Source organism: Lepisosteus platostomus, chromosome 10 (assembly GCF_059453375.1).
Source record: "Lepisosteus platostomus isolate fLepPlt1 chromosome 10, fLepPlt1.hap1, whole genome shotgun sequence".
Classification (NCBI taxonomy): Eukaryota; Metazoa; Chordata; class Actinopteri; order Semionotiformes; family Lepisosteidae; genus Lepisosteus; species Lepisosteus platostomus.
In genome coordinates, this window is record NC_142620.1 from 345,473 (window position 1) to 415,007 (window position 69,535).

The window sequence follows — 69,535 nt, forward strand, 5'->3', positions numbered from 1 at the left end:
GTCTGAAAATATATATTATGTTTTAAAATGTATGTATTCCTACGCTAAGTTTTATTTTTTAGTAAAGAACATTTCATAGGGAACCTCCTCACATTCAGTAGTAATGATAATAGACATGCATACTAACTTTCACAGCAGATATTCTCTCTTTTACTGGAAGGACAATGCAATAAGACATCACTCTTGGTATAGCTTTCAAGATACAATGGAAGAAAATATATTCGCTAATTTTTAATATATTTTTATAATGTATATGTCATTTCATTAAAAATAAGGTGTCAGTTAATAATTTCATTAATGTGCAAATGTTAGCCACCCATTATAAGTTTTCATCTGTGCACTCAATAAATCCAAATAACTAAGATCAAAAGACCAGGAGACCAGGACCAGGAGAGTTTTACAAGTAGGTACCTGTGAATGGGACCTGCTAAATTTGTGATCATGATCATAATGTTTCAAAATGATTAATGACGTTTAAAGCCTTATGGTATTGTAACAAAACATGAACAAGTACTTAAAAATGGCAAAATACAAACATTTTAAACAGACATTAACCAAAGAAATGTTATAAGCTCTTCAATATGCAGCAATATCTATAGATGTGAGCAAATAACAGATCAAACACTTTTGTTCTACAAGCTGGTAGATGAATGTGAGTATGTAGTATCCAGAAAACAATGTTATGTTTAGGTATGTTTTTATAAGTGGAAATGAAATATTACAAGATCACAAAAGGACGTACCACCATTAGCATGCAGAATCTGGGTTATGATTTTTTTTTAATTTAGCCTGCTGTACTAATTAACATAGAAGCTTAAGATATCGTAAATGCAATGGGATCATTGCAACAGGGACTTTTGACAAGTACTCCTTTTCCTCTACATCCTGAGTACCTGATAGCATCGCAATCACTAACTCCCATTTAACACTACCCTCTTACCTGTCAAAGTGGGGTCTTCACCAGATTTTCAGGTGGTTACCCTGTCTCACCAGTATCTCATTGATAAACCCACAACCTTAGAAGGGCTCAACGGCAGAACCCAGCAACCTGGAGTCACCCCCTCAGTACACCACTCAGCACAGCTCCATCTCTCTGCAGCATTTTTTAGTTTGCCACCTCTCATCACTTACATCTGGATGCTGCCTCTGTTAGTGACCTCGGTCACTAGATCCTCTTGGCCTTTGGCCCCTTTATACACCCTCTCCTGACCTGACAAAGTGGGTAAAACAAGATCCCTGGGTAAGTTTTGATTTCCTCTTAACCATCTCTAGTCTGGTTGCAAGATGTGTCAGTATCTGGTTGTGTTTCCTTCTAAATCATAAACCAAGCAAAGTAGACATTAGATGTGTTGCTCTTCAGTGTTCCAAATATCTTACCAGGTCAACGATCACTCTCTTATATTCACAGTGCTTCCAGATGCTTTTAGATTTTGCAGGCTTAAACTCCATTCTCACCCAGGTGATGAGCTTTCCAAGGTTTTCCAAAATCCACCCGGCTTTTGGTACTTACTTAGCTGTAATTGTAATTGTCATCCATAAATACTGTAATTGGAGCCTGCTGGACGTCACCTGCCAAAACTCCCCTCCTTAGCTTCTCTACTGATTTAACTATGGGCACTCATTTTAGTTTTTTTTTCTCTCACATTCAGGTCAGTTCTGACCCCAGTATTACAGGGGGAAAGTACTGCAAGACGCAAGAATCTACCAGTCAGCATTCTGTGCTTTGTTAGAATTTGTGTTAGATTTAATCAAAACACTCTCTCGTTCTTCATTAAAATATGAGACATGTATAGAAATAATTAATTGGGTTTTTGATGTAGTAAACAAAAAATTTCATACCTGTCTCATGTTTAAAGAAAAACTGACATTATCAGGCATCCCCAATATTTCTTGTAAAAGAAACAATAAGTATTTTATTTTAGAGCTGCTTATTAACATAAATTGTTAAAAGACACAGTTGTTCCTTGTTTTATCATATTCTAATAGTCTTTACATATTGTTATTACTGCCTTAAAAATGTAAATGTCTGAAACTTAAAAATCTTTTAAATCAATTATTTCCTTTAGAAATATCACTTCTGATAAACACGTTACATGCAATTTTTTAAGTAAAATCACCATTAGAATTCTAGACTTGTTATATCAGCTTTTGTGAGCTTGCAGGATTGACCTGATGGCAAAGCAAAATGATCGTCTTAGATATGAAGATTTAATGGACAAGCAAACAAAATAAACTGAAGTCTCTCTGGAGTGGAATTCAGCTTTGTCACAGAAAAGTCTGTGTATTCGGTTTCCTAATAACTTTCAGTGCATGTTAGCAAACACTTTGTTTTGGGCCACTGCAAATATACAGTATACTGCATATACTGTCAATATATATATTTAGTCAAGTCTTTAGGTGTTATGTTTATCTAAATTTAATGTTATTAAACACTTAAATTGTTCTTTATTCTGGATGTATTTTTAATTTAATGATAATTTCTGGGCTATTACTGTTATTTAAGACTAATTAATTTTACTTTACTTTTAATTTTACTAGCAAAAAATTTAATAAATTGCTAAACATCTATATAAATAAAATATACATTTTTTTATTTTTTCTGGATTGTTTCTCTTTTTGTTATTTACGAACTGCATGTGTAGCAGTTTCATCACTGTAAACCGATTTCCTCAAACAATTAAATAACACAAATAGTATTTTGGCCTCAATAATTTCATTCCTTCGCTACTACGAAAATAAAACATTTGTCTCTCGATCGTGTGAGAATAAATGCAATGACAGGTGTATGAGTGACAACAGCAGAGGAAGAGCTACTGACTAGTGTCATGCACCATGAGCAACTTTCCTGTCTCAAGGCGGTGACATCAGAGATAAAACCTGGCTTGAGAGCAATGATGCTACAGTCAGTTACTCATCACTAATTCATTCAAAATCAGCTGTAGATTGTTCTTTCCATAACACGGAAAATAAAAGTTATCTTCTGATTGTATTCTTGAATATCTAACTGTTTCATGGCAACCCAGCCCACTGTGAAAAAACATTCTACAGCCTTTGTGCTGCTATGTTCCACATGGTCCGTTTTGACTTACTGTACCACCATTAAAGCAGACTGAAATTGACTAGGGAGAGTGTAAGTGCTTAGTATGTTTGATCTTGCATTGCATCCTAATTTTAAGAAGCTGACATGGACAATTGTCATGAGACCTCAAGTTCTGCAGATGTGTGCAGGGGAAAAGTACTAACAATCGTGGTTCAGAATGCATACTGTAGGTTTCTATCTTTCTGACTCATAAAAGTAGTTGGTCAGGATTTAAATACATGCTGCTTTGGTGGTTTTATACAGGATCAATGATCATTAATCTTCCCAAAAAAGCAACTAACTGCAATTTTGAACCAGTATAGCTGAGCTATACCATTGGAAGTCAACATGTATTCCTAATAGGGATAATATTTCTGCACAAAAGCATTTCTCCTCAGCTTTATTAATCTGTTTATCCTGAAATCACTTTAGTGGTATGGTACAATCCTATCAGTAGTTACTAAATCAGATCTGTATACAGTAGGAAACTAGATGTAATTGAGACTACGCATTATGTTACAAGTAATGTAAATGTCAAATGTGTATCTTGAACTAGTTTACTCTATCAAGTGAGTGCTTTTGCTCATTTCTAGCTTCATCCAGGATACATTAAGTTTAGCCTGTGTAACTTTTTCAGGAGAGGCATTCAGAAACATAATTGAAAGTTCCGTGAAACCATGAAATACAGACAATATTTTTCATCATTACAGTAAGTTTAACAGCACCTGTAACAATGACATTTTAAATGCTGCTTCTTGGCATGTCCATGTCTTCTGTTTTTCAAGTCAGAGGATACCATTGTGAATAAAAAGATATTTGATTAATTTGTAAGCACCTGAGAGACATATCCTGTACTGTACCATTTTCGACACACTTCTGTCATAATGTGACCAAGAACTAATCCTGTATTTCTAAATACTGCAGTAAAATGTTTATACCTGTGATGTGCCTAGTTAAACTAAAAAGTGCCTAATTAAAACATGGAAGTATCTATGTAACACACACATATACAGTATAAGTGTATTCAATGTACTTGAACGTTCACAAAGATTTTTTAAATGTGTGCAATAAATCTTGATTTACAGACTTAAAGCTTAGAAACCTAATCTATGTCCGAAAATGTAGTAGTAATAAAAAAGGACAACTATTACTGCCATTAAAGCAAATACACCTCATATTTTTAAGCCCAGAAAAGTGGCTGCAGTAATAAATCAGTTTAGTTCCTTCTCATTATTTCACTAGAATAACATTTTTATCACTCTCAGCCTGAGACCTTTCATATGCCACCTGTTTCTTCTGATTGACTTTGTTTCTGTTTGCTATTTATTAATTTTAATAAACTCCTGAGTAGATAATGGTTTAATATTAATCACATATTAATAATGACATGGACGTAGATAGGTTTTGTTGAAGAAAAGGTTTTGTAAAATAATAAGAATAATAAGATATATCCCATGCTGAGATTTAAAATATAATGAAATAGCTTTCTGGTTAAAAACATCTAAAGTTAATTTTCAATGCTCTTCATTTTCAATGTTCAGGAGCAGGAAGAATTTAGTTATACACATACATAAACTATCACTCTGAAAAAGTTAAAAGTTGTTTTTTGCAGACTTTTAAGAAAATATACTTTTGGACTTTTTCTGTTGGGAAAAGTGGCCACCTAATTAATATATTACAGTTGGCAGTTTAGTTCAGTCACAGCTCACTGACAGGGAAAATAATGGCAAGAGCTGTTAACTGATAAAATTCCATAACTTTTAAAATATCCACATTCCAGGTCCACATTTTATGTTTATTGTAGTAAGCATTTGCTTCAACACCCAGATCAAGAGAAATCAACTGCAAGTAGAATAATAAAATTGGAATTTTAAAAGGAAAATGTATATTAAATGCTCTTCAAACTGCACTTCGAATACTATTCATTAATGTGCTATACTGTATATTGTGCTTTTGTCATGATTCATGAATGCAATACTTTATAATATAATCACAATAACTTCAGAAAATCAGGACAGGGTAACTGCCCATTGTCTTTAATGAACAGTTTTGTTTGGTTGGTCCCAACTGTCTTTGAGCTCTTTATAATAGCAAACAGTCCAGCTTCACTGCTAGAGTCATCTCACCCACCCAATATTCCACAGAGTAACAGTGACCCCAGGGCACGCAACATCATGTAGTCAGTGGATTACACATTCAGAATGACAAAGTCTTCATTCTTTCAATATTTCATTCTTTGAATCTTTCTGTGGTTCATTAACAAGTTAGAATTTTAAAGACAACCCATTCCTCCCTGCTTTAAAAATGGGATATGGGGAAGAAAGGAAAGGGGCTATGGAATGGGTGACACGAGTAAAGATTAATTAAAATCTGTTCATTCATTTCCAAATAATCTGAATCTCGAGCTTCAAATATTAGGTAATAGAAAGATTTTACACAATTACAAGGTAGAATTGTCCAACCTAAATCTTAGAAATGGACTGAAATTGAAGCTGACTGCATTGCATACTGTACTGTATATATGTTTAGCTGCACAGAAAACAAATTTTACAAAAAAGGCTTGTGAAATGCACGAGAAAAATTCCTGAATTATTGAATTTAACAATTTTTGTAAATAATTAACTATACAGTATACTGTATAATATTCCAATTCCCATTGCACTATTCTGCTTAACAGGAACAGTTAATATATCATGATTTCAGTTAAACATGCAGTACATCAGCAATGAATTCTCAGTATCCCATTAATGTCATCCTCCGGGAACTAAATAATGAATAAAAAATTAAAGTTTCAACTTCAATAAAATCAAAATTAGAACATTGTAAACAAACTCTGATTATTACAATAACAGAGGAATGCCTGTAGCACTTTGGCTTTTAAATATATGTGCCATTCCTCTCTGTTTTAACCCTGCAAAATGATCTCTAAAATAAGCTGTCAGGAGACTTTCACTTTTTGTAACCTAAATTTGTCTTTCTAAAAGGTCTGTTGGGATCTCTATATTAATCACAAACCTATAGCTTTATCTGCAAATAGCACGCACACCCCAAGGCATACATTTCCGTTCAGATACTACAGTACGTTTGGGGCAATGAAAAGAAAGGGTATGAAAGATGGAGTTATCTATTTTTTGTTCAAATGCCAGTGATCCCTATGGTCTTGAAAGGAGCCATTTCTTTACATTTTACATTATTTACCTTAAGGTAAAAAAATGCATTGAGCGGCCAGAAAAATCTGAAAATGAGGGTTTTCCCAGGAATATAAAAAAGGAGACACTTCTCTAGTTTTTTTCAAATGTCCAATATTACTTGGAATATATTGTAATATCTAGGTGCAGGATCAATACAAAACACACATTGATTTCACTTTCACAAGCTTTCACTTGTGTGACTTCCATTCTCAACCACCCAGCCCAGATAAAAAATCCTGTGCTGCTGTTAGTCTTTAGGAACTGCTGAATAATTAACAATGTATATGAATAACATTAAGGGGATGTTTAAAAATTCAAATTACTTAATGTTTACTTGGATTGGATAAGGTGTGGTGCAATTTGGAGTCGTGAGTAGTTTTAAATGTTTCTTTAAATGTATAAAACCTCATAATTTAGAGAACTTTAGCAAACCAGTCATAATTGTAAAATTTCAGTATCTCAATCTACAGTTTGTCTTGACATGAAGGCCTGTTTGTACAAGGTGTTAAAAAACAGTAGAACTAATCAAGCTTTCAAAACAACATTCACCCCATCTAGTTCATTTGGCTTGTTGTAAATAATTAATTCAGGAATTAATCATCTACTGTAGGTATTTCTTGAGAGAAACCAGTCAATTGGCTTCAATTATATGGCTGGATAGTGTATTCCAGAGCTCCACGGCCTTCTCAGTAAAGTAGTGCGCATTGCTGATTGGGGGATCTCATCCAGTAATTTGGCTCACTGGCACACCATGGCACTATGAAAAGAGTTAGCTCAGAATCCTCATCCTGGATTGGTTTGAAACTACCAGTAAGATTTCAAGTTTTGAATTTCATCTTATTTTTATTTTCTATATCTAAGCCTTTCTAATCACATTTTTTGTAGGAGACATGGCTATGACATTATTGCTACCAGTAAACATGTCATTGTGTTGTCTTAACTCCATTAACCCTGCTTTTTTGTTTGAGCTCCAACAACCTCTCTCCGTGTCGCAGTCTTAATCATTAGAGGATTTATTCATTATATTGACACATTAGTATCATTTCTTTAATGATCTAACCACTGTAAACAGAAAAGTTTGTTTCTCATCCTCATTGGATTTCTGCTTCCCCCTGGCACCCTAAAGACCTGTGTGCTATGATAGTGGCAGGAAGCCAGTTTGAATGGCTGTCAAGAAAGACTGGGCTTACGGTCTATATGCAGACCCATAGGGATGCTCTTATGTCTTCCAGTTGCTCTCAGAATTTCAGTGTTGGCAGAAGCAGTCCAAATCCATTTTTATTTACTTGCAAATAAAGTGCTTGAACAAAACAAATGTCAGCTCTATTTTCCTCTGTTACATATCTCTGTTTTTCATTCAAAATCAAAGTAATATTAATGACAAGATTCTGTCTTTATGCTACATAACTACTACTGTGAAGGGTGTTATCCTGTTAACATGTGATTCCATGTGGAAGCAGGTTCAAGCAGGTTCTGTTGATTCAGTACAATGTTTTTTTAGTGGGAAATGTATATATTATATTATATATACTATTTGTTTATACCATTCTGCTATCAGAGCTCTCCATCCCATCCCATCCCATAGGATCCCTTAATGGAGCTGAAGAGGACACAATTACTGGGCTCATCTGCATGAAACACTGTTGTACAGCATGTATAATGCCAGCTGGCTCTGCCCTGAGGAAAGTGCACTGCTGGTAATTCACTTTGGAATTACCGGAGAGTTTGTACTAAATATTACATGAACAATATGTGCATAAAATGGAGATCACAGATTGGTGTTACTATAATGTACGGGCACCATGTAGATACGTAGAGCTCACTTTTCTGTATGATCCTGTAAGTCCATTTTAAGGCAAGACTATAATGATTTTGGTCAGGAGTTCTGAGCAAAGACATCAGTACAAATAACAAACAAATAGAAGTAAAGTTTTTGCTTCTGAAAAGGAAAATTTGAGATTTATGAAGTTATTTCAGGAACTATTAAAATTTAACAAGGTATACAAATAATAAATGTCAGGTACTTAAGGCAGCAAGTTTCCCTTTAATAAAACATTTTAATTACAAAGTATTCAGCAAAACTATTCAGATCCTTGCACAGTTTGCATATTTTCTTGCTTCGTATCTTGCAGTCATGACACTTTGAAGTAGTAACTAATATTTGTCATACACTCCACACTTTTAAATCAAGAAACAAAAAGTAAATATATAATATGAAACAAAAATGGGAAAGTTATGATTGCCTCAGTATCCCTTTTCAAACCATTTGCTGTGCAAACAGATACTTTAACAAGCCACATAACTAGTTCAGTGGTCTTTGGCTATTTGCAATAACAACGGTTCTCATGATTTCAAAAATATCTGTTTCTGCGAGATTCCTTGGTCACGAAGTGTACTAACAGTCTTTCAAAGAAAGTTAAGAACAAAGTAATTGAAAGGTACTTGAATTGTCTCTAAATATCCCTGTGAACACAGTCTACTCAATCATCAAGAAATAGAAGGTGTATCATACCACCCAGACAATACCTAGAACTGACTGACTCTCCAACCTGAGATGCCAGACAAGGCAGGCAAGGAGGAAACTGGTAGCAGGTGGCCTTGTGAGGCCAATGGCAACATATAAAGAGCTACATTGAGCTCTTTAGAGCTGAGATGGTAGAAAATGTTCACCAGTCAACAAGATCCAGAACACCTCATGAAGATTAGATGGTATGGCAGGGTGGCAAGAAGGAAACAATTACTAAAAATAAGCCAGTCTCAAAGCTCATATACTGTAGAGTTTTTTAACAAAGCTTTAAATTTGGCGCAGGCCCAGCACAACACATCACCTAGTCAACACCAACCCTTCAGTCAATGATGGCAGAGAGGAAATTTGAACTAGCAAAATTGTTAAGATTGAAGGTTACATGAACAGAGCAAAGTACAGGCAGATACTACAGGAAACCCTGTTTCAGATTGCTAAAGACTTAAAACTGAGGCAAAAATGCACCTTTCAGTAGGACAATGATACATTGAAGTGCCTTAAAAATTTGAAAGTGAGTGCCCTTGAGTGGCCCAGTCAAAGTTCTGGCTTGAATCCTATTGAAAACCTGTGGAAAGATTTGAAAAGTGATCCCCAAGCAACTTCAGAGAGCTTGGGCAAATCTGCCAAGAAGAATGGGCACAAATTCAACCAAGCTAGCGTGCAAAGTAGAAACTTACCCAAAAAGATTTGCAGCTGTAATTGGATGTAAAGGTCTGTCCATCAAATAATGAGCTCACAGGTATGGACACTTACACAATCGACATGTTTCAGTTTTTCCCCTTAGTTTTTAAATGAATTAATGTTCATACTATCCATTTTTTTTCACAGTGTGTTCAGGTGGATGTGAGTTTAGCTTGCTCCAGAGTTCCCTTTCGGGACTCATCTGGATCTGTGCCAGAACGGCTGGTAAAAAGGCACGTGGGACAGCTGCTATCTAAATAAATTAGTTCTAAAATATATTAAGTATGGGGTGTACATAACTTTATAAGGACCTTATCTGCAAGCTTAAAACATTTTTAAGGTTTGTCACTTATAGTCATATATGTGATTTATATCTTATACATTTATATTTTTTTTGTAAGATTTCTGTTTTTAAGTAACTTTTTTTATTGCCACTTTTCTAATACCTTTTGAATATTCAGTGGGATTGTAAAGCTTGCATGTTTCAAAACACTCTGAGGATCAATGCTTTTGTCAAATATATTTTCCCATGACAGCTACAGACTTCAAACCCTTCTGCACACATCAAAAGGCCCTGCTATTATAGCATGAGCAGATTCAGACACGGAAAACTGATTTAGCCTGAAGTCCTTGGCTCCTTCGGGACTTGCTATTTGCCATTATCTATTCACAGTCAAAATCTGTCTCGTTCAGATTTTACCAGAGTGTCCTGTTCTAGTAAGAGAACCTCCTGCAAACTGCATGACATTGTGACAGAGGATATGTCAAGCTGTCACATATCGTAGAAAAGTGGTAAAGAGATGAAGACTCCACACTGTGGAAACCTCTGTGACACCTCGGTAATACAGGCATCTTGTGGAGGAACAAAATCGATAACCAAGTGTGGCTTAACTTGACTTCTGCTGTAGCAGGATTTTCATGCATTCATGGCTGAAAAAACATTCTTAACTTCACCAAAAGGTATTCTGATTATTTAAACGTTGAAAAGGGAAAATAACTAATTTATACAGAAATTATTCATGATGTATTAATATTTAAGGGACCTGCAGTTGACAGATAGTTCCATACCAAAACTAGACATAAATAAGGTCAGATGATCTTTATTTATGTATAATTCAAACGTCTTTCACTTGATTCTCCACTGATCTTACTAGTAAATTGGTGTACCTGTACTGTATATGAAAGGCCCACTGACCTTGCTTCATTTCTGATTACTACAAGGCAGATGGGAGGGGCCGAGGTGGTCAATCTGTGAGGAAGTACCACAATGACAGAGCAGCTTAAATTGTAGAAGCCAGAAGGGATTAGTCTCAAACAGTTGTTTCTGTTATCGCAGAACCTTGACTACATGGGAGGAAATATTTTTGCATGTGTATTTTTTTGTATCATTTGTTTACTTGACATAAGGCAAAATAGATTATGGTGAAATCTCTAAACCTACTACGAGGTCAACAGCTTTGCAGAATCACACAAGACTGTTCTAAGGCTCAGTGTTCCTATAATAAAAGTAAAAATCCAAGACCTTTTACAGAAAACCTCTCAACTGAACTTACAGAATTGAAAACCGTGATTTGGAACTAGAAGGTAGAATTTCAAGCTGCTGATTTGGATAACTTCCATGAAGAAAATAATTAATTCTGGTGCCACACTAACAGACCCAAGAGTGCTTTCTTTTCTAACTTAAAGGTAGTGGAATAATAAACCTTTTTAAACTTTTCTAATGTAGGGAACACATAAGGACAACTCTATAATTGGTCATATTTTCATCCAAAATAAATTCAGAATTAACACATTCATATAATAATGGCACCTTTTTCTGTATATCATATACTGCACATTTTTTGTACATATACTAAACTTAAACAATTTACAACTCAGAAATATGAAAAAAATACAATTTGTTTGGTAGTCCTTTTTAAATGTTCTAGATCCTTCATAACTTTTTCCTACAGTGAGAACAACTAGAACAAAACTAATGTTAATTTTACCAGCTGTTATCTTAAACAAATAAAAAAAAGAATTGCATGAGTTAAAAATCTCCCTCTTTTTAATATTTTGATACACTGTGTTAATAAATTACTTAAATGTTTTTTTCAAGTATAGAAACAGAAATGTTTAGCAGTAATAGTTTTCTAGGGCGTTGCCTTAAAACATGACAGCTGCTATCATAAATAATTAGGGTGACACTTGCTTCCAGGACCAATTGCCTTTTAAATTAGTAGTTTTGCCAAACACTGTTTAATAGTGTGACACGCACATGAGATAGAGCTTGAGGTACAATAGGACTCTTTGCATTCAGGTACAGTAAATCACACAGGAGCTCTAACAAACAGACTCAGCACTGAAAACTCGGTCCTGATTGCCTTTTCAAATAACAATCCATGTAGTGCAGAGACATTCAAATCCAGTAAAGAAATTGCAACTAAAACAGTACTAGATTTGGACACTGAGTGTCTGTACAGACTGGAAAGTGTCTTCAGCACCATTACATATTAAAGTTATCACAATTTTAAATAGCTCTGTTAACATGTATAGATAAATTATTAAGGTTAATATATTCACAATTTTGCTATGATATTCTCTGCATTCAGTATAATTTATTCTTATTCCTCCTTTGGGTCTTGGCATCAATATACAGATAACTTTTGATGAAGCCTGCCTGAACACTATCAATTTCAAATGTCATTCCTGACTGTTCTGCTACAGTGAAAGAGGTCTCTTTTTTGGACAGTGGGGGATTGTATTTCTTCTGTTGGTTTCTTTGTTTCTATGTTATTTCTGTGAAATTTGTAATGTTGTATCTGAATTCCAAATTATATTGGTTTATTTTTTTTCTATAATTGAAACTTTTTTTTACGAGACTTCCTAAAATTCTTTCAGCTTGTTTAGCATCTTGAGCTCTTTTTATAATAACTTACTGAATTTTTTTCTCAGTTCTCTATCATGTACAATAGTTCAAGAAGAATACAGATTTTGAAGTATTAGTAAAAAGAAAGTATTTTTCTGTTCACTGTTTATTACAATGTAATTAACAAATCAACATCTTGACAGAGATACTATGCTCGAAACTCAACACTATGAAGGTGCAATATTCCCTTCCCATTTCAGTTTGTATGAACCCCACAATTCCTACTGTCTTGTTTCATTCTTCAGCTCTTCTCTTTTTGTCCTGATCCACACATTTTGGAATGTATTGTAACGCTCATGTTTTTACTGCAAGTTCTGGAAATTCCACTTCTAGGTGAAAAACTACATAAAAGTATACATCAGTCTCTGGTTTGATTAAATTACTTTATTTTTGTAGATTAAAGACACTGCTCTAAGATATTCTTCTTACATTCAGTAACAGTGAATAACTAAGTGGGAAATGTTAGCCCTAATCTACAAGAAAAAGCAATATATTAAATTTACTCACGATGTCTGCTGGCACTGAGTTAGACTTGAAGCTGTGTAAATATTTAAAATATCAGTTGTCAACAGACATCCAAACTTATTCTTTCATTTGCAAAAGTTAAAGCCCTGATTGCCTGCTGCTCAAGGTGTCCGAGGTAATTGTGGAAAATAGCAGGCTGAGGTGATAAACAGAAGGGTTCTTTTATCTTTCGAGTTTTGGGCGTTTTGGGACATTTTTTACATGATTGAACACATTTTTTGGTGTGACTATAAGTGATTTTTAGACAATTAAAAATTTAACATTGGAGCAGAAAGGTTTTGATATTTGATATGTTAAAGTGTTATTCTTTTACTTAAGATGATAAGATTTTTGACAAGAAATCATAGATTCTCTGATCAATTAGCTATTAAAAACCAAATACGCTAACTGGGTTGAACAGCCTCCTTTCATTTATAAATTTTGTTGTTCTTTAAAATTCTTTAAAATATCATTAAAGAAATGTGGAGTTTGCTAACCTCTCAGTCTATTTAATATCTGGGTTGATTCTCATCTAGTTTTCATGCAAATCATTCTGATTTTATCCAAGAAGGACAAAGGTAATTTCTAATAGTCAAAATCTAAGTCATCATGCATTTCATGATATTTAGCTCAATGGATGTAACCTTTTGTTTAAAAGAAAGTTTTAACATGTGAATTCAAATACTGAGATATATTACTGTGAGAATGTAATTTTAAACATTCTCACAGTAATAATGCAATGTATTCAGAAAATAATTAATATTGTAAGATCAGTGAAAGGTGAAAATGTTCAGATGCCTTTATGTGTAATTCATACTTTTTAAATGTATTTTTCACGATGGAAAAAAATTATACTGAAATTAATAATATAATTCACCACAGAAATAGTTTCCACTCAGTGATATTATTAATTTTTTAGCTACCTACAACATTTATAAGAGAATGGGGTAGGGATTTCTATACCTCAGCAGCAGTGTGGCCATTGAGTGCAGTTGCTGTAATACTGAATGACAGAAAGATGTCAATTTGTGACTTTTGCTCACTTGATCTGATGAAGCCTTGAAACAAAACTGTGAGTCTGTAGCCACTTGACAGGAGGGTGTTGTCTTGGAATAAAATGTATGGAAATCCGCTTTGCTAGCACTTAAAACTTGATCTTTTTCATGCTATTGAGGCTGCTATGTACAGTAAGTGCTACATGCCAAATGTAATCAAAATCAAGCTGTCTGTTCTTTTGACTTGTTTGGGGAATTTAGTTTGTTCCTTTGAGGGAAGTAGTACACTTGTTAAAAACAAACCAAGCCACCACTCTGAAAAATACCAAGCAGACTTTAAAAGTTATGTTTTCTGTGCTCTTTTATTCTTAAACATAATTTCTTGAAGTTTGTACTTTTGTTTGTTTAAATGAAACTCAGATGATACAGGTTTATCACTACAAGAAGAATAATTAAGACAGGGTGCAATTCATGATGGAAACTTTGGGAAACCAATAGAACAGCAAGTGTGTTCTGTTCAGTACAGTACATCTAATGGGCATACTGTGAGAAACCCATATTCACTTACTGTACCGAAAGCATTTCTAAGTTAGCACCCTGACATTTGAATTTCTAGAAACACTAATAACCAAGAATAATTAAATTAAAAGTGTACACTGCTAAAAAAACAACTTTTGTAACAAGAAGTGATCTAGTAATGCTCTTTCATTGTGTTATCACTTCTTCCAATTCAGGATCGCGGAGGAGTCGGAGCCAATCCCAGCAAGCAACGGGCCCAAAACAGGGCAGACACAGACACACACAGATTCACACCAGGGCCAGTATTCCCCGTAGCCAATTAATCTACCAGTATGTGTTTAGGCTGTAGAAAGAAATCAGGAAACCAAGAGGAAACCAACATGAACGTGGTGAGAACATACAAACTCCATGCAGACAGCACCTCAGGTCCAGAACTGAACCCAGGGCCCCAGAAATGTGAGGAAGTAATGCTGACCACTGTGCCACCATCCAGCAATATAACTTACTATATTACTATAATAGTAATGTTGGTTGAAATTGAGTTCAGGCTTTTTAGTTTGAATTTGTGTATGTTATCAAAATCACTGGATATTGGCATTACCAGCTACAGCATTTGGACACTGGAGTTGTGAAAAAGCATCCTCCACTGCATCTTGCTTTATTGCCTTTCAGTAGCTGCTTCAACTCTTTCAACCAAGAGGGAAGAAGTGGACCAATCACAGACATCCATGTCTGAGGTGTAATGTGAGGTAGAATATCTGCCTTGGGTTTGTCAGTTTAAATGCTAGCGTAAACCAATAGTAAATCTGAAACTGATCATTAATCCGTGCCTGCCTCATTGTTAAATAAGCACAATACATTTATTAATGTTGTTCTTTTGGGAAATAATAAGTATACAGATGGATGCAGCAATTTTAGTGCTATGCAATCTTGTTCTAAATACCAGTGACTTTTTACAGCTCTTGTCTCTTTGTGTGTCAACCAACATTAAAGGTCACTCATGATACCTTTTCAAGGATGAACAGTTCTGGGCCACAGTGACCTTACATTCACTGGCATTCTGAACAAGAAAAATATCTCTATTAGAAAAATAACTCTAAGGGTTTTCACTCATCTACAAAAAGGTCAATACACAACCCAATTAATAGGGTTTAATTGTCCAGCGGAGAACAAATATAATCTGTTTAGAAAAGGGGTTAATATTGCATTAAAGGGATTTTCTGAAGAAAAATATGAAGTCATCACTTAGTCCTGGATAAAAGTTTGCACACGAGTCAATGCTCTCAGCATTGCTTGTCTCAGTCAGTGTAAATGATAAGTATACGATTCCATGTCGTGTCTGTGCTTGGCTGTGGAGCCAATGGTGTGAAGATCCCATCTGTGGGATTATGACTGAACACCTCAGAATCAGAATCAGAATCCCCCTGAAAGTTCTAATCATTGGGTTGCAGTGATTCCAATAGCCTGATAAATTAACAAACAAGCTCTTGTCGCTGCTTGTCTTCCATTTTAGAATGGCTGTGCTCCACCTCAGCAGATCAATTTACGATAAAACAACCAATAATGGTTTAAAAAACTATTGATGCATTGAATATATAACCAGACCAGGCTGTGAAGACTAAAACACAGGAAAATGGGAAACAATCAGTGTACAGGACAACAACAAACAAACAGGCGTTTTTACAATGTCAGCCCTAAGAATATTGTTCCAAGGGTAAGACAGGTTATAGTAAATGTCAGATAAATCTAGAGAGAAAAAATGAAATACGCTGACTGCATAAATTTAGTCCTGTGAACTTAATATTCATTAAAGGAAGCCTCTTTAGCAGTATTTAGAGCCGCAAGTCTTTTTGGGTTGGTCTCTACCAATTATACTCACTGGCTTGGTGCACTTTTTGCCCATTCTTCAGATCTGTTCAAGCTTAGTCAAGTTGCTTGGTGTGTGGTTTTAAAAAGCAGTTCTCAAGTCCTTCCACAGGTTCTCTGCAAGATTCAAGCAAGGACTTGAACTGGAATTTTTATTCCAGTTTTAGGTCTGAAGTAAATTTTCCTATAAGATCTGCCCGTACTTTGTTACATATGTTCAGTCTTGACAAGCATTCCTTTCCCATTCCTGTAAATGAAAGATGTTTTTAATATATTTTTTATATATCTTTAAAAGTTAAAATTAATTTTCTTAATTAAAAAATAAATTTAGTTTTGAATATTGGTATTATCCTGTATCTAGTCAGTGAACTCGGAAGTCCACAGTGGACTTTTTAGAATCTTGCAGCCACCTTGGTGTCAAACATTTAAAAATAAAGAAGGAATTTCCACATACATCTCCCCATTTCTGGCAAGAGATGAAGCTAAGACTGAGGATGAGTTACAAGACCTGCAAAAGCCAGGAACTAGACAACTGGCTTTAGCCCAACTTCATTCACTCACCAAAAAATGTAACAGTAGATGATCAAATCTGGAGTATGTTATTAAAAAATAAAATATCAAAACTTCACCAGTTCAAGACTCAATCCTTAAGGGATGAGGGAAAGCTCTTCTTTAATCATTCATTTTCATTTCATTGCTTGCTGTTTCCTGATGAATGTTTAACATCTAATTACAAAAATAATGTAGCAATTCCTTTCCCTGTAATAAAAGAATGCTTCAGGACCATCATTTGTCTGAAACAATGTCATTATTTTACAACATTCTCAAAAGACATACCTCATATGTGATAGGATTTTTATAAACTGCAAAAACCCATTAATGTGTTTATTAAAAATTAGAAAGCATTGTATAATTGGGCCAAAGCCTACAGCTCTTACTAATGTCAAAACAAAACTGTTTTTATTTATTTTCTATACATTGTATAAGTAATCGTTTCAGATTGTTGTTAATTTTCTACATATCTTTTTAAAAAGCAGATATATATATATATTAATATATGTAATAGAGCAATATATATCATGGGCAGGGAGGTGTTAACTAATGCTTGCATTACATATATAATGTTCTGCAAGTTTCAAGGGCTGTTTAATTGTAAAAGAAAGTGCAAAATCTGCTCTCTTAGCCTTTTTTGTTACTTTTTATTTGTCATTTGAAGCTTTGTTCAAACAGAAGAATTGATTAACTTCACTTTCTGAACAGGAAGGGTGACATGAAACAGCATAAGGAAATTTGTGGACACCTGACTCGCTTTATTAATGTTTTTAAATATATATTTCTACTATTTTTATTAAATGTTAAAGATATAATATATATTGTATACATGTTCAACCTAAGATATATTGGAAAAACTTACATATTCATTTGAAGATTTAAGGAAAAAATGAAAAGGGAGCCTGGGCAAAATGCATGTTCATTCTATGAGCCAAATGCATGCAATGTTGGACAATGCATAATCTAATATTTGCGATAACGTCTGTGTTATATAAACATCACTTTACTATTATTACAAAAAATGCTCAATTCTAATTAAAATATTTTTCATAAATGAACCATGAAATGACAGACTGCCCTCAACATGCTGATATACAGAGTACAGTAATTGTGTCCCAGCAGTGCTGTCATCTCTGTCACACTCTTGCTCAAAGTGTGCACTTTTATCAGCAGATAAATGTAATTATCTTTGCGTAGAACTGTCATTAAAGGAATTGTAAAATGAACTAATTATTATAGGAATATTAGAGTAAAAAGACTAACAATATTGTATATTAGTGCATTCCACACAACATTCTTTAGCCAAAGTCTTAAAAGACTTCAGCTGTTTTACTCTAATTCTGAAATTATTTTTCAATTTTCACATGCAGATATGAATTCATTAAAAACTATTTAGAAAAGAAAAGACTGTTTGTCATCATCCCTAGGAAAATGTGCTTTTGTCCAAAATCACCTCTCCTTTTTGGTTGAGACAGAGGTTCTCCATTTGTGGAGAACGAGAACTAAGTGTTCAAGCACATTATCATGAGTTCAATTACAAATCTCTAAAACTAATTTCAGCATATTAATGAAAAACGAATGCATCACGCAGGGAAACACATCGTTGCTTTTTATTGTGACATAATGCCTGGGGTACAAAAACAAGTGATTTTTAAGTAGGTGGGTTAAGGTAAAACCCACACAATTGCAGTCATAAGGTACAAAACTACTGTACTTTATGTATAGTGTGGGAAAATAATCAAAACCATCAAAACACAAAAAACTAAGTTTCTCTTTCAGTTCCTAACTAACTTCCTCTCACTATTCATGCTAGATCCCTAAGCTGTTTACCAGCTTCCTCAATAAGGTCTCTTTTACACTTTTACTCTCCTTCTCTTTAATTACTCTTCTCAAAACTAAGTCTCTCTCTAAAACTAACTTCCAATGTACTCACCAAAAACTCACAATTCCACTGCATTGAATGGTCAATGTGGTTCAGACAAGGATCTCCATGTTGTCAGAACCTACCACCCTCTTACACTATGATGATGATGATGTTATCCGGTCAGTCGGATCCGACTCTCGGCGATCCTATAGGCCATCTCTCGCCACACTTTTTTTCTTGGACTTTCCCTTTCAGCTGTTCTATGCCTAAGCCAGTGTCTGTTTTGATGGCGTCGAGCCACCGCGTTTTTTGGCGGCCTCGTCTTCTTGTTCCACTGACCATTCCAAGCATCATTGCTTTCTCCAATGAATCTGATCGCACTTACACTATGAAGACAGTGGTAAAAATATAAATGAGTCTCTTTTAGCAGATTAGTGCTTAAGGAACTATGGAAGGAGGGTTGTATTGTGTGTGATTTAGACAAGTTCTTTTTCTTTATTTACATTGGAGAATATCAGGCATGTGGTACTCTATCTACCGTAGTGTGGATATAAAATAAGAATAAGCAAAAGACCCACATCAGAATTCGTGAGTACAAAGCAGCAATTCTGCGAAGTTGACAGCTGCAGTGCCCAGCTTTTACTTACTTACACAACTTTTGTAATGTGCTTCAGAATTAACAAAATATGAAATACTAAAAGAGACTAATTAAAATGGGCTGCACATATAACAAGCAGAAAAATCTCAAATCATGTTGATTGAGATAAGTTAAATTTTATTGCAAATAGTTTAATTCTATTGCTAAAGCCTTTTGAGGAGTACATTAGTTTTAAGTATTTAATTAAGAAAATAATTTTGATGCAACTCACACAAATTTATGTAGTATATTTATTTTGTGTAGAGCATGGTGTCACACTGTGTACATACTGTATTAGATACATTAGTGTACACCACAATATAATATAGTCATACAGGAATACGTTTGTTCTAAATCAAAAACTGAATAGCATTTTTTTCACATTAATTTTAAATATGCTATATTATCACCTATTGACTTGGCTGAAGCTTTTATTCAAATAAACGTATATTTGTACATATTTATAAAGCAGGCCACTGACTGGAGAATTATGAGTAAAGCACTTTGGTTTAAGACCCACCATCTTCCTAATCTTAGTCCAGAGCCCTAACAATTACTTCCTGCATATAGATATATAGAACAGTTTAACACCTCTTTGGAAATTTGTTTTTAGCCTGTTTTTTAATTATTTTAATTTTGTTTGTGGAAATAAAAACTTTTCTTCTGCCTCTACTGGCTCAGCTGTCATCTATGAAAGACTGTGAGTGTTTTAATGAGAAGGTAAGTATTGATTTCCAATGCAAAATGCTCCATTGCTTTGTTGTGTTTCCTTAACCTTGACTTTTGCTTCCTGAGACTGCCAATTCCCATTTCTTTCACAAACAAATTGTCTGTTCTATTAATTCTTATTGTCTTTTGTAAGAGCTTTTTCTGAATTCAAATAACAGTCATTTTCTAATAGACAAACTCACAGTATGTTGGCATGGCATTTTGTTTAGTTACACCTCTGTTTATTTAGTTTTTGTGGTTTGTATGATATTTTATTTGTCACTCTGTTATCTACGGTCATTTCTCTGTTTTTTTCTACTCTTAATACAAGTCTCCCAGAGTCAAATTTTCCTTGTGATGATGTTGCTCATTTTACATCATGCGCTCCATGATTTTCATCCTTTGTTTTAGAATTAAATAAACCTCTCAAAATATGTGGCCTTTCAGTGTTTGGATCCTTGTATAACTAACTGAAATAAGTTAAGAAGAGCACAAATAGCTCAGAGATATGTAGGGGATTAGCTTTTCACTGATATAGTCAGAAGACAAAGTATTCAAGCCTTTCTAGGTAAGCAGCAGTGCAGTAGGTTTTATTCTGAATTCATAGAAGTGCAAAACGAGTGATATGTGCTCATGCATTGTTAGTTTTAAAATCCAGACATCTTAGTTCTGAACATGCTGCTGCTTGTTAAGAACATGTTTGGATACACCCAACAGCATTGCAATACAATTATCAAAGCTTGAAAAGATAAAACATTCATTAGACTGGGAGACATGTGCACGGATACCAGGAAGGTTACAAAGATTAAAAAAAAGACAGCTATACTGTGTACGTTAAATTCAGGTAAACAATAAGCCAAAGATTCCTTATTTGAGTACTTGGACTGATTCCAGTACCATCAATAGTCAAACTGCTAAGTCTGGAGTTGATAAGTAGAGCCAATAAACATTACTTTGTTCTTGTCAGAGTTGAGACCAGTGCCTCTTGTCCCTATAAATAAGGTTGTTATAACAGTAGTAAATGGGTGTGTTTTACAGTAAATTATACTTAGGTTTTCTTTCAAGGCATACTGTCTCATAAATGTAGGACATGAAAGACTCATTGTAAGAACAGATGTAGCATGTCACCAATGCCTCAGGACAAGGAAGAGTGGACCTCTGTGACTGTGAGCTGGGAGGCAAACTGTGACAGGCAGCTCAGAAGCAGTGCACACACAGTGAGCAGCATGTGCAGACCAGAGACTGAAACATTTGCTGAGCCTCTTGCAATGAAAAGCTGTGGTAAACACAGCTTTGGGAAATCTTCTGTGAGTATAAGATGTCTTGCAAGTCTGACAGTCTTGGAAAGAAAGGTTGCAGAGGGTTATTCCTTGAAGGAAAGACTGTACAGAAATAAAATGAGGTAACTGAAAACATAAGGGTTGTGGGAGTCTGGAACAAGCTATGCAGCCATGTTGTTGAAGCCAATACTCACTGAGGCCACTTTCAATAAATATCTGGATAAAAACCTCAGATCATTAAGCTACTAAGTGCTTAATGGGCTAGATGGGTGGAGTAGCCTCCTCTTGTGTGTAACCATTCTTACATTATTTTACAAAAACAACACAACAGCTTTGATTAAAAAATAATGAAGTCAAAGAAGTGCTAAATGCTAAATTGAGCTATGCTATCCTGAGAATGTACATCGAGTTTGCTTATTTGGCCATTCAGTGCAGTAAAAGTCAAATAATCTCTGAAGGTGAATAATACTTTATAAGAATGTTGTTTTTTATTCATTATCCACATTAATTGCATCCTTGTTTGTGAAGTTAGTGATGCCACGTGTATAAAATCATTGGTGAGCCTCTAAAACCCCTGGCACAGCATTATGTCCATCAGACCCTGAGGAAGGCTATCATTGCCATCAGTGAAGATTCATCTCAGCCTTCTGAATTTTTGCTTTCAGGAACTTTTGCCTTCTCTGTCATCACTGTTATTCTCTGTCATCAGAGACCCCTCTACAAATGTATTGTACATGTACCTTCAATACTTTCATAAATATGTAATGACCTGAGTATTATTACATTGTGTAGTACTGGACAGAGTCCTTGCAATGCACGTGCACTCTTTTTCTCTAACTCTACTTTCATAATAATTTTAACAGACCTTTGGCTGTTTTTGATTATTTTTTATCTTCTTACTATTTATTCTTAGAGGTCTTTACAAGGAATGTTTGCATTGCTTGCTTCTCAAAATTGCCTTCCCCTCACCCCCTTGGGGATAAATAAAGTATTTTCAATTAAATTAATTTAAATTTTCAATGATAAAATTCAGGACTTGGTTAAAGAAAATGTTGTAGGTTGGGAAATAAACACATCAGATTACATTAGCTTTTTAACAGTGGAGCTTTGTGTTCGTAAAATAAGAATTTGTAAAATATGTAATGGAAACTACTTTGAATTTAGTTTTGTTATTTTATCCAAATGTGACTATCTTGATTTCATGCTTTATGCTGTTACCCTAGAATTGGCTTTTCAAGAACATAAAAACACAGATTCAGACAAAAGCATCAACAGCTACTAACATTATGTGACATTGCACTTTAAATAAGCTTAGAATGATAAATTGGACAGGTATGCTTATATTCTGTAGGTTCTCCTTGGTCTGATTTCTAGCTGCTGCTATAAATTGTACTGAATTATTGATTTAAAAAAAATAAACAAAAACAACTTCAGAAACTTCATGATACAAATGTCTCTTCTTCCTCTAAAAACTGCCAGGTAACTGAAAATTCATAATGGGCAGGATGATTATAGGCATCATCATAAGACTGGGGTTTAGCTGTGAGTTCATGAGCAAAGGTCAGTAACACTCAAGAGACCCTTTAGATATAAAATGAAGGATACAAAATTGAGAAAAAAAATTTCTCATGAAAAAGAATTGCTTTCCTTCTAGTAAAAAATGGAAAATAAAAAAATAAAGTGTAAGCAATTCTGTCACATCCTTTACAGTGAATTACAGTAGATCATTCCGTATTGTGTGTATTGTGGTCAAGTAACATTTTTGTTGCATTGCAATTATCCATCGACACATTTACATTTGCTGAGTCTTCGTACAACAAAATACAACAACAAACAATACTGAAAATACTGAAAGCCACTTTCAAAGAAAGTTTAACTTTACTGCAAGGGTTTTACTGAGAAATGATGTATTATGGCTCTACACTAATGACCCTAATTCATAGTGCAATATGACCTTATCCCCTGGGATAAGTATCGCAACATTCAGGAAAGAGGAGGTCTCTGCCTTCTTATAGGAAGAAATCACACAGGAGAACCATGCTCTGCAAGTAGAATGGAATTATAGAAAAGCTTATTATCTTTCAGCGTAATTACTTCATGTAGGAATTATTTTAAAACTGCGGAAAGTAATTAAAGTTGGAATTGTGACTGCAAATGTATTTCCTATTTGGCTTTGGCTGCCTATGTTACTATTTCCTGTGGGGGCTCAGAGTAAACATACCTGACGAGATGAATACTTCAGGGGATGTGCTGTGGCCCATTGTCTTTACTTATTCATTATGAAGCAAAATTGAAAAAGATGAGGAAATGCAAATACATCCTTCCCTTGGATAATCCATTTAATATTGAACTTTGATCAGCACAGCTTTATATATTCAGTAGCTCTTACTAACTGAATAGCAATAAAATGAAGTCAACATTAAAGCTGAGTTGCTGTAGCCAAGTGTAATAACATTGCTTTGGCTTTTTGAAGTTATAGATAACTTTAGATTTTGTTCAATACTTCTACTTTAGATGCTGATAATGAACTTGATCATTGCAATTAACTCATAATTAAAAACCTAAATGATAATTTTTATTGTCTCATTTCATTCTAAACAAATGTCTGGTCAGTTACCCAAACTCAAACAGCACAGTACATGGCCAGCTTTAAGGCCCTCTCACTCAGTGTGATCAGTGTGAAGAACCTGGAATTACAAGCTTAAATTAAACATCAGAAGTCATTTTGAGTTCCATTATTAAATGTAGACAGAAAAGATCCAAGGATGAGATACAGAAATGTTGGTGTTATTACTTAACAGTAAAGGAACAAGTAAAGGTTTATTCCATGCTGAAAAGAAAAGAAAAGGAACACATTTCGGCTGTGGAGCCTTCTTCGGGTATGGTCCCCTTCAGAGAAATAAAAAACCTTTAAAATCTAAATGACATCTCCATGCATTGAAATCCATTACCTCAATTTGTCATGTACGGTACATACAAATATGTAACGATTTCTTAGGATTATAATTTGTAATGTTGTTTCATTTCTCTTTCAACAGGCTGATTGGTCAATCTGACATATTGCACAAGTTTTTATCCAACTGCAGACTCAAAAGATATACACATCAAGTGCCTGGTTTAAGATGTACAGTATGTCAAAAAGAAACCATTCAGCCTGAAATTTGGACTAGTTGCTCTGTATTCAATTCAGGTTCTCCCTAACATAAAAAATACACTGAGGGTAATGTGTGACCTTAGGATCATTATGGAAAAAAATAAGCCCCTAAAAATGCTATATAATATTCTGATCCTTTTTATGTGTATATATTTTATATTTTAATTTAGATGTAAAATGTAAATGCAGTAGTTCATAAATCCACATTGAAACCACAGTAGGAAAGCTTGTTGGAGATACCAGTGAGCTAATAGGAACTGTTTTCTCACATTGTACAAACTGGATTTCAGGGTTTGCAAAAACCACGTCAGAAATGTTGTTTTTGTGAGGTGTACAGTATATTGACCCAAGAGGAGTGCAATAACCTCATCACCACAGGACAGCAAGCCAAGCTTGATGAGAAGGAAGAGCATGATTAAGCAATCTGCAATTTCACTGAATATGATAAAGTGTCTAGCAGTGCAGCAGCTTGGGGTGCTGTGGTCTCCACACCTTTTGGCTACCAACAATCCAAGCAAAGAACATGGTGAACACAATACACGAATGAAAATTCAAAAATTATTTTTTTTTAAAATTGTTAAAGTATTAAAACAAAAATACTCTGGGTATATATCTAGGTCTTATGCATGAAGACTTCAGCTTGCAATATTCCATTAGATCTCATACCTGTAAATCAGTTTCCAAAGAGGACTATGCATTTCCTGCATGATTAGATTTGTCATCCACCCTCAGTTACATAACACGTAAAACTCTCCAACTGTGTAGTTTCTAACTGTAGTTCAGAATGTCTCAGGAGTCACATTACCCCAGAAACAGAAGGAAGAGGCTTCTGTTTCATTAAAACCTCCAGAAGGTTTCAATTCTTTAAAGCATACTATTTTTATGAACTGCAGAAATGCTAAATAATAATGAAGCAATGATATTAAATATATATATAGACAATTAAAGCAAACGCAGGAGGATGCCGATGATTATCCAGAGAATGAACAAGTAAAAGTTTAAACCATGTTCTTTACACCATTTAAATCATTCACATTAACAACAATCTTTCAATTTCTTTAATGCTTAAGTTATTCAGCAGTGCTCAAACTACTACTGTAGTATTTGTTTTGGGGTTTTTTTGTTTTGACCTTGCAGGTTGCAAACAAGCTGCGTAAAATAACTGGCAAAGCTTACTTAATCAGAAATGTTCAAGTTAAATAGGTATGGCATTAGTGTGATAAATGCAAGCACTTACATTAGCACTAATTTAAATTCAAGTATATTTTCTGTTTCTAACTAATTCCATTTTACAATTTTTTAATGATTACTATAATATTACTACAATAAAAAAGCCATTTTCAGCTAAGATTATTTTGTGTTTCTCTTTCAAAGTAAAATCCTTACTTTGACTTTTTAAATTAACTGGATATATATTCATATATATCTAACTATATAATTAGTCACTAATTAAAATGCAGAGTTAATTATAATTCTACTGAGTATATCTTCTAAAGTAAAACCATTGGTAAGCACAGTTAATATGGAACTCTAAGCAAGGAAACAAAATAGCTCCTCTGTTCAATTAATACATTCTTTATTGATTATGAAAAATTAATTACTTTATTATCATATGAAAGAAAGGGTTATTCTAGTGCATAGATTAAAGAACTTGGATGATGGCTAAGAATCCTGGAGAAAATATTATTCATCTCAGTATTTTATTTGCATAGTTGTGCTTATAATTAACAACGAAGAACAAAACTAAATTACAATGCTTACAAAATTTCCAATTTTATAAGGCCCTTAAAAACTGAACCTGAACTTAAAAGCTTTTTTTCCAAAATCAGAATACATGTCGTCTTTAAAAGTTCATCCTTTTGAAATGAAGACCAACACCGTAAAATACCAAGTTGGATTTCACCAAATGAAGTCTCTCTAATCCCTTCCCCATCTGCTGTTTTATTACAGATTAGAATTAAGCACAAAATCTTGAAATTCATAACAAGATATTTCTTGAGGGAATATATCAATGAAATCTCTATCATATCAAATCCATCAAATCCATCCCTTCATCTTTTATTTGCTCTATGCAGATCTATAAATGATAAATTAAAATTCTACTGTTGTAGAAATGGCAATCTCTGCATTCTACTTGATTAGATTTACAGCACCATCCAGTGTTTAAACAGAAGAACTTTACATGCTATGCATGACTTGCTCATTCAGGAGACAAAATGGATCTTTCTCAAGAATCAATTGCACAATCTAATGAAGAATGACGGGTTCGTAAAGGCTTAGCTTAACTTTATCTTGGTCTTCAGACTTTCTACTCAGAAAGCTATTTGCTCAATCCCATACCTCTGAATAAAGGGAATAGAAATAAGGGCATCATTATAAGATTAAACAGCATGCACATTGTCTCATCCTTGATTCTTGCCTGCTATAGAGGTACTGTATTGAATCTAGACTGAGACAGGCAAAGTACTCCAACAATGAATGAAAAAAATGTGAGAATCAGACTGCACTTCTTAGATCTCTTGGTCTACTAACTTTCCAAAAGCAAAGCTGGTAAAAGATGAGTTGAAATGACAATTTAGCTTTTGCAATAATTGCTTCAGAGGTAACATCATTGCAGATAGCTTTTGTATCAGTCTAAATAAAACACTGTTCTAAAGCAACAAAATGTTGCTAAAGAAAATAGGAGGACAGAGAAGGAAAAGGAACAATTAAAAATAGAGAAGTTGACTAAAGCTGCTAACTGCGAAAGAGTATCATTATTTCATTAACCACATAGCACACTCTTGTCTCACAGCTGTGTGCTGTGTAATAGCTAATTACAAAATCTGCTTAATAATGCAGACTCAACCACTTAAACAGATCGGTTTTGTTGAAGATATTTCAATGTTCATGCCACTGATTATTCTTGGGAAGGACTTGGGTAAATGAAAAATGTGTTCCACAAAGCTGACTGAGCCTCATCCCTGGCATCACAGTCCTCTGTGGTATAATATCGAAAAACAGAAAAGTAATGCTTTTAATAAATATATTCAAAAATAAGATTTGCAACTTTAAATTGTGCATCACATATTTATCTAAAATGTGTCTGTGCTGGAGCTCAGTAAGCTGAGCTATGGAATAAACCTGGCCAATGAGACCAAACACGCCAATGAGCCAATATAGCTCAGTCCATCTGTAGAGCTGAACTGTGCCAGATGAACACAACACACAAGCCTCCACTGGCAGCCAGGAGTGTCCCCCTAGCAACCTCTCCCCAGAACTAGTGTAGTGATTGAAGCTGATATTTTTCTGTCATTCATGTCAGGAGGGAGATGTACGGTTTTAACAAGCAATGGTTCAGACTGTGGCTCAGTTCAGTATTGGGAATGAACTACTACTGCCCCCTAGTGTTTGTATTCACTACTCATAGTAAATCATCTTATCTAAACATCAGTACAGCCTGAGAAACTGGAATTTTTATTATGCCAGAGCACAACAAACCAAAACAGTGTCAGTTTTAAATCACGTCTCAGTCATTTAATTAAAATCACACTTTGACACGTAACTATTAAAGGCATCTATAAAATGCCAAAAATGTGGACATAAAACTGTCTAGGTTCTATAATGATTGTATAGCTAAAGGCCTTTTGAGCCCCATGACCTCAGACCAGTTATTAAGTCTAGGTAACAAAATAAATTAGTTGACAGGATCACAAAATTTTGCAAATTATGAATAAAGAACAAAATTGTGAAATTTGGAACTGTCAACTGTCTGAAAGTACTGTTCAATTCACTCATTCAATCAGCAGCCTAGTTAAAGTATCTAAACACGTCATCTTGTATGTGTCGGTTTCATAACATTATATATAAATTAGTACAGCAGCAAAATTCGCTTGATCAAAAGCATGTGCTTTATTGCAACAGAAAACAATTGTTTTTCAAATATTGTCAATTAGGGATAGGACGTGCACTGAAATTTTCTCTGCTTTGGAGTTTAGATGATTACGAAACATGACAGTTCGGAAAATGAAATACATTTTCATTTTATTTACTGAACCAAAACGTGTTCTCAAACTAAATGCTATTCCTACCATTTTTACCCATAAATACCAATGGATGGAAAGAGAATGCAGCAAGAGGGTGATCTCAGTGCTTGAGAGAAAAAATGGAAAAAATCTTCATGATTTGAGTGACCCTTTTTATCGTAGTTATGTTAAAGACTGTTGGAGAAATTTTCCTTCTTCCCCCTAAAAGACAGTCAGAAATTTGTCTCAGGAGTTAAAAGAAGTTTTATGTCATGTGCATGGGAGTGAAACACACACTTGATGTATTTTTCTCAAAGTAATTAAACTAGAACTGTCCTTGAATATGTTTCTGCTATCACACTTCCCTGTGCTTAGCAGATTGGCAGTGTTCCAAAATCACACACATCTTCCTCTTCTTTTAACACAATTGGTTACTTAGGTTCGTAGCATGCATTCCTATATAACAGTATAGAATTACATAGTAGTCCTTGTGTTCAGCATTCTTCCAATCCAGTTCAAACCAGTTCAGTATGACTCTCTCAACAAGACCTAAGTTAAGATGTGTTTTAACTTGTGTGTAGCACTGTGTTGTACCACTAATAGCTGTATTTCTATTGGATTAAAAGAGATGTATTCACAAGCCAGCTTGTTTACAATGTAATTAGGGCCGTTTTGTTTTTTTGTTCTGAGTCTCAATGATGGCAAGATGAAGCTGCACAAACCCGGAAATTTAGTCTATTTTATGACGCAAATTGGAGGTTTTACATTAGTTTAAAATGCACTCATCAATGCTGATTCTTTATAACCCCAAAATGTAAAAATACTGTTCCCCTTTAAGGCAACCACAGTGCAAAAAGTGTCAGTTCTGAATCACTTTTATTTAAAGTGTGGACAATTTGAGCTTTGCAATCCAGTTTTCCCCAAATGGTTTATATCAACTCCCTTATAAAACCTTTAGCAAGTTACCTTTTAATAATAATAATAATTATTATTATTATTATTATTATTATTATTATTATTATTATTATACTTGCTATACAATGGGAAATTTGGGAAGGACACCAGAGTTACACCCATACACTTTTCAAGAAACACTGGGATTTTTAATGACCACAGAGACTATGGCTCATCCAAAGGTCAGCACCCTTATACACTGTTGTGTCCCTTTCACTATACTGGGGCATTAGGACCCACACAGACTGCAGGGTGAGCACCCTCTACTGACCCCTTCTTCTTCTAGCAGCAACCTTAGTTTTCCCAGGTCTCCTATCCAGGTACTGACCAGGCTCACACCTCCTTAGCTTCAGTGGGCTGCCAGTTGTGAGCTGCAGAGTGATATGGCTGCTGCCCATTTTCATTGACATCCCTACCCATGGAAAACTAACTCATTACAAAGCAACTCCGTGCCTCCCCACTGGTTTGCTCAATGAATCTTTTCACTGCTGTTGAAGAGTATGCAAATTATTTAGTTTAAAATGCTACAGTTTAAATCCTAGTGTTTCATTACACTTTTCCAGACTCTCACAATAAATACATATGAAGATATGTGCCTTAAAATTAGACTTTGCCGACTCTAGAATTATCCAGAACATGTTCCTTTGCAGCTTCACAAACAGTATAGGAGGGGTCTTGCTCTATCCGCCGCTGAAGCGCACCTGGCCAGACTGCACCACACAGCAGGTCAGGTGGAGAAGAAAACAGGGCAACACCCATGCTCTCAGGCACAAAACTCCCATTTCCCTCAACCTCCGCTGAGACCCACCAGAGAACATCCTGTGTCCCACAGTCCCACACGCCTGCTGGATTCTGTTCCAGCTGAGCTCCCAGTTACACTATTGAATCCTTAACTGAATTAATAATGACTAAGTTGGAGCTGTGTGAGTGTTTTCAGCTCTATAAACATGGTGGAGGTTGTCTTCTACTGCATTTTATAAAACTCCAAACTTTTGACTAGAAGAACATTGGAAAAATGTGTGTATTCTCTTATTTTTTCCACATTTTTTAAATGGCTCTCTTTGTACCTCACTCATTTAAGTGCTACAAATATCAGATGTCTCAGGACATACACTATACTGTACTACACTATATGTTGTATATTATCTCTCCCAAGCAGGTGCCCCAGTAGAGTACCATCAGATTTCTGGAAACATGGGTCTATTTCTGTTCACTCTTGGTAATCTGTCTACATCTACACTTGCAGTACTCTTACCTGCAAGATTAGTTTTCTTGACTATTATGGACAATCCTGTAGAAGACAAATAGTACATCTTTAAAAACAGTATTTCTTATAGTACTGTTTTACAAGCATAACAGATTTAAACCTTATCTGAAAGCAAAATCTAATTTTATTTTACTTTACCTTTCTTAACTTACAGAATTCTCATTTTTCTCAGTCACTATAAGTTTTAAACTAGTCCTAACATCTTGCACACTGTGCTGCTTTGTTTTTTTGTTACCCTTACATGGGACTACATTTACCAAAAAAAACCTCACTTATTTTAATGTACGTTCAATCAGATTTCAGAACCAAAAATCCAAGTTTCCAGTTTCTACATCTGAGTTTAAAGTACCAACATAATCGAGGATACTACTTGCAAAGCAAAAATGCATTAAAATCTTTATTTATATATATAAAGGGTTTAATTCTTTACACTATTTTCTTTTGAAATATATTTCATAATGAGATATATTCTTTATTTTTTATTTTTTTATTTTACTGAACCAGTATTTCTAAAATAGTAAGAAGTATGTAGTAGAAAATCAGGTGCAGGATACCTGCTTTTTAGTATGATTGTTCATATATAGCACTTTGGTAACTTGACATTACTTACTGAAAACAAAATGCTTTTCAAGACATAAGCACATCCATCTCACTATTCAGAGGAAAGCAGTGTTGGGCACAATACCAGCCCAGCCCATATCTCTAGAGCTACTTTTTATTTTCATCTTTCTCTGAATCTAGTAGAGCTGATCGGATCCCCAGTTTCTGAAGCTCTTCCACAAGGTCCCCATTCTGGTGCATCTGGAGCAGGATGTCACAGCCGCCCACAAACTCGCCGTCGAAGAACACCTGGGGGATCGTGGGCCAGTTCGAGAAGCTTTTGACTCCTGCCAGAGCACAGGCACAGAGAGGAGGTGAGATTTGGAATAACAGCAACCACACAGCAAGTTAAAGCCAACAACACTGAGTCACCAACCTGTAAACAGCACAGCTGTGCAAATAGGTACAAACATAAATTGCTTTGCAAAAAACTAATAATAATGTTCATAACATGTTTTTTTATCATAAAGAAAGTTATAGGCAACTGATTAGCCATACAAGGACTATTCATTCAGAAATACCACTTCTATAGGAATCTTTTCTAAAAGCATAGAATGCTTTCAGACAATTTTAATATGTATTGATTTAAGTGTAAACATACAAGACACTGCATAGAATTACCTCAACCTGTTTAGCTCATTAAAAAATGAAAAGTCAAAATTAAGGTTTCATTACTGACAAAACAAAACTGCTGTCTACCATCACTTAGCTTAGTTGCCTTGGCTACAGACTGAGGCTGTTACTATGTGCCCCGTGCTGTAAGCCTGACCTCAGTTCTAGGCACAGGTTACATTGCTAGAATGGGTACACTCAGCAGTGTCCCTTACAGACAGGCGTTCAGTTTCCTGGGGAGTGTTTAATACAAAAATGTAAACACCTTTGGTGTGTTTTTAACAGTTATAGTTCCCATGCATACTGATAACTTCTCATCTAATTAATGTTTTAACGAGAGCAAACCCGAGTCGTTTCAAAACTGAAATACCAGGCACTGTGGGAAAACAACATATTGCTTTGGGTTAAAAAGTTAACGTCAAAAGCTTAAAATTACTGGGCTAGGATCACCACTTAGATCGCTGCACATTCGCCGAAAGTCAGGATTGTTAGTTACACACCAACAGAAGCTTAGAAAGCAGACGTCCATCACCATTACTTGCAGAGACAAAACGCCGTTTATCTCATAAGGAGTTAGGGACCTGCCCTGTTCTCCAAGGTGTCCCTCAGTGATAAGAACGGAGGAGAGTCTGTAGATTCATGGACAGAGCTGTCCTGACTGATAAAGTTTTCCATGAATGGCTGCTTCGCCTCAATGTAACCTGAACCATTTTTAAATTAATATGACAAAGCCGTCAAAGACCGTATTTGGAAAAGCTCAGTGGAACTTCACAATGCATACAGCCAGACATCTGTACGTTGTTTTCCAGCAACACCGGCACCCACAAGATCTCTAAGGGTCGTGCTCCGACTCGCACTGCCTGCGACTGAAGCAGCTGCTGACCTTGTCTCAGGTCTTGGTCCTCCAACACGTTGTAAGAGGCATACTCGTCCACGCCGTGCATCCGCAGAATCTGGACCACCGCATTGCTGAAGCCGCACATGGGCTGCGCCGGGGTGCCCTTCATGAACACCACCACCTTGTCCTTCTTCACCAGCTCGCCCAGCTCCACGTTCCCCGGCTGGGTGCACAGGCGCCGGGGCAGGGCTGTGACCAGGGCCCGCCGCCGCAGACACCTGCCGGACAACCGAACGAGACTGTTCATTGTCGAGGGGACGGACTCTGCTTCGTGCCTGTGGCTTCCCTCGGTGATAGGCAATCGCACAAGATTCACTAATTAACAACCGGCAGCCCGCACCTCCCTATTTTATAACAACAAGCCTCCCGCAGAGCAGAGCCACGCAGGTCACGCAGGGAGGGTCCGCCGCAGCGCCGGGCGCTGATTGGCTGCCGCCGGACTCCCCGCGTTCTGATTCGCTGTGTCCGCGATCAATCAGGGCTGAAGTTTCCTTAGTTAAGAAAATACTGATATGTGCGAATTAACTGTAACCGGTTATTTTCCCAAATGTATTGGGTTTAACGATATTTAATAATTTTTAATCTTGCAATGATTTTTTTTAATTTAGAAACTAAAATCCAGGACTGAAAACTCGCAAAAGCGCTTCCGGTAATCGCGGTTAAACCTCAGGGGCTGCGGGGTCACTTCCGCGTGCTCCTGCGGGGGGTTGTGCGCGTGTGTTGTTGGGGAGAGGAGTCCGGGAGCCTCGAGTTTCATACTGCTGTTGCATTGCGGTGCCGGATTGTCTTTCGTTAGAATGCAATGTGCTTTGTTTGTGAATTGGTTATATCGAATGATACGAACTCTTAAATATCCAAAAGACGTTAATTTTAGATTAGCTTCTTATTCGTGTAATCGGACTAGGTTTTAAGTGTGTAATATGTTTTGCTTATAATCAGAACTGGTATTGATTACATTTATATGCATTTACTGAGCTTTTACCGCAGTCAGTTGCAACAAGTTGAAGACAGCGTTTAACTAACTGGTTCCGTAGATAGTGTGAATTGCTGTACTAAATTACTAGATCTGGTAAGAGTCAAAGGTGGATAAAATGTTGGTTTATGCTTAAAAACGCAGGGGCATTTTAAAGATGGCGCTCTTATCGTTTTTTTTTAATGAATTCTGGAACGGTTTCTGATGGCTACTCAATCTAGCTCTTGTGTTCCAGTTATAACCCGTCGTGAGTCGAGCGTCCTGGACACTGAACCAGTGATTTATTCCAGTTAACAGCAAAGCTGTGGACAACTACCCATTCCACAGTCTCGGCATGGCTCTAAGATACATAGGCTTAACCAGACACCAGCAGAACGCTGTCTTCTGACGGACTGCACACACATGCCGCTTATGACATGAGCGGGATCAGCTGGTCTCCCTTTGGTCCACAGGTGGTGTGCAGTGGAGCTGGTGGTGTGTTCTCGCAGGCGCCTCTGCGGGCTCGTTGCGGTTGACCCATGAGGCTGAGCCGGACGGCATGCAGGTGGGTGTGTGAAGGGCTGCTGTGGGCCTGGTGGTGTGCTGCCCCGGTTCCCCTGCCGTCCTGCTGGTGCCCCTGGAGTCTGAGCCTGGGGCTTGTCAGGATGGCGGATAGCAGTGGGAGAAGCTAAGGCGTGACTGCTCGAGACTCGCAGCCCCACGTGCGATGTTCTCCCTACACTCGAGCCCTGTTTCCACGGAGATGGCGGATAGTCCAGTTCTGTCATCGATCTGCAGACAGGCAGAGCAAAGACAGCTGCAGCTTGATATTGTTCGGTGAAGCGAGCTCTTTCTACCAGATACTCAAAGCTGCTATAAAACTGTCAAACCCCTTGTGTCTGCAGTCTTGTGCGTGAAGGTTAGGAAAAGGAATTGCTGTGAATGGTTTAGTTTAATTCCACACTAGAGGTAAAGTTACATAAATTAAGGACTCATGATAATTTAGTATAATAATCATGAGTCCTTTATTTATGTAAAGGATAATACATGATGTCTAAGAGTTGTCATACAAATTAATTTCAACCTCTTTTATTTTAACAGGAAGATAAAGGCATCTCCAAAGTGACACTGTATGTTGGACGCCTTTAGATCGAAGGACACATGGGATTTGGTTTGTGAAGTACATCAGGAAAGATTTGCAAAAATGTACTGTATCACAACATATTTAAGATGCATGCATATCAATTTTCACATGACTAAAGTTTACAACCAATATTCATTGGCTGTACGTGAAATCATTTGCAAGCATGTTGTCTATCTCTGTTGTAATCTGTTACTGGAATCTCTAGGTTTGCATGGTGTATTTGCACATGGAACCAAAACTAGAATCATTCTTAAGATAAGCCTGTATTCTGTGAATCTTGAAAAGACCCATATTAGGTCTTGTTAAACTAATTAAAGTAGTTCCGATAGGTAGCTGCCTCAGCATGCGTAGGCTGCAAGGAACATGTAAAGGTTTATTGTGTCCTGAAGAGAAAAGAAACGCAATGTTTCGGCTGTGGAGCCTTCTTCGGGTGTCTCTTCAGCACAGAATAAACCTTTACATGTTCATTTTAATAACTAAAGTCTGAAGTTGTATGGCTTGCACCTCTGTAAGTATTCAAGGTTAAGTTTAACACAAGGTTTTTTATTTTTGTTAATAGGTGGATACGGTTGTTCCAAGTGCTAGTGAAAAAATCGGAATGATGACATCGGGGAAGGTTTAGTAGCATTAATAGTTTTGATGTAGCCTTTTATCATGATACAGTTGAATTTAAAATCAATCTCTTGATGAGGAACTCAGCCAGACATTTCAGGGCTTTGTGTTTTGTAGTTGGCTGTAGAATAGAATAGACAAACCAGACATGATGGATTTGCCTCATAGTGGGTGTCCATGTGTCAAAGCCTGAGTCCAGTCACAACTAGTGGTAATTCAGGTACCTGAATGCCACAGAATTGGCTACAGGAGTGACCACCCAGACAGTATGAAATCACTTAATTAGCTCAGCATTATACTAATCACTATAAATAACTTGCATCCCGACAGGAACATGGTGTTGTACGTATCATCAGCACTGTATAGTGCATCAGTGATCTTGTCATGTTCTCCAGCGAGTCTTTGTTCACAGCTTTCTCCCATGTTGGTTGGCCTTGAGTTTCACACCAGTACCAGGGAGTTACTGGCCCCCAGCAGTGGTTTCACAGGAGGCCTTTGGGCACAGAAGGGTCATAGTCTGAGACTCTACATTGACCTTCATGTTTCTCATCTTTTTGATCACCTATGGGTGCTGTGGGATATTTTATTTACTATCTCTTGTTTGTGTATTTGCTGATATTATGTCATCTTTGAAATTTGTGAATAAAAGTCTTATTTATTTATTTTTTTACCTTGGCCAGTTTAAGGAATTAAAGCATTATTTAATCAGTTATAATAATACTGCTTAGTTTATTCATTTCACTGTAGTTTTTTCCAGAGTTTTTGTTCCGGTTCACCAATGCCCGGTTCACAGGTTATTATCCTCCCAGTGGTTGTAAACCTTCTTAATTTTAATGTCATCTGGTTGTGTCCTGAGCTGTGCTGTTGCTGAATGTGTGCTTCTGGGTCCTAGACTTTGGGATCTGACTTACAGCATTATATAGCTTACATCTGGTACAGCATGTATTTCATTGCTTGAAAGTAGATGTCAGCCCTTCTTACATATATCGCGCCAAAGGTAAGGCTTACAGCTTTCAAATTATATTTCTCTGATAATTTAGCAACAGGGATGCAAATGTAATGCAAATTTAAGCTCTAGTTTAAACAGTATCCAGTTTTTTCCACTAATGAACCCTATATTTGGACAACTACGCAACCCTTTTCGGTGCCGACTATACCTCACGATGTTACAGTTCCTGCATTTTGTTGGGACTTGAAACACGGTCCTAAAATCAACTACACTGCAAGGCGATCGGTTGCTCTGCGGGTATTGATCTTGTCTGTACGACAGAAGTACAGTAGTGCGGTGTGCTTTGATCTACTGGGCATGCCTGCTGTTGGAAATGTGGCGCTGTGCTCAGACCCGGGTCTGTGCTCAGCAGGGCAGGACACTCACTTCCTGCCCTTGCTCTCGGGTGGGCGAGAGCGACCGCGTTGCGCTGGGGATTATTTTCGGTCTGCGACACACCAATCATAGCGCAGTATAGATGTCCAGGTAGTAAGGTAAGACAATCTGCTTGCACTTAGAATAGTCATATGAGGTCCAGTTTATTTTTAAAAAGACGCAGCAGTTGGGCATGAGACTCCAAATTAAAACAACGTGCGCTAAAACGTTCAGTGCATTCCTTGAATTTCCATTCATACTGTAAGCAGTCCGGGAGGTATTTGTGTTCTCCGAAACGTTCAGATTTAATCTCAGTTAAGTGCTTTTGTTGCGACAAAGCCCGTCGTTTCTGGTATGTGTTTTCCGCAATTATAAAATATTTTGCAAAGCGAAAACTAAAACGAGGAAGTTGTGTATTTACATCCCTTCATCTGTCCTAACAGATAGCAAGGACTGGGAGGGACTAGAGGAACTTTCTCTTGGCAAGTGATCGTTCAAAATCTCGTTACATCAGCATGGGCAAGGTTTAAGTTAAAGTACTGTGGACATCACAAATACTATAGTGGATAGATTAAGTTCTATTTTCATCGATCAATCTTGTTTTTCATTTATTTATGCCATTTATGTCTATAAGGGTCTGACATTTGGATTTACCGTTTTGAAGGGCAGAACTGCCATTGTAGTAACGTACTGTAGCATGCAGTTTTATCGTGTTCTGTTTACACAGCACCTCCGTATGCTGGTAAGGTTTCATAATAAAATGTTTAAACTGCAATACCAATACACTTTTTAAACGTTGCATCAGGTACACTCAGAAGTTGAATATGACAGGTTTTAAAAGCAGAATCCAGCATTTCATAGGGACAAAAAGTAAGCATCTTGTGGCATGGAGGTCAGTCCTGCTCTTAGTTTGGGTTCAGTTCCAGCTTGGAACACAAGATGATTTGCATATTATCCCCCACAATTGGCACTGTGCGTTTTAATTAAGTGCTCCGGGTTCCTTCTGTAGTTTAAAGGCTTGCTGGCCAGTTAATTGCTCTCTTCACAATGCTACCAGGATGTGTGTCTGTATGCCCAGTGATTGACTGGTATCCTGTCCAGGAGTGGTCCTGCCTTGTCTCCTGCTGGGTTAGGCTGTGACACAGCAGGACAAAGCAATACAGAGGTATTAAAAATAAATGGATAAAGTGAGCCCCTGAGTCAGCTATAAAATTGTTTCTTAATGGCCATGCTTTCTGATGTTGATTATGGCATGGTACATATGAGAGAGGACGTCGTATCAGAATGATTTCTTCAGGTAGGTGTTTTGAAATTATCAGCAAATGTTTTTTTTGTGATATGTAAGCTTTTTTAAGTAGTGAACTACTTTGTTCAAAACTGGCAGAATATTTGTAAAAACCAAGATAGTTGGCCGAGCAACCATGGAAAAAAACTGTGGCTGGTTAGAATGAGTCATACAGGAAAATGTTCACTGTGTTCAAAAACTGGCACACTGCTAAAATTGGAATTCAGTTTATAGCATTTCATATGTATTTACTTGAGTAATTTGGATTTAAAAAATGCTGTCTGGCTCTGATTAAAAACAACAAAAAAATAAAGGGTAATTGAACTGTTAGGCATAGATCTATTTCACTGCTGCAGTAAGTCATATGTCTAGGAATTGCAGTTGAAACAAATGCTGATATTTTATTTGTTGCAGCTGAATGGCTGTCATACTCATTAACAAATTGTAAACTTAAAAAAAATAATGCATTTAAAAAGAATAAGATTCTAAGCATCAATCCAGTTGTTAGTTATTCTAATAAAGTTTTTAAAAGCATTAGTTTTAATAAAATGTCATAATGTGGATGGCTTTAGAATTTTAAATGTGTTTTATAGATGCTATTTATTTTTTTATTTATTAGTTAATACATTTTTAAACCTTTTTTCCCAGAGATTGAAGCAGAGGTGTTTTGAGTTTTGATGCAGTTGAATCTTAATGATTTTTTATTAGTGCAATTGTATAGAACTACCTTTAAAAGAAGACAGAACATCAAAGAATGGCCTTGTCTGTCTCTTTTAAATGGTAAAGTAATAAAGTGAAACATCTTGTCCATATTGAAGGGAGCACTCTCTGTGAGGTCATTAAGCCAGTCTTTATTGGAATGGGAGACAGTGGTCCTCATATCAAGATAAATAGAACACACAGTAAACAGACAAATAATGGAGAGTCATCTCAAAGGCTTGTAAGAGAAACACATTCTTCAACAGCATCAGGAAGTAAAATCTGTCCATTGAGCACTTAATAGATTGAGCACTGGAGGATAACCCAGAAAAGTAAGAAAGGGACTTGCTGTCTTACTTTGTTGGGAAAAAAATGATTTCCTAAATGTGGATTTACAGGCAAAAACACGTTTTTTCCTTGTTTGTGATGCACTCTTTTAGAATAGTGAAATAGGTCCCAATTCATCTAGCGTCGGCTTAAGAGAGTGATTTACTCCTAGGCAGGATCCTTGTTTGATATGACACAGGTGCTTTCTTTGCCCTCTTAACATGTTTTATATATTGATATCGGGTGGAACTCTGTATTTTCTAGGCCTGAAGAAGTCAGGGCTCTGGGAACTCACAGCTTTGTACATATCCATATATGCTATGTGTACTGTATTTATGTATTGTTGAAAATAAATATTTGCCATATTAAGCTTGCCGCCAAGTTATTACTGTGTTATCAAGAAAAACATTCCATGTGATACTTGGTATTCCCTGATTTAAGGAAGTGTAGTTACTGTTAATCTTAATGGCTTTTGCTGGCATTAGGGCCTGGTATTAGATTTTTTTTTTCTCATAGCCTCATGTTTGTTACAGTATTTTAATGTTTTGATTTGCCAATAAGATGTTCAAGCATTGAGAATTATAGTCGAAAGATTGTTAGGCTACGGTAAAAAACAATGCCACTAATAGTAAACAAAAATGTGAGAGAACTTCCTTAGCATAAGGTATGTAGGTAGACTAGACAGTCAAAATGTTTTTGTTATCAGATGACTCATCAAAATGTGTTATGGACTGAAGAGGAATAGGTTTGTTTGCTAGATATTGTGAGAAAGAAGGTGGGTTGCTGAATACATGACATTTCAATAAGTAAATTATTCCATAATCTGTAATACAAAACTGCATGAGTATTCCTAGTTGGGACAAAGAAGTTTGATAAAGTGCTTTGTGTATCTTAAGCCTTGGATAGGTGTGTATGCAAATAATTTAGAAAAAAGAAACTATCTGGCTCAACCAAATAAAAACTACTTACCTGATGGCAGTTGAAAGCAAATGTGAATTTTGCAGTAATTCCCTGTATAGTTATCTATTATCTGAGGCAAACATGCCCATGCACATTGAGAACATAAGGAGGGTTTCAAACAGGAGGAGGCCATTTTTCCCACCTAGCTCATTTCTTTTTGTTTTAGCTAATATTATTTCTTGCTTTAGACTAAGAATAATAGTGTCCTTTAGGACAATCCTTCAGTGTATCTGAATGCTAGTTTGATTCCAGGAAAGCAATAAATATGAACTTTTGAGTTCAGAATTTAATTTACTTATTATTTAGTTCAGTTAGTTCAGATGTATTGTGTTTTATTCCATAGTCAAGACCAGTGGTTTGTTAACTTAAAGGTCTAAAAGGCAGATTAAAAAAAGTGATTATTCGCAGGAAACGTGTTACAAGTTTTGTGAGAGAAGATGTCTGTTCATCAAAGGAAAGAAAATCCTTCTATTTGAATCCCATTCCTGATGAAAAGAGCTGTTTTGTTAATGATATTTAAGTGTTTTACAGACAAGGCCTACTTAATGCAGCATTTCAGAATTAAAACAAAAACTCAAGCTTTTGCAGTTTTGCTTCAGGCTCTTTTCACACTGTTGGCTCAGTGAGCCTGTCCTCCCCAGGAGTTTACAACTGATGATTTTAATCTTTCCACTCCCTTCTCTGGCTTGCAGAAATGCTAGGGAACTATTTCAGAAATGTTTTCATTTTCAATATAACACTTATCATAGTTCTTCTCAACAAGATAAAAGAAAGTTCTCAGGCTTTCTTAAGGTGATTGCAAGGAGAGATCTCTCTTTAAGACAAAAAGTTGGGATTGTGTTTGGTGTTGGGTTTTTTTGGGCAGTTTTTTTGTGACTTCTCACGTGCTCTGCAAAACACTACCCTCCATCTTCCATAATGCGTGCTTGCTTTGTAGCCAGAGGGAGTCAGCCATGCCCAGCCTTCTGCTGTACACACCCTTCCTAATGACTAATCCTTTCTAGTTACAAAATCAGACATGGGGATTTTACGTTTTACATGTGCATTTTGCCAGAGAAGACACTGTAGTGTTATTAATTGATTTCCTGAGGTGTTATTTCCAAAGAAAAAAAAAAGACTTGTTGGGAACTAGATCCCACAGCAGCTTTGTGCTTCAGGTGTAGCTATTTCTCCCATGTAACCATGTGCATACAAGTGCTGTTGTGCACCAGACTGTAGTGTGTCAGGTAAGGAGGCCACTCTCAGAAAAAAGTGGACAGGGACCACCAATTATACAACCATAGTCTTATACAACCATAATGTGTTATAGGATCGCTACAGGTCAGCCTATGCTCTCTACACCATCTCAAGGTTCCAGCGTCCGTGTGGTTTCCATCCACATAGAATAAAAGGGACTCTTTTGTGACTGACAACAGCTTCTTAGGAAGGCCTGAGCTTCTTGTCGAGAGTTTACCCAAATCTTAACACTACATGTGCGTATGTGCTACTGTGTATACGCTACATTTTTGTTCAAATGCAGGACTAGAACTGTTTATTGGTCACAGTATAGACTTTTATCAGTCATCTTATTAAGTTTTAAAGTAGTTCTTTGGATAAACACTTATAGTGTGTCATATACCTTTAGATCTTTTTTTTTCAGATGACTTTAGCCTTAATATAATACAGTTCAACAGTAATTTGTATAAATAACAATGAAAAATATACTGTTGGAAATAGGCATTATGAAAATAGAGAATACAAGGAATAGACAGAGCATGCTAATCAGTAAATAAAATAAAAACCAAGATTTTGCCAAGAATATCTCTGAGTGGCTGGCATTACCAGTTAGAGGCACCTGAGTTCTTAGTTCTCTGGCACAGCTTTTGTGAAAAGAGTAATAAATCAGACACACTGGATTAAACAAATACTTATTAATATTTACACAACACTAACTAAACAACAAACAACATAAACATACAACATCCAAGTTACATTATTTACAAACAAGGCGTCTTGAAGGCCTACTTTATGTCCTGACCAACCAGAATCCTATATAATAGCTAACAGGCACAAAAATAAAGATAATCTGCCTACTAAACCAAATAGAAAAAAACCTAAAAATGTCTCTCTCTATAAACCCGTTTTTGTAAAAAGTCACATAATTGTACCTAGTGACATTTTATATGTGTTTTGACAACCACACTGTTTATTCATAAATTAGTAATCCATAGTGGTATAGCTTGCTGCATTAGGAATATTTTTAGGTTTAATTTAACCCAGTATTTAATTCAATTCAATTAAACATACTGCATTCATCCATGGGGGGGGGGGGGGCAATTTAAGAGAACTTTTAAGTATTAAAGGTATTATGAGAGCATTTCTCTGAATCCCTTTGGATTCCTCTAAATAAATTTAGGGAGTGTTCAGGCAGTTTTCCTAAATAACAGACACCAATGAAGACCTGGTAAAGTCAACCAGAAAGCTGTTTGTTTGTTATAGCTGATCATGTCAGTGATCATGTCATGTCATGTCATTTGCCAAACCGCTTTATACCATACGGTGTGATGGGATGCCGGAGCCTACCCAGCAAGCAACGAGCACAAGGCAGGGTTCAGTCCATCGTAGGGCAAGTGCAAGACAATCACACATGGGGACAGTTTGGCCGAGGAGGGAAATTTGACCCGGACACCGGGATAACTCCCTACTTTTATCAAGAAATGCCCGGGGATCTTTAATGACCACTGAGAGTCAGGACCTCGGTTTAACGTCTCATCCGAAAGATGGCGCCCACTACAGTATAAGGTCCCCACTACTATTCGGGGGCATCGGGACCCACACAGACCACAGGGTGGGTGCCCTCTGCTGGTCCCACTAACACCACTTCTAGCAGCAACCATAGCCATCCAGGTACTGACCATGCTCAGCCCTGCTGGGCTCCAATGAGTAGCCAGTTGAGAGCTGCAGGGTGATATGGCTGCTGTGTGACAATGATCATTACAGTACCAATTGTTTCCAATCGATTGCATTGCAGATTCCCAGGCTGACTGACAGAGCAGGGCCTCCTGTCAAGCTCTTGTGTGCATTGCCATGACCCAGCAGGAGTGGGATGAGTTCGGAGAGAGCCTGGAGAATGCCCAGGCCTGGATGCAGGCTATCCAGGAGAGGCTACAGATCAGTGACAACACCCAGGGCCCCAGGACAGAGCTGGAAGCCAGGCTCAGAGAAACGGAGGTGAGGAAAACATTGGGGTTCCCCAGAGTGGGCAGAAATCAATATAGCCTCTTCCTGACCTACTGTAATACTGAGGTGTTCCCTGTCACATAAAGACTGTGATCTAAAAGAGGTGGGCATGGACAATTAAACATTACCCTTCAGTGAGATTAAAATGTATTTGTGAATATGTCTTATTTAGCACCTTATACAGTTCTTCTGATATTTTTGTTTTTCATTGTCCACGCTCTTCCCATAATTGTCAGTAAGGTGAGTTTCAAAATATATTATATATTAATGATATTTTAAACGGTATTGTTTAAAGACACACATTTTTTAACCTTACTGCATACATGAACCACTGGGGTCACAAATCTGCATTGCTGGTGTGATGAGCAGTTTTTGCACTGCAGCCTGACCATAGGATCCCGTTCTGTGGAGTTCTCAGTGGACAATTCTGATGAAACGAGCTGATCATACCTGAGGTTGAGTGTGTCGATTAATCTGCAGTTGTTCTCCTGTTTTTCCTTGCATTTCAAATTAATGCACGGACCTTATAATCCTGGAGTACTCAGTTCTGCCCACCGTTCATATCTTTCACTTGGATTATCTCTTGAGACACCAGCCAGCTGAGCTGTTTCAGTTATTTAAACTCCTGCCAAAAGAGCCCAACAATCACTCCTCTCTCAGTGTCACCAAGGTCTTCTCTTTCAGCTATGTAAGCCTTAATCAGACTCTAAGTAGCCAGGCCTGTCCTTAATTTTTATACATGATGCAAAGCACACTGCAGTGGCATTTGAGCCAGACCTGTGTGGAAGCCCTTACTTTCAATATACTTAGTGTCCCTCATTTACTGAAGTGTTTCTTTTTTGTTGTCCACTACTCAATTTCTAGCACTTCTTACATGGCCTGTGTATAACAACACATCCTTTATCTCAGCACTTCTCTTTAGATTGCAGTTTAATTAGCTTGCTAAGGTACTTATGTATTTGTTGTAACAGAGAATATATGAGTCACAGCATGAAGGCAGGATGAAGATGGACAGGGTACTGGTGGCAGGAGAGGCTCTTCTGCAGTGTGGGGATGAAGACACAAAGCAGGAAACCTTCACCAAGCTGAAGGAAGTCAAAGACCTGTGGGAGGAAACATACACATATATCATCCACTGTCACAGGTACTGTAGCAAATACTGTTATTCTACTCTGTACCAAAAATCCTTTTTTCAGTGAGGCTACAAAATGTGTTTGGAAAACAAAATTCTCAGAATCCTGTTGCAGTAATAATGGATGATGTGTTGGTGATAAACTAGTTTTTAACTGGATGCTATATATAGCACAGCTATACTGTGTCTTCATAATCTAAGGCCAGTAGAGTAGGTTTTCAGTTTTGGATAAACATATTTAAATGTATCATGTCCTTTTTAAGCACATAAACAGCGGTCACTTCTACGTACTAAATCATGCCTGAACTGAATTTATTTTTTAATATCTCTAAGGCCAAAAAAAGGTATAAGATTGTCTAAACACTCATGCAAGCACAAAGCAAGAGCTGGCCATACAATCTCAGATGGAATCTCGTAGGCTTTATTGTCACAGTTCTAAAACGAGAAGGGATATTGACGTTTAAAGAGGAATTTCTCTGACCCGCCAAAGCACTCGAACAGACCAGTGAAGGAGGTGGCGTGTCTTGCTCACCCAGTGCTGTCCTGTCCTGCTGCTTGCAGCCGTATCGAGTGGGTGTGGCTGCACTGGAGTGAGTACCTAAAGGCTCTCGAGGAGTTCAGACAGTGGCTGGCGAAGACCAGCAGTGCCCTGGAGTGCCAGCTGGAGCTGCAGCTGGGTGTCCAGGAGAAGCTGTGGCAGCTGGACCACCACAGGATCCTGCTCAGCGACACTGAGAACCAGGCCCTCCTTCTGGAGAGGCTGATGGAAGAGGCAGCCACCCTACACAGCCGCACCCAGGACCCCACTGTGGGAGAAGAGGTCCTGAAGGGCCTGAAGACCAGCTATGAAGACATCAGAACCAGATCTCAGGTCAGTACTGACAGGCCATTTATTTTCTTAGTCTGCTTGAAAGCACAGTTGGTAGAAAGTGTTTACACTACATTAATGCAGTGTAAATTTAATTTTAACTATAACCAGTGCTGCAGAAGTACTCCACTGAACAGTCCCTGTGTTATTGTTGATTTTGAAATTGTTCTCGTGGTTTTACTTGTGTTGCTTCTTCTTTCCTTCAGGAAAGAGTGCTGCTACTTACCAAAGTGGTAGAACAGCACCAGCTCTATCAAAGCCTGGCAGAAAAGTTTCGGATGTGGCTGTTATCTAAGTGTGAAGAACTCAGCTGCTACAATGAAAAGACAAAGGATGGGACAGAAGAAAAGCTTAAGGAACTGGAGGTATACCTGATTAAAGTAGTAGTAGAGGTAGAGGACTTCATTGCCATATGTACTTGTACATTGGAATTCTTATTCGCTCTGATCTCTCAGGACATACACAGTACAGCAGACATCACCACACAGTGTAGACAGTATATTGCAACATAATAAATAATACAATCAGAACAATAAATAAAGTAAAAGAAAAAAACATTAGACCATGCAAAAAGTGCATAGTGCAGAGGTGCATTGAGTCTGAGGCATTGCAGTTAGTCTGTTAAGGATGTGCACTGCAGTAGGGTAGTGAGTCTAGTGGTCTGTGCTTTAATAGTCCGGTACCGCTTGCCAAAGTGCAGGGGGAAGAACAGTTTGTGGCTGGGATGGTTGGGATCCTAAATGATGGATTGGGCTTTACTGGGCTAGGACCTCTAGCCACTTTCTTAAAAATCATTAGATCTCAGTGTCATCATTTGTTGTTTTTTTTTGTATTCTTGAGCAGGCTTCCACCTTCTGAAGCTCAGATTGAAATCATTTATACATCGTTGTCTTCCTTGAGTGGCCAAAAAGGCTGATGTTCCTCTTTGTGATTTTTTTGTTTTATTTTATAGGAGCTTTACAGAAGTGTCAACAGGGAAGAGAAAACTGTGCAAAAGATCGAAATGTTAGCTGAGTCTGTGCAGGCCAACACTTCTCCCCAGGGCTCCAGGAGGATCGCCGAAGAGGTGGAGGACCTGCGCCAGTCCTGGGAGAGGCTACGGCAGAGCTGTGTCCATAAGCAGGAGAGAGCGAAGGTCACCCTGCAGTCGCAGGCAGAGCGCATGGCCATGGCCAGCCAGCTTAGAGAGAACATCGCAGAGCTCTGGAATCGGGTGCTGGAACTCAGTCGGCAACTGGAAACGCAGGATGGTGAAAGATCCGAAGAGCAGATGATGGTCACATGGAGAAGATATACGGTGCATTTTATGGAATAGTGTTTTTGATATATAGCTTTTTTTTCTCTCTCTCTCTTCGGTGCCATAAATTCTTGGAATTTCAGTTTTTTAGCTGTCAAGTTGAACGCATGCAGGTGTTACCAGAGATGTCGTTTCAGGGTAAAACAGCACCATGTTTAAATCCCCAAGGGAAAAAAGGAGCATTATGGTAGTACTATACTGAATGTGCAATGAGATAAAGTTGGATTCTTTTGCAGCCCAACACAAAATTAACAATTTATCAAAATATTACAACATATGCAAAAAGTAAGATGTTTTGTGAGGATCAGTTAAGGTTATTCACTTTTGGAACAGAACTCACAAGAAGTGTAAACTTAATCAATCTTGATTGTCTTTTCATTATATTTTCAAAAATGGTTAGATGTATGTGAAATTCTGAAGAAATGATTCTAATTTAGTTCTTCACTGTGTATTTTTTGAGATTTCTTGTGTTCTTTAGCTTAACCCTGTTGTTAATTGATTCCCAGGCCACCAGGATGGCTCTGGCGGAGGAGGAGTCCAGTATTGAAAGGCTGAAGGCCCAGTTGAAGGGGTTGTTCAGGCTCTCCCAAGACACAAAACCCCTGTCTGATGAAGTCCTGGCTGTGGTGAAGGAATATCAAAGGTGAACAGTTCTCTGGGAAGAATACGGACTCAGGATCACCTCTTGGCTCAGATGTACAGTTCAGGAAAAATATACTGCACTACTACATCACTTTTTACATTCTGTTTCTTCATGACTCTTCATCTAGAGTTTTAGAAATGAAGATCTACTATCAGTTTTCTTCTATTTTTTGGAATGGAACATTTAAGATTATTCCATGAAACTGTTCAAAATGGTTAAATGGTTAATGCTTCAGTGTTTATTTTTTAAGTGTTTTTTCCATTATGTGCATATCTGATGATGTGGTAATCCACACTGCCCGCTTTAAGCCTGTGATTTGTGGGATCCTTTCAGCGTGAAGAGCAAGGCGTTCCGGCTGTCCATGGAGATGGAGGCCAGCCTGAGGCGCGTTCTCCAGGACCCTCTCCGGGACTTTAGTCAGTGGAGTCCCTTGGTGACCAGAACCCTGGATGCATCCGCAGATGTTGCTGACAGCTCTCTTATCAGTGTGCACTTGCGGAACATTGAGGTAGAGATTTCCGCACCCTTCTCAGTCTGTCAGCTCATAGGAATGCAGTCCAGGAGCTGTGTGCTACAGGAACAGGAATTCTGGAGATGCACTGAATGGAATGCAGTCTAATGATACCTTCCAATGTACTGTATTAACATATGTCCTAAGGCATGTGTTGCACATCATTCCCTTTCTGTACTCATTGAGATTTTCTTTAATTGACCTCACATCAAGATAATTCTACTGTATCTTATCTCCTTTTCTAGCTCTATTTGAAGTTTTAAAAATGTTTTGGGTTAATTAGACACCCTGCAGATTTTCCTTCTGAAATAAACTGTTTTTTTCATGTTTTTTTTAAATAATTCTTTCAAATATAAACTGCTTGGTGTAAATAATATTAAAGCAAATTTATTTTGTGAATGGAAATTTATGGGAGAGACTTGTAAATGTTTAGAATCATTTTTTGTTCTGTATCTGATTGAGCATGTTCAGTCTAGTTGAGCAGCTTAAGTATAGGAAGATTATTTCTGAGAACAAAAACATCAGCAGACTGTTTACCCGCAGGCATGACAGACTCCCAGCACTTTTGAAACTTGATCTAGCCTTCTGTCATTTAAAATAAGCATTTTTGTCCCTGGAAAACTTTCCTAAGGGAAATTACTGTAATTTCTGCAGACTATTTTGTCTATAGAAGTTTAGATTGCAAGATGTTTTTGCTATATTGCAATATGTAACACTCTCAATCTTCTTTGCATAAGTTGTGAAAGTTTTCTCAATGAAAGAGCAGCTTTTTTATTGAAACAGGAGAATCAGAACTTTAAAACTTTGTAATACAGTGTTTTCGTGACATAAAAAAGCTATAAACCTAAAACAATGTTTTTTAGCCACTGCAACTGCAAAAAACACAAGGAATAAAAAAACATGACTACTGTTAACATAAATGAATGGCTCCTTTTATTCCATACAGGAGCTGTTGTTACAAAGCAGCCTGCTCCAGCAGCAGCTGCATCTCCTGCACAGTAAGCAAGACTTGCTGAGTAGTGTCTTCAGTGAAGAGAAGGCAGACAGCCTGCGACTGGAGCTCAGTGAGGCTATGAAGGAGAGAGAGCATCTTCACAGTAAACTCCTTCAGAGAAAGAGCAAGCTTCAGGTAGAGGAAAGCAGCCACAATTGTATCCTATAGCTTCATCTCTGAAAAAAGTCCCAAGATTAGAGCATTGTTTTTACCAAGAGCGCCCTCATGTGTTCACATTTTTTGGAATGAACATTTCAGACCATTTCAGGCCAGACGTTTTCAGATCACATTACCTTGGCTAAGATATGTACACGTTTCTTTGAGGGCCAGAAACAACTGGCCCTGTGATAAAACAGCATTCCTGAGATATAAATGCATTTGGAAGAAGGATAACGTTTTCTTGTCTACATAGTTGTTTTAATTATTACGTGGAAAATAGTTTATGTACAGTATGTAACATTTTCTCAGGACATTGATTGTGGGGATTAGTGAAATAGGTCGTACATTTGGTAATTTTAAAGAACTGTTTGAGCTTGATAAGAGAGCTGGTAGTTATGTAAAGCACTTAAAAAATCTACAGCCAACAGCAGCATAGATGATTTATCATAGACTCAATCACTCTGAGAAGGGAGTTTATTTTAGTATAGTATGGTGTAGGGGTTTAGTATGATGTGATTTTTATCGTGATTGGTTTTTCAGTAATGACTGTCAGCTGAAGTGTTGCTGACATTTTCAGTCTTTCAGAATTGAATTCCTGATTGTATTATAAATCATTGAAAATGTCACGATTGTTCTGTTTATAGCATTTTTGTCTTTTTAATGTTAAATTATTCCATATTTCTTTTGAAGGGTTTAATGTTGAGAACAAAAGATATTGATGATGTTTATGGGATAATTCTGCAAAAGCAGGCTGATATCAGAGTAAGACTTGCTATTGGAGATGAGCTGCAGCCTGATGTACAGGCCAAAACAAGACAACACAACCAGTTACAGGTGAGCTTTTATGTCACATTTCATTTCAAATCAGTTTTCTGTGTTATTATGTAGCATGAGATATGAATAAATCATGTTTTTCATTCACTTAGTGTTGTTGGTTGAAACTATTTTCACACAAATATCTCCTGAGTGAATTATTTAGCAGGAAAACTTAATTAACATGTTCAGCAATAAAACCAGATCTGTTAGTTAGGTGTAAAGTATATACTTTCATACAATCAGTGGATTATTTTCGTCAAGTTTGTGCAACATAATATCTCAGCAAAATCAGATGTGTCTTCTTTTCATCCATTTTATTGTATAGTTTTTGGTTACTGTTTATTCAGTTTTACATTTTAAATTCATGGAAAAAATGTAAATTTAATTACAGGCAATCCAAGAGGATTTAGAAGACGTCAAAACACATATTGAAGCATTAAAAAGTCAGTCTTCCTCAAACCCAAGTGACAAAAACAAGATCAGCCAGTTTTTAGCAGAAAACAAGGCTCTTTCTATAGCTCTGCAGGTAGGACCTGTCACAGGTTTACAAACTTAGCCTTTCAGTATTTATCAAGAGTCAACTTAAAAGGGAAAGCATGTGCAATTGAATGAGATCACGTACCAAAACATAAAACAGCAAATTGGCACTGAGCTAGGTTCCTAACCAGGACCAGACTTACATTACAAACTCAAGGTTTTATATAAAAATGAAATTAAAAAACAGGTTGCATTTATATAGTTTTATAATGTATTCTGTATATTAAAATACTAAAGTTAGTCTTCAGTTAAGAAAGGTTATAATTGATCTTCTCCTCTGATGTAATTATTTACAGGTGTCTTTATACTCACAAGACATACAAGTGTCTTTGTATCAAAATATGTCTGATTTTAACTGTTTTGGAAACCTTGGGAATTCTAAGTTGTTGACTCCTGCATTATATTTCCTGTAATTCTTTTCAGGATAGGATTTTGGCAAGTAGGCAAAATATTTGGGAGCATAAAAATTTCCATGAGAATCTACGGAGTCTAGAAAAGTGGTTGATGATAACCAGGCAGAAACTGGAGTCGCATGACAACACGGAGGAGCACTGGAGTGCTGACCACCACAGAGCCGAAACAGAGGTCAGCCGGTCTCACTGTGAGGTTCACATGATACAGAACAAACTTCATATTCATCTTGTTTGTTTATTCTATTTGAATATTGTGTAAATGAAAGGAAAATAGACTTCAGCTGTAATTATGACAGAGACTTTGTCTTGTTTCGATTTTGAAAGCAATGCATATATTTTTCCCATTGTTTCCTGAGTATATTGGTGTTTGAATCCACAATGTACAGTCTTGTGGTAAATTTCAAATTGTTGTTGCAGTGGTTCATAATTAACAGTCTCAAGCAATTTGTCTTTGTAGTTGAACTGTGAGCATCTTATATTTGTTGTTGTCTGTTAAACCCAGTCATGACAGGCAGCACGAGCTTGAGATTTTCCAGGTTTCTTTGGTGACAAGGAGACCAGGAGTGACTTGATCGGGTAGCAGTTGGGTTAAGTGCCGAACCTGAGGGAGAGCACACCACTCAAGTGTCAGGATGAGAGCCCATAACCCTCTGGCTAGAGGCTTAGCTCTCCGTCCGTAGCTCTGTGTATTGTATAACAAATAATTGATCATTTTTCCTCATTGCTAGTTGTGTAGCCCTTCAGAGCTGTTCAGTGCAGGCTGCAGCAGCAGGTTTAGGCTGGTGTGCTTTTGTCTTCTCAGAAAGTCCTTGCTGAATTCCCCGAGAGGGAGATTGAGCTCCACCACCTTGAGGCACAAGGAGAATCTGTTCTAGCAAAGACCTCGCCTGCCGGCAGAGAGCTCATCTGGAGTAATCTGGAGCGGCTGAAGGAATCCTGGAAAATCCTCCACACACTGAGCATGACCCCCAGCAGGCAGGACGGCTCTGCTTCTTCTCTGAGGTTATCATACTGTCCCGGTTCCTTTCAGAATGATTCACTGATATGGAGTTTCTCCAAGAATGTGTGTAATTAAAATTTAAGTCATTTTGGAATGAGTCTGGGAGGTTATGTCTTAACCTACTCAATTGATGCCCAGTTTTTCAGAATTACGAGAAAAGTACTGTATTTGTCTCAGTTTACCATTTAGGAGGCTCAAAAATAAGGTAAAATCAATACTGAAATTGCAAGATTCTTACATCTGCTACTCCTAACTGCTTTTCCAGATTAAGTGATTTGCTTGTACCTGCAAGAAGAGTGGCTCCAGGGAGAGAGAGCCCTGATGGAGCAAGGCCAATAGATCAGAAGTATCTTTCAGCGCCATCACCTTCAAACAATGGCCAAGAGGTACAATATGATATGTGAGCAGTCAAAAAAGACAAGGTGTTAATGATATTGTGGTATTTAAAAACTTTATTTTGTGATAGTTTTCACTGTTGCAGGTGCTCTTCGCAGATCTTTATTTCCACTCACTGCCTGGGTTGCATGAGGGTGTGTGTGGGTCAGAAAGTCTTTATATTGCCCCGATCTTACGTTTGTCGGCAATGGCCCTTTCTTAGCTGCTGCGTGGACATTTATATGAGAATTACCTTTCATGACCCTCCTTTATTTAGTTGTGGCTGCGATGTAGGAAGGTGGCGCAGAAGAGCAGAACTCAGGTTCATCAGGGTTTATTGGCCTTTAATGGTTAAAGGGTGTGTGTGCTGAGAGAGACTGAATGTAGTAGCAGCTTGCAGTCCAGGAGGTTGAGAGCTTCCCCATGTATATAGGGGGAGAGAAGAGAAATAATGCTGAATAAAAATTTTTTTTTAAACCCTATAATCATAATAACACCAAATATAGCACACACTTAAAAAAATATGCAAAACAGATAAATTAGAGAGATGGATGGCTCAAGTCTGATGATTCTTTTTACTGTGTTTCATATGATGTTTTTCAGGAGGTCTCACAAGAAACCCCAAGGAATGTTGACTTTATTAAACTACAGAAAAAGTTTGAAGAATGGCTGCAGGGTGAAAACCATAAACTAACCAGGATTTTAAGTCGAAGAGGTTTTTTGAGTGGTAAAGAATTGAAAATCAGGCAAAAAGGTCTTAAGGTAAGCCAGTTTCCCAGTCCTCAGGTGAATGTGCTTAAAGACTAGTGTGTTCTTTCTAACAAAAATATAGCATTAGGATTTAAGTTAGTTTTTGTATCTATGGCTCTTGAATGTTTTTTTCTAAAATAATCTATTATTATTTTCTAAAACCATACTCATTCTGGAAGGTCATTCAATAAGTTAGTGACGACCATTCCCTCTAAGTGGTGAACACTGCCCAGTCCATCACTGGGGTTGCCCTCCCATCCATACAGGACATTTATGACAGACGGTGCTTGAGGAAAGTTCTAAGCATCATCAAAGACCCCACACACCCCAGCTACAGACTGTATGAACCTCTACCATCTGGAAAATGGTACCGGAACATTCGGGCCAGGACTACTAGACTCAGAGACAGTTTTTACCCCCGCACTATCAAACTATTAAACTCCCAGCCTCTCTCACCTATGATCTGAACCTCACAGTGCCTTCTTTCCTACCAAAAACTCAAACACACATTGAAATCTACCTCTACCTCACATGTCAAAAAGCTCACTCCCCATAATTTTCTATCCTTTATTTCATTGAGTTGATGTATGTTTTTGCACATCTGATGTTGTTTTGCACATTACCTGTTACCTTTTGTTGTTTTGCACATTGACTGTTGTTGTTTTGCACACTGCCTGTTGTCTCTGTCTTTCTTTTATTATACAATTGTATTGTTGTTGTTTTTTGTACTACTTATCATCTGAGAGCTAGCTAAATAGCATTTTGTTATACCATATACCTGTATATGAGTATAATGACAATAAACTTGAACTTAAGTAAAGACTAAATTGTTATTTTGGAATGAAAAGCAGAAATGTACTTAGACATTTCAAAATAAGTATGCTAGGTCATCCTTGTGGATTAGGAAACACAGGTTAGGAACCCCAGCTCTGGATGAAGGCAGCGTCCCAATCTGAAACTGAAAGTCCTACGTCGCTGCCTTCCCTTTTCATGCGTCCTCAGTACAGACATCTGTTTTCCACACGCAGGATTTGCATTCTCATATCGCTCATGGGCAGAGCCTCTTCCAGCAGCTAATGACGTCCTCGGGCAGCAGAGGTGTGGGGGACACAGAGCTGGAGGAGCTGCGGTATCGCTGGATGCTCTACAAGTCAAAACTGAAAGATTCACGAAACTTGACAGCAAGTGTCGGGCCCAAGGTCAAGTACAAACACAGAGGACCCCTTTCCTTTGGGTTACATTTGTAATATATTGTTTTAATATAGATATGGAAGTTCTTACTTTTTTACTTTGATGGCGAAGAGGCTTGGTTTGCAGAGAACTCAGTTCAGAGTGCAGTGTGTCCTAGACAGCGAAGAAATCAGTGTCTCAGTCTGGGGTCTGTCGTCAAGTAACTATAAGTGGGGTTCTCAGAACAAAAATATATTTAAAAAAACACTGCTGCTGATTTTTGTTTTATACATTGCCAAATAAAAAAAACAACAAGTAGCATAATATCAACCATAATACTTGATTATAAGAGCACAAGTCTTTCAGTGTTTACTTTATACAAAGATGTGAGTGTAATCACAATATTGGGTATCCTGTCATGTTCTTACAGAATGTGATTTATTTAATTGTAATACATTATTACCAATGATACAATGTCCCAGTTTTTGTATTAGTTGAAATTTTAAAGGGATCTAATATTTGCTGGCAGTCCTGTTCTAATGCTTAGGAGCCAATTCACAGCCACAAGGTGGCACCATATCACACTGCTCTAATGATCAAAACGAGGTCTAATCCATGCATAAGATGCTGGCCTTGTGTTTAACATTGTCTTTTCCATTTTGAATATTTCTGTGTTTTCTCTTGGAGATCTGCTGAATAGCCTTAACGTTGTTTTACAGGACGTTGGTGCTCTTGATGAACCGATCAGCATTCAAAAGGTAGAGTGAACCAGTTTTAATAAATACAGTCATTCCTGTATGGGACTGATACCGGAGCATGCAATGAATTCAGTAGTGGAGTGAACGCTTCACTGGCCCATGGGGTTTTGTTTGCACAAATCTGACGGGGGTCACTGGCCTTGCAGTCGCGGTGCCCTCGGGGTGGGAGTTCTTCTGGGCCAGTGACCCGTTCCACTTTGCCAGCCGGTGGTCTGGCGCGGTTCCCACTGACATCACCCACTCCTGCGGTGAGCCGGGACTCCACAGGGGCTGGGCGTTGTGCGGAGCCTGGACAGGGTGCTCGGGCCGCCGCCTGGTTCAGACCCATGGCAGCCAGCGTGTGGGGCTGAGCCCGTACCGCGTTGTGGGCTCGTAGCTGAAGCCCAATGGGGTGTCAGAGTGTTTTTATTCCATTATCCGCACTTCCGGGTCCTTGTTGCACGTTTTTAGAGTTATGTTTTGTTATTACATAAAAATAAAATTAAAAAAACATGTTTGACATTTTTTTTAAAAAGCTACACCAAATTTAGGTGAATTTAAGTCAGAGTGCCAATGCATGAGGCCAATAAATTGTATTTATATAGAACACATCAAAGCAGACGGTTTCAAAGTTAATATCCGCTGCCTACTTTCAGGTTGTTGACACTTGTGGGAGGTCATGCAGTCTGCTGTCCAGTAGAAAATAAACTTAATTTAAAGGCACAGTGGGCAGCCCAAGATTAGGAAATGTCAAAGCTCTGTGTTAATTCTAAAGCCATCCAGAAGTACTCGCTCAGTGCTCACAACAGGCAGTGTAAAAGCCATTCATGGCAGGTTACTTGTGTCGATGCAAGAATTCTTGAGAGTTTGCATCGTGTTATACACTTCAATAATCCATCTGTCAATCATTAAAAAAATCACAGTGCCATATTAACTTTCCACCTGGATCAGCAGGGGTCTGGATGTGGATATTTGTCTGTTATGCCTTCCGGCATGTAGGGATAGCAACATCCTGTTGCTGTTTCCATAACATTGTTTAATGGGACAGGGTTGTTCGCCTTGTGCCCACACGGCACCCGATGTGGGACACGAACCCACTACCCTGAGATTATGAGTGTCATGCTCTCCCAACAGCCAGTCAGTGCACTTCAGCAGGGGTCTAGCAGTTTAAAAATAGAATAGTTTAAATATTCTTAGTTTAAAATAGTTTAAAAATAGTTTAAAGATTTTACTTTTATTAAGTTTGTGAAGAAAAGAAGTTCTGTACAAAATCAACTGCCATTTTTGTGTGTGCTTTTTGAAGAGTAGATTTTGGAGTAGGTTACTATTCCTTTTTTTGCTAATATGAATGCAAGTCTTTGTAATATACAGTGTAGTAATCCTTAAGTTTTCGTTCAACAGATGAGATCTGGATAGCTTTGTTTTGAAAGTGCACTTTCAAGGTTTTATTGCTTGTATTGGTGCATTTTCTATCTATTATTCTGCCTTGGATTATATATTTATATCTACTAATATTTTCTGTCTGAAGAAGACATTTAATGATTTACTACAGGAGCTGCTCAGCTAGAACAGCTAGTTATATAGCTAGTTATTTAATTTTAACTTTTATTTTTTTGTATTGTGGTTGTTTGCCTTAATAATTTGCTAATTCAAATGCTTATTTTGTTAACTAAACAATTAAGTTTAAATGAGCTGAGGACTGCAAAATAAGGGACACGCTTCTTTTGAATCTTTAAAACATAAACCTCGAAACCTATTAATCTGTAATTTTGCAAGTGGTTAGTTATTTTTCTCGTGGTTAATCATATAAATGCAAGTCAAGTGAATATTTTAGCTGAAGTGCAGTCACTGAATAAAATTAATGCATTTCACAGAGCTTTTGCTCACTGCAGATCTGCCGCCCCCTCACAAATGTCCTACATAATGCACAGCTATAGCAGAGGCGTTGATGGAAAGTGGCTCATGACATTATCCAAGGAAATTGCACTCTTTGCATTCAATTTTACCCTGTGAAATCATGGACTGGTAATAGTTTTATGTAGGCGTAAATCTTTGCAAATATAATTTTACTGGCTTAAAAGTATCTGAGTCTTGCACACTTTGGTGCACTGATATGTACATTATTGATTTTATATAGAAATATGTTTCTAAATTGCAAAAATGTTTCTAGAAATTTGCTAATAGTATGTATTTTACAAAACCTCAGATAGAAACTTGGAAGCATATTTATCATGAAGAAATAAAGTTAACTAGTGTTGTAACACTGGCAAAAAATTTTAATCTGTTCTTTTTTAAAATTCTATATATGATATTTCTTATCATTTCTCATGAAATTTACTTAGACTAGTATACATCTACAAACCTGCAGAGAAAATGCAGCTGTCTTTATTGAACAGGGGATGATTCATCTGAACTGCTCTCAGAGCACTCAGTGGTGTTTGAAGGTTCTCTGACTGTAGCCTCTGCCTGCCGTTTTGCAGAAGCGCTCTGGGTTCTTGTACAGGGTGTGCTGTGTTGCCCTACCCCTGCAGCTCCTGCTCCTTTGCCTGCTCCTGCTGGCGTTCCTGCTGCCCTGGGGTGACGAAACTGCCAGCAGCTGCTCCCTGGCCAACAACTTTGCCCGATCCTTCAACTTGATGCTGAGATATGAAGGACCTCCTCCAACATAAGGGAGTATCACAGTCATGGCTGATCTCCAAACATTATGCACTGATCTTAGATAAAGCGGCCAGTCAGAACATAGAAAAATTCTTTCAGATTTGTATTTCATATTTTAATTTTTCTTCTGAAAACTACATTAGTCATGAAGCCAGAAATGTACTGTAATATGCATCAGCAGCACTCAGTTAATGGAACTGAGCAATAGGCGACCTGCACTTCATGTATGTTTTGGTCTTTCCTGATAAAGCAAATCATGTGTGCTGCAAGTTGACTGCTGACAAGAACAGGGTTCACGAGTACTGAATACAACATGTATAACTAAAACCACAGTAAAGGCCACATTCTCTGGCTTAGCTGTAAGAACAGCTACATTACAGAACATAGCTCTAATGTTCACACTTTTTCTATACACAAAAAAATTGAAATGCTAATTTCACAGAAGTTGATACTTAGAATGTACAGAAATACAACTTTTTGTTATTTTGATCTTTAACTGTGCTGTTGATATGCTATGCTATGGATAAGAAAACCCATATGCAATATTCAGAGAACTAATGAAGTACAGTATTTACGTCCTTGTGATAAATAACCATGACAATTTTACTTATTTAAGCAACATAATATTCTAACTATATTACATTCATTGATTTTTTTTTTTTATTTTGGTATCATTGATGGAGTATTCATTGATCATATGTATCTTTGACACTGTGTCAAAGTGAATAAATTACAAAGTGAATTGCACAGGATAAGCTATAGTCCCAAAGAACGTACTCCTACTTTTAATGAGTTAGAACAAGCAGAGCTGATTCATAAATGAGCAACACACAGCATGCTTCATGACTAATGTCATATTGAAACGTATGCATAAGTAACTGTATACATGTGATATGCCTTTAAATAGTTTGCTAAACTGTTCTCCCACATAGGTGGGATAAATGAAATCGACATTATTTTAATTTTTATGTTTTTTTATTATTTTACATTTCACTTTGTATTCTTATCATTCTAAACATTGTCAGAAAGACCAGATGAAGGCATTGCTTTGTGTTTTATATCTTAATATCCTTTATAATTTTATAAGTTTATCTTGAAAAGTATTTACTTTACATTCACGAAGAAAAATATTATTTTTGAAAACATTATGTCATGAAACACTCCTGGTAGTAACGCATCTCCTAGATGTATTTTGTTTGTTGTTGTATAGAAGTGTTCTATAGCCCAGCTTGTCATGATAATTACTGGGATAACTTAAATGTTTCAGGTGATGGTGTTGTACAGGGAAAAGAAGATGCAATAATCCTTAACTCTATTTCTTTATTCTGCCGCTTCCTGTAGTATCTGGATATTTTAACCGTTTGGGGAAACTGAGTCTCCAGTACTGGTTTCAACAAATAATTATTTGTCTTGGGGAAACAAGTCATTACAAATGTATCAGTTCTCCTGTAATGTGGTTATTGAAGGGTGGTGGTAGTCAAGGAAATTTTGAATTTGCTAAAATTCACTCGATAGAGCTTTCTATTGTATAAAAATGACTGCAGTATATCTAATGCAGGAGGTATGACTTTTTTTCTGCAAAGATGGGTTTTAGTGACAAATGAACTTCAGACCTCTGTTGACTTTTTTCCCCTCATGTGACAATTGCCTGTCTTTTTGTCACCACCATTAACTGCAGTCATTCTTGTTCTTTCATGTTCTTCCTCATTTACTGTCTTGTTCATTATCAATTTCTGCATGGAGCTTTATGAAAATATTAAATATAGTTGTACCTTAGTTCAGGTAGTTCTACAGAGCTTACACGATATACAGCACTGTAATAGTTTGTCTAACGCGATAATTCATATTCATTTAACAGATCCATTTTTAAGGAAAATCTGTTGTTACTCTCATGAAGAATTGCATATGTGTATTACTGCGGTTTGTTCTGTGTAATCATTTTGATTTGATATTCATGGAAACAACTTCTTACTAACTTCACTAGGGATTTGTTTAGCAAATGCTCCTATATGAAGAACTGCTGTTGAAAACTGTGGATTATGGAGTAAGCCATGTTTTTAGAGAATGGATATTCTGTACCAGTGTCTGTAGATATTGGTGATACATGTTTACCATGACATGAATATATATGTCATTATTCGCACAATCAAGGAGTTTCAAAATGTAATTCTTTTGTCAAATATTATATTTTACTATTCTATAAACTAAAAACTGAAGCACTGTTAGCAGAACACTTTTAAAAATGTATAACCAGAATATGTATTTAACTAGTATTTTTATATGATACTTTCAAAGATAATAAATATGCAATATGTGTGTATAAATCCAGACTGCTTCAATTTAATGATGGTGTGCCACAAATATTTGCCTGTTGTTTCAGCTGTCATGAATGTCTCATGAATTTAATGTACCAAGGGAAGGTCATGCTTGAATGCAGATTAGTTCCTTGTCTGTGGTTGCTTGTCTGTTTTACTATGGTAGTAAATTATTAAGTGAAAGAGAAGCACTTTAAAGGTGCTTCTGCTTGACCATGAAACATGTATGTTCTGATCGTCTTGCTCAGGAATAGTCACCTCATTCAGTTCAATGGAAAGAGGAGTTTTAAAAACAAAACAAGAATAAAACAAGTCTGACAGGGTGACGTTCCTCAGGCATTGAATCTGAAACCAAAAATCTAACCTCTTCCGCTTGTAAGTAAGGGAGGGTTTCATTTCATTTGAATGGATGAAACTTGTTGTTTCAACAGTGTAACTAAAAACGATGTTAAGAAATATCTTTTCTATTTTTTATTTATCACTTTCTGTTTTGAAAGATTATAATAACAACACAACAAAACAAAAATGTACAAAACAAGGAATTTTTTCTTTTTTCCCTGAGGTGGAAGCAGAGGAATGTGCAGGGCTGTAATAGCTAATGTGATTTAATTGATTAAATGGATCAATGTCCACATAAAAATACTGCGTTGTATCTGATGGGGTAGTAAAGCGTAATGTGAGCCAGATAAATTGTGCAATAAATGCATTATAGAGATCCTAAATCGTTTTGTATTATCAACTGAAAAGTTAAACCAGAGGTTGTTATTGTTTTGTTTTATCAGTGATATCTGAGATGACATTACTGTTAAAACTAAACCATAAACAACTGACCTAAATACATTTATTTTTATTTGGATTCATCATTATAATCATTCTATTTGTGTTGTCCTTGGGATTCTGAAGGCTTACCCTGTACAGAACTGTTGTGTCTTTTTCAGGGTAGGTTTTCATTAGCTTAAAAAAAACATTGCTGGAAACTGTTGTACAGAGAAGTACAAAATGTGATAGCATTAAGGGAGACCAATAATGTGCTTTGTTATTGAGAACAAGGAGCTAAAAAAGCTAAAGTAGATACTGGATCCACAGACATATATTGGGCCAGAGCTCATCCTGGTTTCTGTAGTGTTAAAGGGTCTGGAGAGAATGAGTCCCCCAGGTTGGGACACCAGTCCAGCACAGGGACGACCCCCATCAGTGCTGGTCACCACTGGTACAGCTGGGTGGGCTGAAACCACTGGGGTACGACAGAAGTGTCTGTAGTGAGGACTTGAACCCTACTCCTCCCCAAACAGCGAAGTAAAATGGACACAAAATCAAAGATTCGAGATTCATGAATAGATAACGTCTTTTCAGGAGGATGAGTAGAGCAAGTTGCCTTTTAATCTTGTGTAATAAGAGAATGAGAGCTTCACGGGGCATCATGTACAGTACAAAACAAACAGAGTGGGAAGTGGGTTAGATCTTGCCAAACAGTAACCTCATGCTTAGATCTACTGTAAAGAAAATTGAATATTGTCCACAATGGTATATTTGTGCACCCAAAACATACTGTACGGTAAACTTTTTAGAATATGATAACAAAGGAATTTTGTGTGCTTTCAAGTGTAGCTAAACATTTTAAAAACAGATAACTCATGAACATGAAACAATTGCCTGTTAGTGTTCTGTAGCCATGAATGCTGTTCAGCACAGGAAGTGCTCTTATGTGATGTATTTAAACTGGATCCCAGCTCTTAGAAAGCACTGTGCCTGCAGTGCACTCCCACACGTGTTGAAAAAGGTACCACTTCCACAGGCTGCCCTCGTTCCCTTCATAAGTGAGAATCAGTATTTGGTGACAGTCTATATGTTATCTCAATCTATGAACAAAACTGTGAAAAATACATATATATGTATATTTTTTTTCTGGGCTTTTGTGTGTTTTATCTGCATTTTATTTGATTGTTTTCTTCTCTTGCTCTGAAATTACTGTTTACTTTAATGATTCTTAAAATGCTTGTTGAACACATGCATTTAGCAGGGCAGGGCAGGGGAGAAACACAGGACTGAAAGGAGGTTTAGCCCCTACAGTACATAATTGATATGGCCTTTCAAAATGATGGTTTCTCAAAATGAATATCAACATGTGCTATTAAATTTATTTAGATTGGAATGTATTGCCTGTCAGTGCCTTGTATACTCTTGCGTTTCAAAGGAGTTGTACCTGGCCTGTCATGATATTTTTTAAAACTTAAAAAATTGTATTTGTTAATTTTTCCCTTTTCCTTAATCTTATCGGAACACAGTGATGTGGACACATCACAGCTGAAAATTATGCAATGATTATTATAAAAATGTCAAAACTGGCTGTGTACTTTAGTTCTTGTATAATGAAGTTATTATAATAAGCAAAAACAATGAAGAACAGGTTCTAAAAATACATCTTCATTGTTTTCATAGCAATGCTAAACTATAATTAAAGTGTATTTATAAAGAATATAATTGTATATAGTTTGTGCAGTACTTGTCCCAAAGCTTTTTTAATGCTCACTTACTGTAGGTTTTCCTGGTTGTATGACTGAAATTATAAATTTAACTGCATTGTCACAGTTAAATAGACAGTCCTACAACTCTTGGGAGAGCCCTGCTGTATTCTCTGTGCTTTTTGTCATTATAACACATACATCTCACATAAGACGAATAAGCTATGAATCATTTGTGTCTATGTGAATCACACAGGAAAATGAATGAGATATATGTGAAAATTACCATGTAATTACTTTGTGTATGTTGTTGGAGCAAGATGCATCTTTTCCAAATAAACCCTCTGGTGTCCACAGAATTCCAGCTCTCGGTCACTGCGGAGCGCCCTCCTCTGGAGCCAGTGCCGCTGTTTGCCTCTGCCAGGGCTCAGGTAGGGGCAGGGCTGCTTCTCATGACATCCGAGAAGCCTCCAGGGAGCAAGCGTGCTGGCAAGCACAAATCATTCCAGAAAAAGGAAATGCTCATTCTCTGCACTCATTTAACAACACATAATTCAAAGCATACCCAAGTCTTCTAAGCCCACACATCTACGAAAAATAGCCATTGTAATGGTAGGTTACAGAAACCATGCTGCTTGTTGTGCTCGCCGTCATGCACAGACCCCAGTGCTGTGCCTTCTTATTTTAAGTAAACAGTAGGAACTCCCTTACTGATACCTGCCTCCTGCCAAGTGATACTTATACATGTATCCAATGCCTTCACTACTGTTGGGCTGCAAGAAATAATGGGCTTTTCATACGCTTTGCCCACTGTGTGGTAAATATTTAATCCTTTAAAATGTCACCATGACAACTCAGCTCAGCTGCCACAAGCCCTCCCTGTAGGTTTAAATGTTTCAAAACTGGCTGCTGCCGAAGCGTACGGAAATCATCATTTTGTTCAGCTAAGATGTTTGTTTCTCACTAATGTTTATTTCTGGAAGAGTGAGAAGGAGTTGATGTTGTTCATTAAGAGTTAAATGCATAACAGAAGAAAGTAATTTAAAACATTATCATTTGGATATGATGGATTACTTTTTTACTTCATATATACATAGCCAGCAAGATGTATTTCAGAACCAGTTTTCCGGATGTGACTTTTAATCTTTTTTTTCCCAGATCTTTATATATCCATTTGTAGGTGTTTGTTTCTGTCTAGATCTTAATCTATCTATAGCATTTTGCTAGAATGTATCAATTTTGTATAGCATTTCGTAGGCTGGGTTTGGCTATTTTCATGTTTTGTCTTTCAGGAGAGGAGGGAGTGACATGAGCGAGCTGGGATGTATTAGAATGTGTCCCTGTCCAGTTAGAATGTGACCTTTGGCCTTGCATTTTTTATTTCCCAGGGACTAGATTCATCTTCTGCAGGAGGTAAACCTGAAAGCTCCCAGAGGCTATTTTTAGGGTATTTATCTGTTTAGATGAGTCAGATAGTCAGTAGCTATGGTAATGTCCTGGATTGAAGAGAGCATTCTGGTAAGGTGTTGTTGGATTGAAGAGTACAAAATGTAGCAACATGAGGCTTTATGTGAATTGTTTATATTATTATATAAAATGCCAACAAAAGGTTTTTTAGAAAGTTTACTATTTATTACAAATTATTCCAGATTGATAAGAAGTCCAAGAGATGGGTTTCACTATTTACTTTTCACATTCTCTTTAATATCATTTCAATAAAAAATGAACCATACCATAACTGAAAAATTCATCGTTTTACTACAAGGAAAACATGGGGTTCTGACACAGTTAACACAGTATAAAAGGTATAACTATAGAAAGTAAAACAGCTGGCAGTTCAGTGCTTTTGGAAAATTTGATATAAAAAAATGTTGCATAATCTAAATACGTTTTTTAAACAGCAATTATTCAAAGAAGACAAGATCTGGCCCAGTAGCGTTCAGTGTCTGACAGGTGTAAGTGAAAGAGAAACAACAAGGCTCAGCTGGAAAGCTATGAACAGAAAAGGAGTATTGTAGAGCTGCCACAGTCAAGTACGTTGTGTTAAACAGTATTTGTGTGAATCCCCATTATTACTGAGTGGACATTCAAGAACAGCAGATGGTCCGATTTTGATACGATCCCTGAAAAGGGAAGGGAATGACTTCTGCCTCATGCACCTGAGGAAAATATGCTGACCTACTTTTCAAATCATGTCCTATGCATTATTTACCTGCTTTTACTACAAAATACAGGATTCGCTTTTCTCTGCATTTGCATGTGACGTGTGTGTTTAATGAGATTCCAGCGCTAAGATGACAGTACACTTTCTGTGTGTGCGGCTCTCAAAGTGCCACACTGCCCAGCTCTTTCCTCACTTTCCCCTGAACCATTGAAAATTGTACAGAACAATGACATTTTTCTCTACAAATTGTAACATTTTGGAAAATAAAATGTCACAATCATATGCAATAGAGATAGAATTCATTTTAATGCTGTACTTTTATTTTTAAATCCACTGCTTTCCCATAAGAGCACGTGTCCCGTCCTACAGAAAATGAAACTTTTTTCTCATGCTCCTCTGTGCCCTCTGGAGTCACAGCCCCAGAAAACTTGCCAACGTGTCTGTTGTTCAACCGCCCTCCTACTGTAACGTATTTTGAAGCTGTTCAAAACACCAAATGAGTGTGCAACATTATCACATTGTTGGTGTGGCATAGACTCTAAGTAATCTGACATGTGGAGTCATGATCTGGGTATGGTAATTCACTTTCTGTACACACTGGAGATCTTCCATAAAATGCACATTTGAATTAGAACTACTGACTTTGTGGGACAGTTCTAAATTACATTACACAATTAGTGTAAAATACATATTCCAAAGCATCAGTACATAAAAAAACACTGTCCATTGATTCAAATGGTCTTGTTTTCTGCATATGAAGTATCTTTTGAAATTTAAAAAGCAGGAACTGGTCATCTGCTCCCCTACCCCTAAATTACATGAATGCTTTAGTATGCCAAGGGACTATTTTCCTGGAAGATTTCCAGATAGTCTAGAGATAGTCCCTCAACAAAGTCCTTCAGGCATCACATAGATCTTACGTGCTGGGAATGAAAACATAGCAAACAAACCCAAGTGAACATGAATGGATTTTTTAAAGATTTAAGGTGAGCTCTGACATGAATTGAGTTTACCAAACACAGTTGTAACAAAAGTGATGAGAACTGTTCAAATCATTTAATGCTTGGAACCAAACAGTAAAACTAAAAGCATATTAATACCAATGTTTGGCAGCAATACACTTCTTCAGGGGATGTGTGCTGCATTAATATGGTGAAAGCAGGAGACAAGCATCCATGTGTTCCATGATCATGATTTTTATTGTTTTTTATTGTTGTTAAAATAAAATAAAAATGTTAATTTGAGGTGCAAGTTGAGTTTCCAGTCCCTGTCAGATCATGAAAGTAAAAATAAAGATCTTTTGATTTAACAAAATAAAAATACGCAGTTCATGTAACATCATAAAATTAATGGGTTTCTTTGACCTATGTAAATGACATTAGGTCCCATTTTTAAAAGTAGATAAAATATTCTAAAAAAGGCTGAGCTAATGACTTTTATTTTTAGTCGGTTAGTAGAGCAAATTAATTTTCTGGACAGGTAGTAATTGGCCCAAAACAAACAATTAACTTGAAGTGAACTGAAGTTCCAGATTTGGAGGTACAGCAGTTAAGTACAGTATTTCCAGACAGGTGAGCAGTATTAAACAGCAATCGCCCTGTTGTTGGAATGGTGCTCTGCTAAAGAACGGGTGTGTCAGGTTTGTTCCTGTCACACACTGTACATGTATTGAAAAGACCCGTGGATAAGGTGAGGCGGGTTTGTTCCTCACACCTGCATTTCTTTTGTGCTGCTGTGATCTGTCCTTGATGTAAACAGTACATCATTCTACATCATTCTACCTCATCCTTTAAATGACAGATTATTCTTTGGCTCTGGACACTCTTAATGGGATCATCAACGTTGTTTAATGTAAAGGAACAAGTAATAGGTTTATTCCATGCTGAAAAAGAGAGAAAACACAACGTTTCGACCGTGGAGCCTTCTTCAGGTGTGAGAGAGACAGGGCAGTAAGCAAAGGTAAAGTAGCAGGAGAACAAAAGCTGGGAGAGAGGAGGAGCGAGGGGCGGGAGCAGGGGACAGAAAGAGAGGCCAATCAAGAGGTGTTAAATGAAACTACCAATGAATGGAGAAAATTTAGTCTAAAAGTAGTCTGTTGTTAAGAGAAGGGGGAAGGTGTGATCCTAGCTGCAGGATAATTTTGGTTTCTGTAGTCTTTCTGATGTATGAGTTAGGAAAACCGTCTTTGAGAACACAGACGGAGAGATTAGAGTGGTCGTGGCCGTCAGAGGTGAAATGGGAAACAATGGGCTTGGAGAGATCTTTAATCTTCTTGTTTGATATATGTTCTTAACAGACATCTTAACATGACTCATGATAAAATAAACAGGGAAGAGAAAGCTAATACCATTCCAAAACATGTGCTATTTCCTTGTTTTTCATAAAGGTTAAATTGGGCAGCTGAATTACATTAAAATAATAAAAGCTTATTAAGAGCAGTTTGCTATAAAACTGGATCCTGCAAATATTTTCCAGTTTTAACAGAAACTGGCTTAAACCATAAAGCTTGTATTTCTGGGCTACATCAACAGGTCAGTTTTTACAAGATCTGTTGATACTCTAAGCAGCCTCAGTTTCCAACATGTTAAAATGCTGTCAATCTTTCCCGCATTGTAGACACTTGCTGAATCAGACCTGTTGTTTTACAAACATTGGATTAAGTCTTATTTGCCTTTTTTGTTAGTCTTTCTATAAAATATTGTACTTTTGAAGTGGCATATATCTGATGTAAATATATACTCGTCTTAATATAGTCCAATGGCCTGATGTTTATCCACAGCTTATTTATAATTCTGAGTGTCAATAATGACAAGTGCTCTACATCAATACTACATTCCCATTACAGGTTTGATGACTGAGTTCAAAACAGACATTAACTTCTTTACAGCCTGTTAAAGTCATTTTGTAATAAATTCTGATTTTTTTTGCAGGCTGTATTCAGTAGTGAGAGTGCTAATTTTAATTTTGTTCATGTGCTTCATTGTTGTCTGCTCGTCTGAAACATATCAAATCATATTATTAATTGATTACTCTCTCTGGTTTGTGTAGTTGAAGTGGAGCCCATAGGGTCAGTCATAGTTTGTGGAAGCCTGGAGTTTAATGCGTCACTTTGTTAGACTCCGTTCTGAAAACTCTGTTTACAGGTAGAATCCAGTCCCACCCTTCACCTGTCTGAACCGAATGACTACAGTGTTGATCTCCCTCACCATTTCTTCTTCTCTATTGGTGTTTTCTTTTAATGTTGGAGTTTTTGAAAACATCATGCTGGTAATGAGGGTTAGTGCAGTTTTCATAATAACAGATAAGTAACCCAATTAAGCATTTTTTTCAGACTAGTGACTACACATTTAAGATATGGAATATCAATTTCAACATCTTACTGTTGGGTCAGTAGAGCTCCCAGCACAGCTGATGGTTTATAGTCTGATTAACTATATATTGTAACAATATAGGGTGACACAGTGGCGCAGTGGTTAGCATTAGTGTGTCGGAGCTCTGAGGCCCCAGATTCAATTCCGGACCTGGTGTGCTGTCTGTTTGGAGTCTGTATGTTCTCCCTGTGTTTGTGTGGGTTTCCTCTGGGTGCTCCAGTTTCCTCCCACACTCCAAAGGCATACTAGTAACTGGCTTAGCTGGCTTCTGGGAAAATGAGCCTTGGTGTCAGTGTGTGCATGTTTGTGTGTGTGTCTATGTACACTGTGAGGGACTGGTGTCCCATTCTGACTGAACCCTGCCTGGCGCCCATTACTTGCCAGGATAGGCTCCAGCTCTCCTGTGATCCTTTGTTGGATAAAGTGTTTAGAAAATGCATGGATGGATGTAGGAGTATAAATTACAGTTCACCACAAAATCATTCTTGATGGCAAGATCAAATCAGTTATTAAAAGTACATTTGAATTTGACATAATAAAATTAAAATTAACATGCTGAAAGCATTATGAGTTCTGTAGTTGGTATTACATGTTATACCTTATGACTTCTATAAAGCAAAAAAATATATATAAGCATAGGCAATATGTTATGATGTTACAGTGTTACATAAACTTTGCATACAAACTAAGTTAGAGAAAATATTTGAGAATGGTAAATAAGCTTTTAAAACATTTTGAACTGTAAATTCTGCTTACAACTTTTTTTATACATCTTAAAATAATTATTGTAGCACACAGGCCAGTGCAATGAATCAAATACAGTTCTGTAAGATGTATAATATTTGACACCATACAGGTATTTTAGTAGTGTTATTCATTTGTGGGTTTCATGTTCATATTTGCACTGCATGAGCGATAACTTTAATAAACAGCCTGCTGAGTCACAATGCTGTTGGTTGTAAAAAAGTATGAAATAATCTTAGCTGAGCCAGAAATTGTTCTTTCTGTTGGACACATGCCTTGAAAATAAGTTTTAAAATTTATTTTCATCAGAATTTTGCTGTTTCATATTTGTGTTTTCCCTTGATTTGGCTTGTTCCATGTTATCTCATATAAATAATAAAAATTAGGGGATTTCTGAATAAAAACTATTACTGTTAGATAAACAGAAATAAATCATAGCAGTATCAGATAAGAAACTGCAAGAACAATAACTTGGCATTATCCCATTTCCATTCTTTGGAAAGTAGAATAACATGACACATAATATTCACAAAATCAGTTGTATACTGTATGTGCAGGTGCACATCTTCACAATGATGATGCACACTAGGGCATCTACGTTGTTCACTGTGTCAACGATGGCTTAGAGAGACAAGTCCCCATTGCCCAATTTGTACGTGAACCACAGTGTACAGTTTTATGAAGCAGTTGTTGGAAACACACAAAAACAACTTGTATACACAATATACCAGTCTTCATTCCTTTTTAACAACTAACAACTAACTTAATAAATTTTCATAAATTCCAGTACTCTGATTGTCGCTGATATTTTCGGGCCATAGAGAAGGTGGGAGGTGTTGGGGAAGGCAAGAGACTGAAGACAGGCAGCTGCAGAGTCACAGATAGTGGTAGGTGAGGACCAGGGTCTTGAATCGGATGTATGCCAGAGCAGGGAGTCTGTGCAAGGACTGGAGGAACAAAGCAGCAAAACATACTCAGGTAGAAGCAGCAGGAACATACTAGACTTCACCCTGTATCACTCGCTCCAGCAGAACGTTAGAAAGAAAGGGGAGGAAGCAGAC

General features: G+C 37.0%; 2 protein-coding genes and 1 non-coding gene across 7 annotated transcripts; 2 read left to right on the top strand and 1 right to left on the bottom strand.

Annotated features, from left to right (window-relative positions):
- Positions 1-31,071: 31,071 nt before the first annotated feature.
- Positions 31,072-33,192, bottom strand: glrx5 (glutaredoxin 5 homolog (S. cerevisiae)). The gene is made up of 2 exons (XM_088647379.1): positions 32,783-33,192; positions 31,072-31,574 (listed from the first exon to the last, which is right to left on the bottom strand). Exons 1-2 carry the CDS (start codon positions 33,042-33,044, stop codon positions 31,396-31,398), a joined length of 441 nt encoding a protein of 146 aa, XP_088503505.1. The 5' UTR covers positions 33,045-33,192; the 3' UTR covers positions 31,072-31,395.
- A 147-nt stretch (positions 33,193-33,339) lies between these two features.
- Positions 33,340-59,742, top strand: syne3 (spectrin repeat containing, nuclear envelope family member 3). Of its 5 annotated transcripts, none has more exons than XM_088647374.1 (19): positions 33,340-34,314; positions 34,851-36,987; positions 43,150-43,349; positions 44,330-44,502; positions 45,052-45,361; positions 45,565-45,723; positions 46,311-46,655; positions 47,162-47,298; positions 47,632-47,806; positions 48,756-48,938; positions 49,653-49,796; positions 50,170-50,304; positions 50,739-50,900; positions 51,531-51,730; positions 51,994-52,114; positions 52,707-52,865; positions 53,882-54,052; positions 54,743-54,781; positions 57,241-59,742. In XM_088647374.1, the coding sequence occupies exons 3-19, from the start codon at positions 43,206-43,208 to the stop codon at positions 57,427-57,429; spliced, it is 2,946 nt and encodes a 981-aa protein (XP_088503500.1). In that variant the 5' UTR covers positions 33,340-34,314; positions 34,851-36,987; positions 43,150-43,205; the 3' UTR covers positions 57,430-59,742. The 5 variants fall into 5 exon arrangements, with proteins under 5 accessions (XP_088503500.1, XP_088503504.1, XP_088503501.1 ...); XM_088647378.1 differs by having other exon boundaries at positions 57,292-59,742; XM_088647375.1 differs by having other exon boundaries at positions 34,851-34,955.
- On the top strand, positions 34,364-34,630 carry LOC148652979 (small Cajal body-specific RNA 13). Its single transcript, XR_015924992.1, has one exon.
- Positions 59,743-69,535: the final 9,793 nt, after the last annotated feature.

Bases quoted from the DNA above. Each gene is read 5' to 3' on its own strand.
- glrx5 (XM_088647379.1), bottom strand. From the start codon at position 33,044: ATGAACAGTCTCGTTCGGTTGTCCGGCAGGTGTCTGCGGCGGCGGGCC. The intron at 31,575-32,782 runs GTCAGCAGCTGC...GTGCTCTGGCAG, and splicing joins GGACCAAGACCTGAGACAAG to GAGTCAAAAGCTTCTCGAAC.
- syne3 (XM_088647374.1), top strand. From the start codon at position 43,206: ATGACCCAGCAGGAGTGGGATGAGTTCGGAGAGAGCCTGGAGAATGCC. The intron at 45,362-45,564 runs GTCAGTACTGAC...TCTTTCCTTCAG, and splicing joins ACATCAGAACCAGATCTCAG to GAAAGAGTGCTGCTACTTAC. The intron at 46,656-47,161 runs GTGCATTTTATG...ATTGATTCCCAG, and splicing joins TCACATGGAGAAGATATACG to GCCACCAGGATGGCTCTGGC.